At 55.4% G+C, this 69163-nt stretch overlaps 3 protein-coding genes across 4 annotated transcripts in view; 1 reads left to right on the top strand and 2 right to left on the bottom strand.

Annotated features, from left to right (window-relative positions):
• Nucleotides 1-10577: 10577 nt before the first annotated feature.
• On the bottom strand, nucleotides 10578-23056 carry CDK5RAP1 (CDK5 regulatory subunit associated protein 1). 2 transcript variants are annotated; one of them, XM_029911806.1, is made up of 14 exons: nucleotides 23026-23056; nucleotides 21578-21895; nucleotides 20202-20329; nucleotides 19642-19676; nucleotides 17976-18076; nucleotides 17565-17775; nucleotides 16726-16846; nucleotides 15730-15960; nucleotides 15413-15510; nucleotides 14685-14740; nucleotides 14129-14259; nucleotides 13186-13335; nucleotides 12395-12535; nucleotides 10578-11857 (listed from the first exon to the last, which is right to left on the bottom strand). In XM_029911806.1, the coding sequence occupies exons 2-14, from the start codon at nucleotides 21864-21866 to the stop codon at nucleotides 11777-11779; spliced, it is 1773 nt and encodes a 590-aa protein (XP_029767666.1). In that variant the 5' UTR covers nucleotides 21867-21895; nucleotides 23026-23056; the 3' UTR covers nucleotides 10578-11776. The 2 variants fall into 2 exon arrangements, with proteins under 2 accessions (XP_029767666.1, XP_024071209.2); XM_024215441.3 differs by having other exon boundaries at nucleotides 20202-20305.
• Nucleotides 23057-26203: 3147 nt separating this feature from the next.
• BPI (bactericidal permeability increasing protein) lies at nucleotides 26204-42633 on the bottom strand. Its single transcript, XM_024215440.1, has 15 exons — nucleotides 42431-42633; nucleotides 40427-40541; nucleotides 39538-39666; nucleotides 38429-38584; nucleotides 37755-37818; nucleotides 35107-35170; nucleotides 34456-34547; nucleotides 33731-33907; nucleotides 32600-32659; nucleotides 32039-32206; nucleotides 31482-31549; nucleotides 30405-30447; nucleotides 29505-29568; nucleotides 28914-28990; nucleotides 26204-27527 (listed from the first exon to the last, which is right to left on the bottom strand). The coding sequence occupies exons 1-15, from the start codon at nucleotides 42543-42545 to the stop codon at nucleotides 27489-27491; spliced, it is 1431 nt and encodes a 476-aa protein (XP_024071208.1). The 5' UTR covers nucleotides 42546-42633; the 3' UTR covers nucleotides 26204-27488.
• Nucleotides 42634-63463: 20830 nt separating this feature from the next.
• Nucleotides 63464-69163, top strand: part of KIAA1755 (KIAA1755 ortholog) — a 20220-nt gene continuing 14520 nt past the window's right edge. The window contains exons 1-4 of the mRNA XM_029911779.1: nucleotides 63464-63496; nucleotides 65972-66169; nucleotides 66905-68303; nucleotides 68423-68617. Of these exons, the coding sequence (XP_029767639.1) occupies nucleotides 63464-63496; nucleotides 65972-66169; nucleotides 66905-68303; nucleotides 68423-68617 (1825 nt within the window). The remainder of the gene's footprint in view (nucleotides 63497-65971; nucleotides 66170-66904; nucleotides 68304-68422; nucleotides 68618-69163) is intronic.

The following is a 69163-nucleotide window of genomic DNA, read 5'->3' as shown; positions in this document are numbered from 1 at the left end:
GCTCCACACTGTCTGTCTGGGTCACTGCCCTTTAAACCGAATTAACTGAGGCTTCGGACTCAGTGCATACTCCGAGTTCTATTCCTTTTATCAGTCCCTTGATTTTAAATCTCAGCAATAAAATTAATGGCAACATTACTAAACCGCCCAGTGTCATGTCCTCACTGCTGTCTCGGCACCATGACTGATTAGTGGTGGCTGTGCTTGTGTTACAGCTGTGCCCAGTGATCAGTGCTGTCGTGTCCAGCTTGGATGGAACATCATTAAGTACAGCAAGACGTAAGTTCCTTCTTTGATACTTCCCCCTCTTTCTTTTCAGGGCCCAGATTCTGCCCCCCTCCCCTGTCCCTCACTGCTTGGGCAGTAAAGTATTACCCCAAAACTGGTGCTCCAGACACCCCGATACAGGAACGTTTCTGATTTACCCAACAACAGGCTGGTAACATCACAGGGCCACAAGATCTCCCTGAGCAGAGAGCACCTCACCTCCCATTGCCCCTGGGAGCCAGGGAATGGGAACGGGTCCCAGTGCCAAATAGGCAGGGACATGGCTCCGAGATTAAGAGGAGAGATTGTCAAGTTAGGGCCCTAGCCTGGGAGTGGAGACCCAGGGGTCAGTTCCCTGCTCTGCTACAGCGTTCCTGTGTGGTCTTGGGTAAGTCACTTAGCTGCTCTGTGCCTCAGTTCCCCCTGTGTAGCACAGAGATAATAGCCCTGCCTTCCCTTGCAGGGGTGTTGTGAAGACAAATACAGTAAAGACAGTGAGGTGCCCAGATACCACAGTGATGGGCCAGAGCAGTTCCTAAGAGAGATCCTTGGCCCCAGCTCTGGCTGCAGCCACAGATCTCCTCTAAAGCAGCTGCTCAGGAATCCTCAGTGTGACAGGTCAGGTGACACGAAGGCACCTGCTCCCCTCTGCACGGAGGGAGAGCCGGGTGTGCCAGGGCAGGACACCGCACCGTGCTCTGCCTGATCCCAAGCGGGGACAGTGACTCCTAGAGGGCTGCTGGTGCAATTTAAAGCTGCTCTAAGTTACTCTGGGGTGTGTGCTTTGAGCCCCCAAGTGCATGCGGGGGCTGGTTTAAAGGTAACTGAGAACGACCGTTCCTCTCCACAGCTGCGCTGTAGGTAACTGCCCCTGAGAATCTAGCCTGAGATGCGCATTGACAATCTGTACAATTCTGCAGCCCCGTCAGCCCAGCTACCCAGCCCTTCCAGCAGCCAGGAGGGAGTCTGTCCATTGCCAATGGGCACAGCACAAGTGACGCTCGTGTAAGCAGCGTCCGTGTGGTTTCAAAGCGTGCAACGTATGAAATGACGTTTATAGTCACCTACACCTGGGGGAAACGGTAACAGGGCCTGACGTGCAAAATCCTTCAGTGGAGCAGGTGTGTGGGGGCAGGCTCCGAAGTGGGGACTAGTCTCTCATCTCCCTGTCTCGGTTCCTTGCTGGAGTCCATACCAACCTGCTAACCTGTGTTAGGACTTTCATTTCTCACAGTTCAGCTGCTGCCGGGCCTCTCGGCCACATCCATTTCTCATGTGCTCTTTGTCTCTGCAGTTGCGACGTCCCCTCCAGGAGGAAACAGCCCATCTTCCGTCTTTAAAGTGTCGTTTAATCCCGACGCCATTGTGCTAGAACTGACCGTAAGTGTGTCCACCTTGCCTGTGTAGGAGGCTGTTGTGATTGTTGGGGTCCTAGGCAAAGATGAGGTGGGCACCTCTTGCTGCAGGGCTCCGGCTTTGAGCTCCTAGTGTGAGGTCTGTTGGACTCTCACAAGACTCCTGGCACAGAAGGAATCAGCTAATTCCAGGGGGGCAGACCCAGGGCTATTGTCAATTGGCAGAACCGCACAACAGCTGCTCCCCTCTCACAGCGTTAGTGGTTTTACGATCTGGGGAGAGGACCCCAGTCAGGAGCGTCTCTCACTTGGCAAGGAATTGCTCCAAACTCACCAGGTTTGTAGCAAATAAAACACTCCCTTAGGGGGCTTCTTTTCAGCAAAACACTTTCCCTCTTCTTCCTGGCTTTTTCTTTTTAAAATATGAGCTGTCTCCCGCGGGGGAAGGCGACAGTACACTGCTCTTCCCAGGAGCTCAGGCCTGGCGTCTCGTCTGCCAACGAGGAACAGCTCCACTGCTGCCCTGGCGCTGCCCGAGAGTGTGTTAATAGAGCCGTGCCTGGCTTGCATGCCGCTGAGCCCCATAACAATCACTCCCACGTACCCGGCGGGGAAGCATGTGGTCACTGAATGTACCTGTTATTGTTCACTCCTCTCTGGAGACGCCTGTGCATGCAATGATCCCTTCCCTGTGTGTAATTCACTGTAGGAGCCTCACTGGCTCTGTCTGCAACCTCGCTGGATTGAGAAGAACTGCCTGATGCCTCCACTTTTAGGGCTGCGTTCCGTTTCTCACGCCAGGCAGGAATACACATGTAAGGTCTGTCCCTTTAACAGGGGCTCAGGATCAGCCCCACTTGTGTCACAGCCAACCCTTCTCCTCAGGTGGGGAAACAGAAGAAAGTCATGTGACCCAGCCAGGCCGCTGGGCACATGGAAGGGGCCTGGGAAGAGACTCCAGACAGGAAGGCTGGCCGTGGGGACCAGAGGGCTGTAGGCCCTCAGGGTACCCTGAGACACCAGGGGAGCAAAGGCTCCAGCGAGGCAGGGCTGGGAGTGGCTGTCTGAAGAGTGCAGCAGGATGAACTTACTTTTGCTCAGTAAACCAGCCCCAGCAAGGGGTTATTGGCAATGAGAGAGCCTTTGAGAACCCTGAGGAGAGGGAAACTGAGACATGGGTGCTGCAGGCCATGAAGGGGTGCTATGGAGGCAGTGACTTGGTACAGGGCCAGCTTGGGGTCCAGTTCACCTGCACAGAGACCAGGTCAGGGAGGTGTGTCCAACGGTGTGGTGCAAAGCGTCCTGCCCAGACAGCTGTACAGAACGCTAGCGCTTCACCACACTCTCTCTTTTATTTCACAGGGTCGCAGTCTGATTGAACAAATACTGCCTCTGCTTCCTGAAAATACCACGGAGGTTAGTGAATTTCATTTGTATGCCACGCGCTCTCATCTCTAGTGACAGACTTTCCCCACCGTGTAATTGCCTGAACTTTCCCATTCCCTACTATGGGAACCCAGAAAACCTTTCCGAGCTGCTCTTGACAGATGGCACTCCTATAAACCAAAGCAGCTGGAGAACCGTGTCTGATCAGTTGAAGTCTAACCTGTGTTATGTATTGGGATGGGAACACTTAAGCAGGACCTACTGTAGATTTGCTTACAGGATTGCTTCCATCTGTTGCAGGAGGAACATCCGCAGGTAGGTGTCCTGAGCAAAGCACTGCTGCTAAAAGAGAACTGCAAGAATCCATGGCCATTGGCATTGATATAATCTAGTGTAACATAGTATACGTTGGTCTAGCAAAACTATAAACTCAGAGCTCCCTGAGTTTATTTATTCATTCGATGGCTAATTCCCCTGCAGTGCAGACATGCACAGCCTGGCAACCATACCAGCATTCAATGTGCTTTCACCATCTGTATAAAGATATTTGCAAGTTCATTTTGACACCATTAAGGACACAGCCGAGCACTGAAATAAACACACAGCAATATAAGGATGTAGTGGCTCTGCTGCTGCCAGTCACTTTGTTGTCCTGGGAGCATTGTCTTCTGTCAGTCCCTGTGCTGGAAAATCTGCCCAATGGGAATGGACATGTCTGATCGTGTGCAGCCCTGTAATAATGTTTCCCTTCCAATTTCCAGTCAAAGGGGAAAAGGTCTATCAGGCACATGAAACAATATAGCCAGCTTCCTTCAGCTGGGGCAGAAAGAAAACCCTATTTGTTCATTTCAGCTAATGATCAAGGGGTCCCATTGCCAATTGCAGGAGGCAGTCGCTTTGGCCAAGCAACGATTTCCTTTCCCCTGAGAGGAGTTTGAATTTTTATCTGTAACATTTTCACTTGCACCCCTATTGTACTTTTCCATAATGAAAACAAACATTGCAAACACCCATTTCTGACTTGCCCATCACACCGGATGTTTGCTATGTATCATAAAGGCACTGTTGTCAAGAAGCTCCAAGTGTCTCTGGCATGTGAAATGATTGTGATTGTTCCTTGTCTGGCAGAATGCAACCCTGCTGCCTGTCCCCCAAGGCTGAGAGCAGTGCACTCCTCAGTACCAGGGCCACCGCGTCTGGAGACTGCTGAGCTGTGTTTGTCCTGTTGCCTTAACGTTGAGTTAAGCCTTCATGTTTCCAAAATGTTCGGCTGTTATGAATGCTTAAGGATATTTCTTGAAAACAAACGTGCTGCTTAATCTTTGGAAATGGGGTATGCTAAATGCGATCATGAATTCTGTTCTGTTGTTTGATCCTATGAATTGTCTATATAAAATTACATCAGTGCTTCTAACCTGAACAGTAAATTGTCATATCATGGCTGACGATACAGTATTTCTCCTCCAATAAAGAGTCTATTCCCTCTCCACTGGTGTACTTATCTTTTCCAATGTGTCCCAAATTCCTAAAGTCGTCTTATTAGGGCCTGAATCAAAACTCCAGATCCTAACTCCCCTGGTCAGAGCTCAGTTTCACCTCTGCCTTTTTCTCTATACGTGAGCGTAACTGAACATGGGCCCTGGAACGCCTGAAACATTCAGAAACATTTGCATCTGCATTCGTTCAGGCCTTTGCAGCTCTGGTCCCTTTTTCATTATCTCTTGCTGGTCACAGCAGTGTTTACACGGATGTCTGAAAACTGGCATGTAAATTTCTCATATGGGAGATGCCAGGAATATAAGAAGGGATTCAATGCACTGGATTCTGAGCTCACTCACACCAGTATTGCAAAGATATAGCAACTCCATTGACTTCAGTGGCGGTATTCATGACTGAAGTATGATCAGAATCAGGTCCAATATGTGGACACTGGGGCAAAAAGCAGCAACCATGGGTTTATTAGACACAGTTTGTGCCCGTCTAATCCAGCACCTTTCAAAGTGACTATTGAGGGCAAGATTCTCCAACCCAGCGTCACAGTGAGCGGTGTGGACTCACACAAGTAGTCTTATTGGCTTCACTGCGTCTACTCTGGGGAGTAAAGTTGGCTGACCTACTGATTGTATATTGATTCTATTACTAAATTACTCCCCCCAGTTAGCACACTGAACGTTGGTAAGTTCCTATCCCAAGCACATGCCCAGCGTTATCAGAATTACTGTCCCGGTGTGCACAGCTGCAACCCTCACACTATCGTTGTACTCGTTTTATTGGTACAGTCAGCAAACTCCCAAACACTCCACTCCAGCCAGGCAGGCAGCGCGGCGCATCCCCAGCCTTACCCCAACCCTTGCCAAACAACCTGCAGTGTCAGTTCTCATCGGCCCCTCACCAGGGGTTGTCCTCCTGACAGCTCCCCAGGGCGACACCTCCCCGGCTCGAAGCACCGTCTGGGATCCACCTTCCCGCCTGTGTTACACTGATGCCCTGACGCCTAATGCACAGTCAATGGGGGTTTCAGCCCCATTCCCTTATTTGTAGTGCTGGGGTGTCCGTCTCCCATAGGTTAGTCGGCCTGTTACTTCAAGCTTATTAGCATCTACACCAGTTAGTTACCATGGCATTCTTGTGGGCAGACTTTCCTGATGTCCCAAACTAATTATATCCCAAGTGGCTAGAAACTAGCGCAGAGGTCCCCAAACTGTGGGGTGCGCCCCCCAAAGGAGACGCAGCGGAATGTTCGGGGGGGGAGTGGTGGGGCCCAGGCCAGCCCCCATGGGGGACAGGGAGGGAGCAGCACCCAGCCCCATCCCAAGCTCTGCTCTGGCCGCGGCCCGAGCTCCTGTGCCTGGCCACGGGCCCAGCTACCAGCGCGCCCCCCCCCCCCACGGCCCAGCTGTGGCTCTGCTCTCGCCTCTGTTTCCAACCTCGGCCCCTGGCCGCAGCCCTGTCCCTGGCCCCACGCCGAGCCTCAGCCCCATCCCCAGCTGCAGCCCCAGCCTCAGCCCCCTTGCCCCTGGCTGAGTGTCCTCCTCCCCGAACTGCAGCCCCATTCTTGGCCCTGGCTCCGAGGGGCAGGGGCGTGTGGATAGGGCTGAGGGGGCATGAGCCTCAAAAGTTTGGGGACCCCTGAACTAGCCCCTTGTGATGACCTGCCAGCAGTTTAGTCACTATGGTGGGATAACGATCTACCCTAGCGCCCAGCCATGCTCAGGGTTTTGGGCCTTCGGCCTTGATTAGTTTGGCTAAGCTAGTGTCGTACAGGCCGTGAGGCTCCACCTGTACCTCACCTAGCAACTACCGATCGGGGACAGTAACTGCTACTCGCTGAAAGGGTCAAGCCTCTGGCCCTGCGTTAGTGACGGCGATGTGCTCTGTGTCACCGCTCACACATTCGACACCTGCCCCTCTGCACAACACTCTACCCAAGCACAACAGAGTTGGTCAGGCCCAGCAGAGGCCGGCAGCCCTGAGACGCCCCCACCTCCGCCCCCACACACACTTGTGCCAGTCAAGTATTCTCCCAGAAATGTGCTGCCCTAGGCAGTGGCCTGGTCTGCCTATAGCTAGCGCCAGGGCCGGTGTAACCACTAGCCGAACTAGGCGGCCGCCTAGGGCGCCAAGATTTGGGGGTGCCAAAAAGTGGTGTCCGGCGTCACGGGAGTCAGCTGAGCCGGGCAGGGCAGGGAGTGAGGCCTCCATAACAAACCCGCCCCCGCAGCGAGGGGTGCCGTGCAGGATGGTCAGTGGGAGCCTGCGGCGGAGCAAGGCGGAGACAACCGGCCGGGCACAGCGAAGGGATGGAGCCGTTGGGGAAGGCAGGTGAACGTCGCCCTCCAACGTGCCATGCCTGGGGTCGGGCGCAGCCGCTTCCTGGGGCGAGGGAAAGTGAAACTAAACCCCTCAGCGCGACGGAGGGGAAAGGGCTGGTGCAGGTGCCGCTTCCAAACACTGACCGCCCCCCTCCCCCCAGTGGCACTGTGCCAATGCGGGGAGCCGGCCCTGATCCCCGGGGAGAGCCCGGCTCTGCTTTCCTTGCCCCTGGCTCCCCCCCGGAGGGTGAAGTACTCAGAGCCTGGGAATGTTTAGAGACCCTGCGAGCTGGGGGCATTCTCAGCCTCCTCCTTCCTCATAGGTTCCCCCGGGCCAGAAGGGACCGTTGTGAGCATCTCCTCTGACCCCCTTGGATTCATTCTAATGAACAATGCCACATTATGCAGTACGCAGTTTTGAAAGTTTATAATAAGCGATGCTCTGGGAGGAAAGGAGGGGGGCACAAGGTGGAAATTTCACCTCGGGCGCAAAATATCCTTGCACTGGCCAGCGCAGCCCCCTGATTGCAAACTGGGGGAGGGTTCAGGTGCAGCGTTAGAAGGGGCCTGGTAGGGGCCCTGCTAAGACATGGGGAGGGGGAGATGATATCTGCAGTGACCCTCCCCGTACTATGGGTCATACCTGGCGCCCTCCAGACAGGGCCTGAGCTTTGAGACGTTGCCGTTGTCTCCAGACAGATTGCACCAGCGCAGCATCACAGACGCCCAATTCGCTGGTCAATACCAGCCGTTGCTGCAGGACAAGGCAGTGCCCTGCTCTGGGCAGGTGCCGCGCGAGGACACGGACGGTTAAGAAAACCCCGTGTCATGGAAGCCACTTCATGCCCGAACTCAAGGGCAGCGTTTTTACCCTTATTCTGAGTATCGCTTACTCACCAGAGCAGGAGCAATGTATCCAGTGAGACTGACTCCTGGACAGGTAGGGCTGGAAGGGCCCTCGCAAGGTCCCCTCGTCCCCCCCCCCCCCCCCAACACACATCGTGCTGAGGCAGGACCAAGTTAACCTAGGCCAGGGGGGTCGCAACCTTGGTTTTTCTGAGTTTCCCCCCCCCCAAACATGTTATTAAAAACTCCAGGGCCCAACAGTGGGGAGCAGGGCCCTTCGCACAGAGGTGTAGTATGACATCTATTGGGGGGGGGCAGGAAACAGCAGAACGCCCCCCCCAACCCCTAGCTGCCCCCTCCCTGCACCATTCCTCAATACCAGCTCCCTGCACCCTGAGCTACCCCCACACAAGTAGCTAGAGGCTGTGTGCGGGCGGGGAGGGGGGGGGGCGGGGGGGGGGGGGGGGGGGCGGGGGGCGGACGGGGGGGGGGGGTTAGCTCAGAGTGCAGGGGGTAGCTGGGGGCTATGTGCCCAGAGGGGTCCTCTGTGGTCCCTGTTCTCAGAGGGCTCTTCCAGACACAGAGCTGGGGTGTGTGGTGCGGGGAGGAGTGGAGCTGCCCCCAGGGGGTAGCTCAGGATGCAGTGAGGGGGTAGCTGGAGGCTGTGTCCAGGCAGGGGGGTAGCTCAGGGTGCAGGCGGGAGTAGCTGGGGGCTGTGTGCAGGCAGGGGGTAGCTGGGGGCTGGGTCTGGGCAGGGGGGTAGCTCAGGTTGCAGGCAGGGGGTAGCTGGGGGCTGTGTGCAGGCAGGGGGTAGCTCAGGGTGCAGGCAGGGGTAGCTGGGGGCTGTGTGCCCAGGCAGCTCCTCTGTGGTCCCTGTGCTCGGAGGCCTCTGCCAGCCATGGAGCTGCCCCCAGTACTATCCTGCTCTTGAACTACAGTTTGCAGGGGACCAGCCCCTGTGCCCCTCAACTCTGCCCCTGGGCTCAAGGCTTCTGTCCCATGGTGGGCTCCGGGCTTCACCTGCACATGGGGCCTGGGGATCGCAGCTTCAACTCTGGGGGGATGCTGGGTTTCAGCTGGACCCCCACTTGAGAACTGCTGATCTAGACCATCCCTGTCAGTGTTTGTCCAACCTCTTCTTAAAAGCCTCCAGCGATGGGGATTCCACAACCGCCCTTGGAAGCCAATTCTAGAGTTTAACCGCCCTCGAAGTTAGAAAGTTTCTCCTAACATCTAACCTAAACCTCCCTTGCTGCAGATGACGCTGATTACGGCTTGTCCTACCGCCAGGTCAGATTCATCAGACGTTATCACTGGCTGAAAATACAAGTATCTTCACTGTCCCTTGTTGTAAGTACAGGGGGGTTCTTGTCTGCTATCCCTCCTTTTACCTGCCTTGTTCTTACCCGAGCTGTACGGTACACCAGGCCATCTAGTCCCGCTCTGGTTCTGCTCTCTGGGCTGTGCTGTGTGGCTGAGTCAGCCCCACCCAAGTACACCCAATGACGACGCTGAGCCCAGCCAATGCAATCACCACCCAGGTGTTCAAATCTCCCAAGGACGCTGGCAGCCCTGTCCTGATGCCTGTGGCTGTTGCAAGCACTGAGATCATTGTTCGCAATGATCCAGTCTCCTGGGGAGCCTGGTGCACTGGGATGGCAGCCTACGGCAGTGACACATGAGAGGGCACGGGGCGTGTTACAGCTGAAGGAAACGTGCAAACCCGGAACACCGAGCTCCTGTCACACACCGAACTGCGCCTGGCAAAACAGCTGCTCTGGGCAGTGGTGCCTGACAGCTGCCACGGTCACTGTGGAAGACTCCTCAATGCTTTAAAGCCCCACATGTCATTCACGAGGCCTTTAAACACTAAGTACCCAAGCTGGGCGCTGAGCCGGCTCCCCGAGCGTCTGCGGGCGGAGAGACGATATAAACCCAGCTCGCGTAGTTACCGTACAGTGTGACGGGGAGAAGACAGCACCTTCCTGGCTGGCTCGCTCCTGGGAGTGCTCAGTGCCGCGGGAGCAGGGGGGCTTCCGCTCCGAGGGGAACGGCCCCAGCCTGCATGGAAAGGAGGGTTTAATCCCCCCCATGACGAGCAGCCTTAGTGGGCTAAGGGAACCCGAGAGAGCAGGGCGGGAAAGCAGAATGCTGTGCTGCTGGCCTCACTGTACCAGTGACTTTCTCTTCTGCCACGTTGCAGGGCACACGCGAGGAAAAGTCTGCAGCAGGGAACAGAAGGGAAGGTGCTGAGAAATTCCCAATTCTCAGGGCAGCCCGTCCCCCCCCTTTTTCACTGAGGAAATGATGCAAATAACATTTTTGGGTTCGTTGCCAGAGGGGGGGTGTTCGTTTAGAAACAACATGCTGCCCATCGCGGATGCAGTGAGCAGAGAACCCTGAAAACCCCAGAAGAAAACTGCTGCTCCCCCTGAGTTTGGAAACTGTGGCACGGCCTTTCTGCAGAGAGTCCGGGGGCAGGAGCCAGGGACGGACTCTGGGACATTCCCCTCCGTGACTTGCTTCTCAGTGATTTGGAGGGAGAAGGAAGATTGTTCCCCCATCCTCCAGCTGGCAGCATCTGTGGGTCAGGCCCTGGACTCCCCCCCAGACCTAGCCCCATGCCCAGTACAGCGCTGGAGGCTCTGCCCCTCGCTCACCCTGTCACCGTGATTCCAACACTCCTGCACAGCGCAGGCTCCAGCTGGCCATAACCCCGGCTCCCTGGGGGACGCAGGGCTCTGAACTCACTGTAGCCCAGCTGGGGGCGCTCGGGCGGGCCCAGTTAAGGGTCGATTCCTTCCTACTTTACAGGGAGATGAGCTGTTGAATTTTCCATACAAAGTTCGCTAGAGTGTTTAGCTTGCAGCAGTGTGAAAAAACACAACACATTTCATGAGGTGTGACTCGTTTATCGATGTCCTCCCATTGCTGGACGTCACGTCCTGTGACCCGCTGCAGGAATCAGCGCAGCGCCACCTGACAGGTACAGGGATCAATTCGATTTCAAAACCCTGCTCTGTCCCACAAACCAGCGAGGAATTCCCAAGTCAGTCTGGGATTCCGCTGGACATTAACAGATCGCCGGGAACAATCTCCCAGTTCAACGGCTCCGGCTGCCTCCCCACTCCCGAGAAATTGCCCGGGCGGATGACAGTGGAATCCACAGCACAGAAACGAAAGGGGACGCTGCATCGCGACTCCCAGGGCAGTGCTCAGCCTTAAAAGCCACTTTCCCAGCTACCCCAGGACTCCTCTGCTCAAAGGGATTGTCCAGGTGGCAGAGAGGCGCCCTTTAGCTCCCGTCTCCTCCTGCTCTAGGGGGCCCGGAGAGGAAGTGACCAGGGCAGGGCCTCCAGGAGGGTTCCCACACCCAGCAGGGTGCAGCTCTGCAATCTCCCACCCCACAGCTCACACCTCAGCTGGGCATTTAAAAGCAATACTTCCTCTGCTCTGCTCCCGTCCGTCCAGCACGTTACAAACGGCGCATTGACTAACTCGCCCCGCTCCCCTTTCACGCAGGGCTGTCACTTCCCCGCTGGCAAAACAGAGGTGTTACTGGTCAGTTGTAGGAGTAGCGACTCCCAGCCCCGTGCTTTAACCATCAGGGCATGCCCCATCTTCTGCACACGTCTGCTGCTGCCCTCGCTCGGGCTCTGAGCAACCACTGGAGTTTTTGCGGCTCCTAATGTCAGCGTCTCCCTGCAGGGTTTACGGAGGTGACCTGGGAGAAGGCTGCAAGTCGCTGGGTGGGGAGACCTCCAGCCCTTGGTGCTGAACTCTGGCAGGTGCACAGCTCGGGGGGCACAGGGGGGCAGAGCGTTAACTGCCTCCGAGCCCAGGGAGGTACAGCCAAGACAGCAAATGAAAAAGCAGAAACAAAGCACTTCCTGGCGGTAGTGATTTTCGAATAACTCCAAGCAGCTTTGCCCAGGGCAGGCGTGTGTGTACGTGTCCGTTGCCTTTTGCTCAGGAGTTTGCATGGCTCCAGCTGAGAGGGCATCTCTGGGAGTAAACACCACGTCCGTCTCCACCTCCATCCGGCCAGCGCTCCCCGTTTCTCCCCGGGGAAAAGTCGCTTGCCCCTTGTTCGCCGGCAGCCGGGAGGCGTCAGCGGTGCGCTGCCGATTCTCTGAGGGTGGTGCGGCGAAGCAAAACTCCCTTCAGCGTCTGGGAGCTGGCGGAGGTAACCTGAAAGGCAGCGGCATAGAACGGTCATGAGACACGCCGGGAGTGGGGCAGTGACAGCCCCGCCTTGCAGCAGGGAACAGTTCAGGAGAGCTGGCTGTGTGGGGCAGGGCAATGACCCAGCTCTGCTGGTCTGAGACGGATTCCCGACAGGGAATGCTGAAGGAGGACGTCTGCTGGAGTCCCAGCCCCGCCCAGCAGCAGGTGCTGGCAGGAATGGGCAGCGCACTGCTGGTGTTTGAACTCCCAGCCTCACCCCAGAAGGCACCGCAGGGAGCAAGGCAGCAGCGCTGGCAGTGGTGGGAGCTCCAGGCCATGCCAGAATCCCTGGGAGAGGAACTCGCAGCTCCCCCCAGCAGGGGATGGTGCTGGAGCACCAGGCAGGCAGCAGCGCCGCTCGTCTATTCAGATTTGTGCTCACTATTCGTTTGCTAGCACAAAAAAGCACACGCAAAAAAGGGAGAGCTGGCCCCAGCCCTCTGAAAACCGCCCCCTGAACGCACGGCTCCCTCCTGGAAACGAGAGCCACACGAGCCTCACCTTCACCAGCACATAGTCCCCTGGCTGGGCTCTGACCACAGCCCCGGAGCCACTGCCGTCCTCCATCTCCGTGTCGGGGAAGACCACTCGGATGTTTCCATCGTTTCTACCGCACAGCTCGGCGGCAGAGCGCTTGCTGGGCTGGGAGGGGGACAGGGGGCGTTATCTGCACAGCATCAACCCCGACTCACGGCTGGACGCTACGGCCCGGGGGTTGAGCGCTGCGGCCGATATTACAAGCCACCTTCCGTGTCGTTAAGCAAAGAGCTCTTGCTGCAGCGGCCGTGCTGGGAGAGAGGCAGCCAAAACGCCTCCACTAATTTTGGGTGCCCAACTGGAGACGTGTCTAAACCCCACCCCCATCAGGACTGTCGACTCTTCAGGGCAGGGACCCTGTCTTCACATCTGTCTGCAACGCATCCAACGGACAGACATATTTCACCAACTCCTCCTGTCTGGGCTCGTCACCTGACAAGCATCCCCTGCAGCCCCACCCTGAAATAATTCTTCTGCAGCCTCCCAAAAGTCCTATTTCAGGACCTCCCCAAAGCCAAGATTTTCCAAACCAGGTGCCTGGAGTTATGTCCCTACAGAAAAGTGACCTGATTTTTAATGGGTGCGTCTAAGTACTTTGCTCTGCACTTCTGAAGAGCAGGGCACTTATTTAGGTACGTATCGCTGGCCTGACTAGAGGGCGTATGTGCCGGGGAGGTGGAACGGTCGAATGGCCTCAGAGCCTCTTGGGCCAGGGGTGGGAAGCAGACCCAGCCTGGTGTTAAAGTTCCACTCACCCCCTCCACCAGCACGAGCTGCGAGCGGCCCACCATAGCCCCGTTTGCCCTGGTGGCCTCCTCCCGGAAGACGGAGATGAGTTCCTCCAGCCGCCTACGCTTCACCTCCGCTGGCACGTCATCCTGCAGCCGGTGATAGGCCCGGGTTTTCTGAAACAACAAAGAGATTAAAAGCCCTTTCTCGGCCAGGCCACCAGGGGTATGAGCCCTGTCCTGTCTGAGCCAGCGGGGCTTGGATGCCACTCAAACAAGGACAAACTTTGCACAGGTGGCCAGTTAACTCCCACCCCGAGGAGGAGATTTATCTTCCTTTGTCTCCTTCAGCCACTGCCGACCTCCCGCCTTCTTTCCCACCACCTGGCACTCCTGGGACGGCCGCCAAGAGACCTCCTGCCTCTTCTGCCAAAAGCTTCTGAAAGCCGACCGGTTCCACTGGCAGCGGGGCGGATACCTGGCTATGCACTGCATCTGCAGAATTCCCCTCCAGCAAAGCCAAACGTGCTGTGGTCAGCCCCCGAGTGCTCAGCTCAGGGACCATAACTCATGCTGGGTGCAAACCGTGCTGTGAACCCAGCTCACCCCGCTGGCAGCCTGGACGCTCACACCACGTTTCGCACGTGGAAAGCGCTGAGCAAGGCAAGCATTGCGGCTGGGAAAGGCTGCCCCGTGGGCTGCTCTGCTGAGCTGGACTGTATCAGCTCATGCTCCATCACCATAGGCCCCGTGGGCTGGGAACGTCCTCACTTGGGCAGCCCAGCCCCACGGATGCTGACAGTGCGAGTGCACACAAGCCATTCACACGCACTGTGTGTGCAAGAGACTGGGGCTCGGTAACACAGTCACTGCCATTCGCTTGGGGGGGAACAGGTGAGAACAAACTGACCCGGACCGGGGTGACCACGCTAGAGACAACGGAGGCTTCTCCCCCGGGCCCCGCACTCACCTGCCTCATGCTGTAGGCAAAGAGGAAACCCACATTGTAGCGGACTTGCCTGAGCAAGGACATCGTCTGCTGGTGATCGTCCTCGGTCTCGCCGCAGAAGCCAGCGATGAAATCACTGCTGAGACTCACTCCTGGCACCGAGAGGCACAGGGTTACACAGCCGGGGAGCGGACCCTTCGCCCCACAAAGCACAGACAAGAGGGGAATACCCAGGGCAGCTGTGAGCAGCTTTATTCCCCATCAGCCCTCCCGGCCAGGGCTCTTTCCCAGCATGCACTAGGGCAGAGCGAGGCCAGAGGCTGGCTTTGGGTGCACAATCACTTCTCTGAGGAGAGGGCGAGGGCCGGGCAGGCCACCCCGCTGACCTCGTTTCATTTGGAGGAACATCCTGGTTCTTCCCATGGGCCCCTTCAAATGCAAAGCACAAACCCTGATCTAGCCGATCCCAGCACCGCTGCCCGTGTGTGTGAGCAGGCGTGAGGAGGAGCGAGGGATTCAGGCAGGGGAAGTGAGACAGCCGTGCCTGGGTCAGAGCCAGGCGAACGGAAACCCTTACCTGGTATGGAATCCCGCACGTGCTGTATGAGCTCTAAATACGCTTCTCTCGTGTAGCTGTCAGGAAGAGCACACGGACGGGTTGGTCATCGGGGAGACAGGAAACAAAAGCAGCATCCGCGGGGCGCCCCCAAACTCAGGGACTCCTCTGGCTGGACCCGAAGCTCAAGAGCAGTGGAGTGGGTAAGTGCGTCTCCTCCATCTCCCTCCCTGCCAGGTGCGCGACACGCCCCTGACAAAGCTCCAGGCGACAATAGACAGCACTGCGATCGCCTGGGGGCCACGCAGAGGGGGGCACCTGCCCCCCACAAACACCAACCGCGAGGGGAGGTGCTGAGGCAGAACCAAAAACGCATGGAATGAAACCTGGCCGACAGAAGTGAACACTGCTCGGAGAGGCGTGCTGAGCGTCCCTGCAACGCGTTTGCCACGTCGAGACTGAGACGCAGACAGGCCTGGAGAGGCACTGCCCGAATCCCCCCCCTTCGCCCCCAAAATGTTTGGGGGGGGGTGTTAAACTGACAGGCAAAATGTTCACCTGGGCCTTGGAACTAGCCTTTGCTGCCATCCCGTGCCTGCCCTGGCCAATGCACAGTCATTACAGGCTTCCTGAAGCTCCCTGTCTGGCAGAGACGGCGGCCCCCGGAAGGCTCCCGCTCCCCCATCGCCGAGCCGAGGGGCAGGCTGCAGCGCAGCGAGGGGGGAACACGTCCTCTCAGTCAGACTCACCCTCGCCTCATGGCCTCCAGGATTCGCGAGCTCCCGCTCTGGGCTGGGAGGTGGAGCTGTTTGCAGATGTTGTGCCTCTCCTGGATGAGCTGCAGGACCTGCCGAGAGGAGAGCGGACGGGTGGTCACAGAGCCGCCCAGCTGCACACAGCTCTGGCCCAACCTCCCTAAGCGAAGGGGAGCAAACAGCGATGGCAAAGACACAGCTGCCGCTCGGCCTCAGCCGCTGGGGATGATCTCAGCCTGGTTCCCTCTGAGGGGAGCTGCAGCTCGTGAAATCCCGCAGCTGTGGGATCCGGGCCGTCCCTTCACACGCACCTCGTCAGGAAAGTCCTTGGGGTGCGGGGAGGTGAAGCGGATCCGCATTTCCGGGTCGACTCTGGAGGCCTGATCCAGCAGATGTGCGAAGCGCAAGCCCCCCTCTTTAGCCTTGTAGATGGTGCTAAAGCCGCGGCTCAGGCCAGGCGCGGCTGCCGAGCGGAACTGGACCTCGGAGGTGTCTCGGAAGCTATTGACGTTTTGACCCAGGAGGGTCACTTCTTTCACCCCCTGTGGAGACGGACAAGGGGGCACGAGTCACAAAGGGAAATACCAGCCTAGCAGCAAACCAAGAAAGCCTCCGGACCAACCTCAGCTTTGCAAAGCCATGGCCAAGGGGCCAGGTCCGGTGCGCCAGCGGGAAGGGGTGGGGGCCGACGCCTGACCCGCCAGAGCCCTGGGAGCAGCAGGACGAGCTCACCGCCCTGCCGGCGTGAGGCCCTCGAGGGCCAAGGGGCAGCTCCGTCTCCACGGCCTTGTCAAGCCTTGGCCTCTCGGCTGAGACTGTCCGGCCTACAGCAGCACAGACCGGACGGGAGGTTTTGTGACGTGGACGCCTCTGCATCGGAACAAGCCTGGGACCATCAAACCTGTTCCCATGGGCCATCGAACAGATGGGAAGGATTCGGGGGTGCCACCAGCCTGGGCTGGATTTGAAGAGGTGACTGACTCCGTACCCCATCACAGCACAACTAAATAAGCCAGCCAGCCCCCCCCCCTCACTGCCCGGGCCCAAAGGCCCCTCCCTGTAGGGGGAAATGGGGGTGGACAGGGAACAGCCTTTGGTCACTCCCTTCTGGGCTTTACACTTATCTAAAGAACCAGCCCCAGCGAGCATTCCCCACTGATCCCCAGGAGGGGCTGATCACCACACGCCTTGGCTCAGTGCGGCACTTGGGGCTGCTGGCGCAAAGATGGCAGCATGGCCAAGCAGCCTGACCCAAGAGCTCCCACTGCCTCGGGGCTGGGCCGGGCGGGGTGCAAAGGACAGCGCACCTGATCAGACAGCACCTTCACTTCCCGCAGGATGGAGGCCATGGGCCGGCTCCTCTCGCGGCCACGGGTGAAGGGGACGATGCAGTAACTGCACATGTTGTCACAGCCGCGCATGATAGATCTGCAGAGGGGACACGCCGAAGAATGTGTGCCAGTCACACTAGGAGAGCCACTGGCTGAGCGTGCTCCCCACCCGGACCCAGTGCCTCTGCGTGAGCCTGCCCCATGTGGGAGGTGCCCATGTCTTCCTCCCTCCCAGGGCAGGGTGGTAACCGCCTGTCTGTATCCCTACGGCGCGTCCACACCTAGAACGTGGCTTCACAGCTGGGCGGCTCCGTATCAGAAAGGAACGCGCCAACGGGAAGAAACAAGGACGGGGCGGGGGAGGAGGGTGTGCCCTGGAAGGGGCGATGTACAAGGCAGGATAAAATACGCACAACTTGGGTGCCCAGCTACGGGCAGGGAGGGTGAGACAGCCGCCCACCCGGGAGAGGTGCCAATATCAGAGTCTGGAGTGGTGCTGGGGAAGTGGAACCAAGCATTGGAAGGGAAACCAAAGCCGGCTATTAGGAAAAGCTCCCTGACAGTCAGATCTGTCGGGCAGCCTCGCCAGGGCGGGTGGGAGTCCGATCACCGGGGATAAAGCAGGAGCGAATGTACAACAGGCGACAGGCTTGCATCAGCGGGGTGATGACCTGGGTCCGCGTCGCCGGGGACGAGCACGGTACAGACACTAGCTCGCAGGTCCCTGCCATCTCTAAGGTCTGGTTCCCCACGATCCTCCGAAATCAGAGCCCTGCAGAGCAGGGCAGGTGGGAGAGAGACTCCTCAGCTCTTACACAAATGCAGAGGTGGCGTCTGGGCTGGTCTGGACAGGCAGGACATCGGCATACGTCTCGTCTAAGGAGAGCAGGACGTTGGCAGCCTGCTGGCCCGTTTCGGCCACGGCCAGCAGCCGGGGCAGGTCACGGTAAGCATCGGGGCCAGCCACGATATCCACCAGCTTCTCCTTGTGCAGGATCTCTTCCCTCAGCCTCTTGGCCATGCAGCCTGTGGCCAGAGGAGAACGGTCAGTGTTGAGAGGCCCCTGACCCCACCCAACAGCCCGCACTTCCCCATCAGAGGAGGCTCAGTGCCCCCGATGAAGCTAGTGTTCTGGGATGCAGCTTTTCATCCCCTCGACAGGGGATGTAACACCCCCTGGCCCCTTGCCATGGCCACACGGTAACGCTGTACAGACTGCCAGGTACCTAGAATCCCGATGCGGAGAGGTGCCTGGGACCGCAGCCGCTTGGATTTCAGAGCCGTGAGGTGCCGCAGGCGGTTCCAGATCGCCTGCTCAGCCTTCTCCCTGGGGAGCCATGAGAAACAACAGTCAGTGATGCTGACGGCTCTTCCTCTGCCCCGGCCAGCCCAGGGCCCCAGGCACTTGTTGAACACCCGGAACGAGAGGCAGGGAAGGTTATCAGCCTCCTTTCACAGCCAAGGCACACGGCTGCCGAGTGACACCCCCAAGGCCAGGGAAACAGCTCAGCCCCCATCTCCGCAGCCTGGGCCCTGAACCTCGGCCACTGTAATCAACCCCCTGCTGGCCTAGATTAGGCCAGGAGGGACCCTTGATTAGCTGGCCTGTCACATGGGCCAGAGAACCTCACCCGTGCCCTTGGCATCCAGCCTGCAGCGTACGCTGAGCTAGAACAGACCTACTGGGCAAATAGCCAGTCCTGACTTAGGGCATGCAAGAGACCGAGAGCCCAGCACACGCCCAGGTATGTTGTTCTGATGGCTAATCCCCCACCCCCAGAAAAAACCTGCACCATATCTCTAGGCTGAATGTGTCTAGCTTCATCTTCCAACCATTGAAACTCATGAGGTTTTGCTCTGCTAGATTAGAGAGCCATCTGCTCTCAGAAACCTCTTCACCATGCGGGTTACGTGGGATACACCATGATGAAACCACCCCGTACCCTCTCTTGGGTACAATAAATAGATTGAGCTTCTTAAATCACTCACTAGAAGGCCTGTTTTCCAAACCTCAGACTGTTCTTGTCGTTCTTTCCAGAGCCCTTTCCAATTTTTCCCCATCCTGACCCCACGAGAGCGAGGGAGGATATTTGTCGTTATAGTGTACCATAGCCTGGGCCCATTGCCGAAGGGTGCGCACTGTTTACAGCACACAGATCGCATTATTTCAGCACCGCGTCACCAAGGGCTGTTTTGTTTGCTTGCACAGGTATTGCCTGTAGGCCGCAGCTACACTGCAGAAATGATTCTTAATCAGCGAGACTGAGGTCTTTCAGAGAAAGAATCGGACTTTACTGGTGACACACACTGCATCACAGCTGACAATGAGCATTCTGCAATGCATTCAGAAACCGCAGGCAATTTTACCACAAGCACGGAACTACGTCCCACATTCTGTTATTACGAGAGAAGGCGATGGAGAAAAGAGGCAGGATGCAGAGAAGCAAAAACAGATGCAGAATAAGTAGTAAAAAAAAAAACAAGTGGCATCATTCTGTATAATGCTGCTGTAAGCGTATCCCACTGATGCGTGTGTGTTATAGGCCCTCCTCTTTGTCACAGGTTCCGGCTGCAGAACCGTCTCTCTTTAGCTCAGGCTGCAGCAACTCGGCTTTCAGCTCGGGAGGTCCTTGGTTCAGTCCCCAGCGTGTCAGCCAGGATGGCAGTCGTCACGTGAACACACGTTGTGTTCACTTCGGGCTGCGCTACAGCAGAGACCAGGGAGACCGTGACGTGCCGCAAGGCTAGCACTGTAATAAGGTCGGACCAGCTCTTTAGAGATCTACTGGGCAGTTCTCGGTCTCAAGCTCCCGGCTCTGATCTCCGACACTCGGGGACATTCACTCTCCACGGTTTCCAAATAACCCTTTCTAAGAAAGCCAAGTTCCTTACCTGACAGAGCAGGTGACCAGGAGAATCACGTCCGCCTACAGTGGGGAAGAAATACAGAAGAAATGAGAGGAGGAGGATCCGTTCTCCACACAAGCTGGGACCCAGGCACTGCCAGCATCACGGCCATCAGCTAGTTCGGCAAACCAAGGGAATCGCTACGACTCCACTCTGGGGTCCAGGAAACAGAGCGGAGAAAAAGCAGAACGGAAAACAGGCAGCGAGCTCCACAGAATGGCTGAAAGTTACAGCCCGGCCACCTGCTTCACGCGGGACCCAATCCCCTTCGCAGCCAAGTCAGATGCAACCGTTAAAAAATAGAAATCAAGTTTTATTATTGTGCCCAGCCCATCGTTCCAGTCCAGCTGCCGAGCAGGGCTTCCCCAGAGTTAGCACCTGAACCGGCAGGGGGCTCTGCAGAGGAGACCACTAAGGGTATCTCAGCAACTCGTGGGATCAGACCCTTAATGTAAAGCTGCTTCTTGACCCAGGCTGGGAGACATGGGCCCAAGGGTTCCCGGTGCGGCACCCTGTATGTCAGGATAGCTAACACGGCGCTGTACCTCCTCCAGCTGCTGTGTCCGCAGGTACCCACTCTTCTGTAGGATGGCCCAGGCAATCTCGGTGTCATTCACGTTCATTTGGCAGCCGTAGGTCTCCAGATACACTGCAATTAAACAGAAGGCAGCTCCTGGGCATGACCAGGACAGAGAGGGGAGGGTTCAGCTCCGGTTTCCTTTTCCAAAGTTCGGCGCCCTGGATAAACTCTCCAAATCCTGACCATGCAGAGCAGGCAAAGCCAGGCTGCACCCGTCACTGCCGATTGCAGGGGGCGTTCGGAGATTTGCTCACTGTGCAAACCTGCTCAGCGGTCTGCCGAAAGATTCAGACAAGTTGTACCCCTAACGCCAACGTCAACCTGCAGCAGTGTCAGCGGCTTAGTGAGGATGGGAATCCTGCCGGAATGGGGAGGAGGCCAAGGATGTAACAAAGTGGCCACGCGTGCACAGGCCCCAGCTGGGCCTGGACCTGCAGCCCTGAACGCACAAGCCCCTTCCACCTGCCCTACAGGAGTAAAGCGGCTGGCTTCACAGAGGCAGCAGTTTCTGGGGCCAGATGCTCGAAGGAGACGGGATCACATCATTCATCCCTTGGCTCTGTCTTGTGCCTCTCCCGGCCAACCTGCTGCTCTCCCACCTGGGCTCAGGCAGCACATGAATTGCCGCCACCTCCTAGCTCGCTTCTTCCACACCAGTGACACGCCAGGGCTGCCAGCGATCCCCCGCCCCACTGGCACTGGGCAGCCTCAGGCCCTACAGCGTTTCACCCCCATGCCGTGGGCCCAGACTCTGCAGCGCCCTAATGACACGGTGCTGTTGGGATGCTGATAGCAACACTCTTCGGCTGGTGTCTCCTGGTACCCAGCGATTCCCCTCTGTAGAAACAGAGGCACAGTACGCACGTGCTATGAAACGTGCACAAACACTCCTACTTTCCTAGCAGCGGCTGTGCCAGATGCCTGGTCACCACTGTAATGACCAGCCAACGGGAAGAGACGGGCACTGTGAACAGTCCCCCGCTCCTCAGCCCCCCTTCCGCGCACAGGGGAAAGGGCAGTTACATTTTCCTAATTTCAGAAAAATAAGAGAGCATGAACAGCCCCCGCGGGGCTGGGCCCTTCCCAGCGAGTCTGAGTGCTGGCTAGCCCGGGACTGGTTCCACTGGCCCATGGGTCCCTAGTGCGCTGGGCGAGACTCACTAGTCCCCGCTGACAGCCTCGTTCTAGGTCACTGACGGCCGGGCCCTGTCATGACCGCGGCCTGTCACAACGCCCAGGAGGTGGGGACAGGCGCACGGGAGGACCAGAAAGCTGGTGCAAAGAACAGGTGTGAGCCAGTCCTGAGGAAAGGGGTGAGTGGGGCCGAGAAGTAACACTGACCTTTCCGCCTGGCTTCCTCCAGGATGCTGGAGGTGAGATAGGGCTCTGGCTCCTCCGGCTCCTCCGCCAGCTGAGGGTGAGTTTCCTGAGGTGGGGACGTGTTTCTTAAGAAGTGCTGCAGCGTCGGCCCTGCTGCCAGCCGGGCGCTAAAGTCCTCCAGGCCCCTGTTCTGCTCGCCCCGGCCCCGGGTGGGCACGCGAGCTCTGAGCTCGGAACGCGCCGCCCAGGACAACCGCCTCCAGAGGAACATCCCAGCAGCTCCCAAGACGTATTTGAAGGGCAGGAGCATTGCGGCAGATGGGCGAGAGACCAGACACCCTGCAAAACCCCAGAGAGCAGGGCGTTCACTAGCCAGCCCTGCTTCACCCCCTTTCTTGGGAAACCGACGAGACGCAAAACGCCCGGGAACCCCCGTTTCCACCCGCCAGAATCAGGAAACTATTAAATGAGCGACATCCCCAGCGTGCGGGTTTCAGAACATGGGGGACGCTCCTGTCCCAGCATCGGGGGGGCTGGTGACCCCAGGGGGCTGCAGGCCAGCGCTAGCACCTGCCCGGGTGGAGCAAGCTGCAGAATCGGGGCCATACGTCATTTTCAGTGATTCAGAGACACGGTTGTCCGGGGCTGTGCACCCCTGGGGTGCAAACAGAGGGGGATACAAAGGGGGGTGGTGGGAGTGCTGGGGAGGCCTCACTGTAAGTCAGGTCCAGTCTGGCAGCTGGCCCGTCCCCCCGTGCAGGGCAGGAGCCCGTTCTAGGGATGAATTGGGGGAGGGGGCCCCGTGGGTCAGCGAAAGGAACGAGGTGCAGGGCGAGCTGCTGGGCCCCAGCAAAGCCAGGCAGAGACACAGCAGATGCGCCCTGTGTCCGGGCTGCCGGGGGCAATCCCCAAATCAGCCCCGTCCCCTGGGCCCTGCACCGGGGTCAGAGGGGCTGCGGGGCGGGCCGGACCCGCTGCATCGCCCCGGGGCACTGGGGCTGGCCCCAGGCAGGGCTCGGCCAGGCCCCCGGAGCTAACCACCCCTGCAGCTAAGGCAGCGGCTCTCAAACTCCGTACTGTGACCCCTTTCACACAGCGAGCCCCTGAGTGCGACCCCCCCTACATTAACTACACCCTGTATCTATTGCACCCGTTATACATGCTGGAGGCAACGCGGGGGGGGGGGGCTGAGGGGTCCCGCCCCCCCGGCTGAGAGCCCCTGAGTGCCCCCCCACACACATTAACTACACCCTGTATCTATTGCACCCGTTCTACATGCTGGAGGCAACGCGGGGGGGGGGCTGAGGGGTCCCGCCCCCCCGGCTGAGAGCCCCTGAGTGCCCCCCCACACACATTAACTACACCCTGTATCTATTGCACCCGTTCTACATGCTGGAGGCAAAGCGGGGCTGGGGGGGGGGGGCTGAGGGGTGACCCCCCCCCGGCTGGGAGCCCCCTGGAGGCTGTACCTGGGAGAGGCGCTGCACGCCCGGCCCGGCCCGGCCCCGGCTGCTCCCCGCCCCCGGGCTCAGGCTGTACCTGGGAGAGGCGCTGCACGCCCGGCCCGGCCCCGGCTGCTCCCCGCCCCCGGGAGCGTCTCCAGCCCCAGCCGGTGCCGGCAGAAGGAGCTCCCCGTGCAACCGGCCGCGAGACTGTGGTTCCGGCCTCCGAGGTTCCTACTGCAAACCCCCCAGGGAGGCGGGGGGCACCCGAGAGACTAACGGATCGATGGGCCCTGAGCTCTCGTGGGTACAACACAATGCACCCGACGAAGTGGGTTTTAGCCCACGAAAGTTTATGCCCAAATCAATCTGTTCGTCTCTCAGGTGCCACCGGCCGCCTCGCAGACTAACGCGGCTACAGATACCTGACCAGGTTAATAATACTATATGGAGCTAGCCCTGTCTCATAGCGCTGGCAAGGTCATCGAGTCCAGTCCGCTGCCTTCACAGCAGGACCAATTTTTGCCCCAGATCCCTAAATGGCCCCTTTAAGGATTGAACTCACAACGCTGGGTTTAGCAAGCCAATGCTCAAACCACTGAGCTATCCCTCCCTACTGTCTCTCCCCACCAGGCTGGCAGCGTGGCCCGGCTCTCACAGTCGATGCTCTTGGGCGCTTCTCTCAGCGCCTCTGTCAGACGCTTGCCTCGGTTTTAAAAAGTCAGCCCGTGTCTGGCTGCCCTGGTTATGGGCCAACGTGAGAGCGTGACCCGCATGCCGCCGGCCAGCTCCGCCGTTCACAGGAACAAAAAACTCTCAGGACTTTGGGTGCCTGACACATGATTTTTGAACTCTTGGGGTTGGCAGTGCTGACATTTGCTTACAAGAAATCGCCATCCCCAGATCTCTAGAATGGAGCTTCCCCCTCCAGCACAGCAGAGCAAACATCCGCCCCCCAGAAACCAGCCCAGCAGGAGAGCGTGCGGTGCAAACACCGAGCACGCCAGGGCCCCTCAGCACGGGCAGGATTCCCGCTGCGGAGTTTTCAAATGATACTTAATTCAATTCTACATGGCCAGCACGGCTCAGGTGCTCTGTTGAAAGAGACGGGGCTGTCAGTGACACGGGCCTCACCTGCTGCCCTGGATCCCAGTTTGAACTAAGAACCAGGCACCTCCCTGCTTTGTAGCTCCACCGTCCCTCTTCTACCAGCTCTGCTCCTGGTATCACCGTCTTGGTGCCCGGAGGGTCACCTCCCTAGCAGGTCTGGCTGGAAATGGGACTGTTATCTGGATCATGGAGTCAAGGTGAAAGCAGCCAGGGGGGCACCATTTGGTTCCTGACCCTGGCAGTTGCCAATTGCTGTGTTTGCCCCTCTCCCCCGCAGCTCTCTGCCCCGGCTAGTGGCTGTTTGGCCGAGCGCACAGCTTTGCCTTTGTCTCCCGCTTGTATTTCCGTGTGTTGCTGCTCACAGCAATCCCCATGGACTGGGCTGGGGCAGTACAGAAACTGAGCGGGGACCGGAACCAGCGGCCGGCCTGCCTCCTGCTGTGACTAGTTCCCACGCTCCTCAGCTCCCCTTCGTTGATGTGCCATCCACAAGCGCAGGCCCCAGTGCCTCCGTGCCTCTTCCCAGAGAGACTGAGCCCCCCACACAAACTCCATTGCTTCCACAAGTCTGTGGGTGTCCCGGAGCACGCAGCAGCTGGGCCAGAGAATCGGAGTGTGGGGCCAGTGGGGGGCGTTGCCGTGTTTCAGACACAGACCTCCACGGGGTTCACGCCTCACCCAGCTCCACAGCACCTGTCTCAAGAGCCAATGGTCTAAATTCCACCACCAGCAAACTGGGCCTCAGAAACCTGCCTCTAATCACTGGCTCCCGCCTGGACAGCAGCTCCGGAAACCATCACGCTGCCTGTCACGTGGGGGCCTGACATTCCAACAGCAAGTTCTGCTCGTCCTGCTGTCGGCTTTTTCGTGCCTTTGACACCCCAGCCGTGTCCACCTTCATCACCACCTGCCAGGCAGGGCCGCCCAGAGGATTCAGGGGGCCTGGGGCAAAGCAATTTTGGGGGCCCCTTCCATAAAAAAAAGTTGCAATACTATAGAATACTATATTCTCATGGGGGCTCCTGTGGGGCCTGGGGTCTGGGGCAAATTGCTCCATTTGCCCCCCCCCCCCCCAGGCGACCCTGCTGCCAGGCAAACCTCCCTCAAGCCCTGCAGGACCAGCCTGGCTTCTTTGTGGGCAGACAGGGCCCAGGTCTCCAGCATTGCCTACGCCAACAGCTGCCTGAATCTATCCTCTCCGAGAATTACAGAATAGGGCTGGGGAAATCAGTCACTACCCACCTCAAGAGACTCTCAGGCAGAAGTTACTGCCTCAGGACTGCTCTGAGCGACCTACGTAACACCAGAGTCCAGCAGTGGGTGGGAAAGTTAATCTGCATTCAAACTACTAAAGAAAAAATATCCAGTGAATAAGTGGTTAGTATTTCATACAGAGTTTTGTGTCACCTGGCAGGTAGGGGAGGGACCTGAGAGTCAGGACTCCTGTGTTTGATTATTGGCTCTGCTATAAAACCGAGCATGTGACTCAACCGCTACTTGCCTCAGTTTACTCACATGTACGATGGCTGCCTATCCCGCAGACCTTATTAATCGGTCGTGCTGCTTGGACAATTATTCACCTCTTCCTTGAAAAATTCTGAAGAAAATGATTTTTGTTGTTTTTCTTCTCATAAAAGTCTTAATTTTTTTTAGTTTTTGTTGAAAACCTGATAATCAAAAATTTTCATTTTAAACAATAAATAAATTAATAAATGCACTTGGTTTTTCGTTACTGAAAAGAGAAAATTTGTTGGATTTCATAGTTTTCCCCCCAAAATTTCCAGGATATAAAAAACTTGTTTTTCACTGGAAAAAATGTTTTTTTACAGAATTTTTTCAGCCACCTCATTACTGTGTGTAATGGAGCTTTCAAATGCTTGGCTGAAAGCCATTCTGGACCTGACGCAAAGCCCACCGAAGGCAATGGAAAATGTCCCAGTTGGCTAGTGTGTTACACGCAAACGCTGGAGAGGTGTTTATGAGAGGCATGTGCGTGTAAAGTAGTATTGTTATGTCAGGTACTTCCTCTGAGTAAACATTCTGCTGACGGGCCACAGAAATAGATGAAAAAACCTTCTGCAACGTCTGCCTTTATCAGAGTGTTTTATTTGCCAACAGCACAATAAAACATGTGTTCCTCTTTCTAACATACTTTCCACTGGAGCACACTGCAGTGTGAATAAATAGGTTACAGCTGGTCAGAGTGAAAAGTGGATCGGGGGAGATGCGGGACCGGGAGCCCTGTTCTGAGGAACCCACAATTCCAATGTGCCTTTTTTCCAGGGTTTTCTCATCATTATAAAATGTGCAGCGAGCTGGCAGGTCACATGGTGCTGGTTCTCCTTCCCTCGCCCCCCTTCATTGCTAGCTGCTACACTGCATTAAAGAGACAGCAGCAGATACAGGAAATGCTGCCACGTTACTGATCCATGAAAGCAATTGCCATAGCTACCCCAGAGACGACCCAGCATGGCGAGTGTGAGGGGCAGTGGGCCACGACCACGAGACAATGTCTGCCCACTGGGGGAAAGGTGGAGGAACCCCCAGCTTAGATGCTAACGTCCCAGTAGGGTGCGTGGGTATTTTCAGTTGCACACAACACTTAACAAAACTAGGGCCAGGGCTCAGATGAAGACTGACAGCCGGGGCCTGGTGCGTGTGGCTCCCAGCTCCCTGCTAATCAGGCCTCACCCCCTGGCTTTTGTTCATTTCTGGTCTCTTCTGCACCACCCTGAATTGCTCTGCACAATCAATGGCCACGTCCCTTCTGAACGCCCATTCTCAGGTTCTATTGTGAGCGGCTCCCCAGGCCACACTCCACCTGGCACAGCCAGTCTGCTACGCAGGGCAATGGGCACAGCTGCTCATTAACGCGGATTAGAACTTCACCCCAAGTGTGTTAATAAATCCATTGACTGGTTCAGGGCAGGGGCCAACTCCCAGTGCAGCCAATGGGCATCTTTCCTGGGAGCTGGATCGGTTCCTGCGTGCTGGAGAGCAGCACATACCAGAACGGTTTCCTAGTATCAAAGGCTGTGGAAGGGAAGCTCGTTTGCTTGGTTTTTCTTTTTGTTCGAATGCACATGCTGCTCCTCTGTCTATCCAGTGCCCAGTGATCCAGACCGAGACAGGCAGCGGAGGAATTTCTTTGGAGACAAATCACATGTTTTTTACTCCTGGACAAACAGCTTTGGTAGCAGTGAATTGCAGGGGGAAGGAGAGAATCTGGAGCCCTCTCTGGGCATGAGGATGGGTGCGGCGCAGGCAAAGAGGAAAGGCGGGAGCCTGCTATCCATTCACAAGGCCAGGTGCTGCTCAGGGGAAAGAGGAACGTTGTCTTTTCATATCGGTCATTTCTTTCAGCGTCTCGTCCTCGGCCTCTACACGTAACGAACGTCTGCTCCAAACAGCAGGAAGTTCTAGGAAAGAGATCATGATGTAACCCACTGGCAAAGCCTTTCCTTTGGTCACAGAACAGCAGAGCCCACCTGCATTAGGCAAATGCAGGGATCGCTTTAATCAGGGAATATGTACTCTAATTAGAGCAGCAAGCCGGTGAGCACGTGTGTATGGTGCACGCCGCAGGGCATGTAGCGTGTGAGTTGGCTCCACATCAGAGGGAAATCCATGTTTCTCCCCAGCTATTGTTCCCAACTTTATATTTATTCAGCGTTGTGTGAGCAGCTGTTTCTCTGTTTCTGTCATTTGCCCTAGGCTGGATGTGCTGCAGTAGTCACAGGCACCGACATTCTCATGCTGCTTTGCTTTGCAAGGGCTTTACAAACGTGCCTGGCCAACACCCAATGGACTCAGTCCTTAACATGGTACGTTTCTTTAGTTCCTCTCATGCTGCCTCACAAAGTCTGGGCTCGATCCAAGCCCCGTTGAAATGAATAGGACTCTGCACTGATTTCAGTGTGCATTGGCTTGAGCCGTCTATGTGCATACAAAGGCATCGGAATGCAGCCACTGCTAACGTGAGGGTGGGGACAGGGAAGGATGCGACCCAATAGAAAACCCACACATAGCACATCGCAAGACTGGGTGTGTTAGTGGTGGTGGAGATGGTGGGAATTTAGGGTAAAAAATCACAGCAAATCTCTGCTCTTTATAAAAAGAGCCATGTGAAAGTTAAGACCAGATTTTCAGAAAACACAAAACCACATGTATATTTGCACGCTGACTCTGAACGTGCAGTTCTGGGATTGGTGTGCAACTGTACTTGTGCAATTGTGAAAATCTGGACCCTGACGCTCAGGGCCGAGACCAGCTCAGTTCCTAACTTCTTGTCTGAGTGACTCGTCCTACCCCCCGTCCGCCCATGCCCAGTGAATCCCCAGGAAATCCAGGGATGTACCTTGGGTAGACAGAGGGCTTTATATGAACCTGGGCTCCCATGGAGACTGTGTGTTGCTGGACCCCTGACACTGACTAGTGATCTTCTCCTCATTCTCCTCCCTTAGTACAGACCAGCTCCTCCCTGCCAGCTAGCACCGACTCCTGCCTGGTCCCCTGCCTGTGAACGGCACTGCTCCTCCTCCCCACGCTTCCACCAACCTGTGTGTCAGCGCAGAGACCCCTTCCTTCCCTCTCCCCCCCTACGCCCCCCCGCAAGAGCTTCACTAGCCATGAAAAGGGTTTAGTAGGCCACCTCGCCTTCCCCTGCCCCTCCCTGGCCCTGTACTAATGTATCCAGTGGCGCTTGTTCCAGGCCCGGCTCACACCCTGCTCCTCACTCTGATCCGGCCCGCTGCTGGCATTATTTGTTGCCCCTTTGCCCAGCACAGAGGACTGTGTTCACTGACCTGGTGGGGCTGGATGACGAGGTTGGAGAGCTGGATGCGAGCCGGCAGTGGGAGAGGGAAGCCCTCCTTGAGTCTCGCTGCAAAATAAACCACTCATGAGAGCAATGGTGGGGCAGAACAACCCGAGTCGCTGTGGGGTTGTGCAGCGAACCGGGCACCATCGACTCGCACCCACCCAGCCCTCCCCTTGTTAGCACCCCTGCTCCCTGGGGGGGGCCAGGAGCTCCCCCAGCAGTTGCACAAGCGGGGAGACGTCTCGCGTGCCACTCTGCCCCTGCACACGCACGCAGGAGCCGGTCCCTGCGAGCTGCAGCACGAGACGCAGCGCGTTAGGGAGACGGGATCTGGAAGGCATTAAGACGTGCGCCGTCAGGCACATTCTTTCCAGTGTGTTCTCTTCTCTGCGTGTCACCGCTCCGAGATGGACTCTCTCCAGCCACCCACCCTGTGTGTGCCGTGGTCCCCAGGACGCTGGTGGAAGCTCTGGGATCTAGATCTCCTCTGCCCGCAGCAGCTCCTCCCCACTGCTGATAAGTGGGGTGTCAGGGCTCTGGTCTGATACAGATACCCGTGGACCCACCAGCCCCTCACCGTTGATGCGTGGGATCAGGATGCTTGAGCCATAGAAGTTCATGAGCGCCTGCAGCAGCTGCACCTGGGGATGCAATGAAGAGCGTAACCCTCTGCAGCTGGCAGCAGGGGAGGCAATGGGAGGGGGGTGGCTGTGTGCCAGGGGACCAGGAACTCAGGTAAGAATCTGCTTGAACCAAGGAGACAAAACACAGGGGCCGTCCTGGAAACTAACCAAGTCCCACAGACTGCAACCCCCGGGGCTGGGGGAGCATCGTCCCAGGTCCCACAGGCAGGCACAGGGGGTGTACAGGCTCCGTGTCTCACGCAGCATGTCTACACCGCACCCTGAGCCTGGCTCTGGGGGACCTGGGCAGGTGGACTCAGTGTTTCCCTGAGCAACCGCACTGCAGTGTAAACCTGGGCTTAGAATTGCTCCACCTGGGAGACCCAGGTGGGCTGATGCGTCCACACTGCACCACGCAGACCGTCTGACTCAGGCTGCAGCTTGACCTCCAGCCACACTGCAAAATGACAGGGCTTTGACCCCAGCCCCCGAGGGGTCCCAGAAGGGGACCCAGTCCCCTAGCAGGGTCCTCGGACCCAGGCCCTGAGTGCTTGCTGCTGGAAGGGGGGCTGACACCTGAGTCCCAGCCTGGGCTTAGTGTGCAGTGTAGACACAAGGAGGAGCAAGGGATGGGCCTGTGGAACTTGAGTCCTGGGAGATGAGAAGACCCCAGTGGTGCAGCTCCTCTTGAGCCCCGGTGGCACCCCCACAGAATGGAGGCAGTGGGGCGCCATCTCCCCCCCCCCGGGAGCCCTCCCTTGGGTGCACACCCAGGGGTGTGAATCAAGGCCAGCAGCTCCTCCAAGCAGAGCCTGGGTGACTTCTGGTGTGAAGTCCCTTTGAGGAGAACTCACGGAGAAAGGGCCGACGTCCGAGTGCTTCAGCGACAGCTGCAGCCTGCAGAAAAACACAGAGACTTGGCATGTCCGTCGCACCCTCGCGTAGGGAGCTCTGCCCTGCGGGGGGCTCGCGTCTGAACCCCACCCGCAGCCAGCCCGGCCTTTCAAGAGAGTGGAATGGCTGCAAGCATAGCATTGCCATCCCTCTGCGATAGCAGCAGACACTGGGGTGCGGCCAGGAGCAGGCCTCGGGCAGTGATGGGCATGGCTGGGTCGGGCCCTGGGTGTGGTACTCGGGCGCTGTGGGGCGGCCAGGGGCATCCCTGGGCAGTGATGCTTGGGCGCTGGGGTGCGGCCGGGGGCGGGCCCTGGGCAGTGATACTTGGGCGCTGTGGGGCGGCCGGGGCTGGCGGTGCACTGTGATACTCAGTGTTGTGTATGCTGTAATGCCGAGGCATGCTGGGAGGAGTGAAGGTCACATACCAGGGGAGCTGGGAGTTTGAATCCCACAGCTTTCATCCCAGCTTCGTCGCTCCCCCGCCCCGTGAGCCCTGGCCTTCACTGGCAGGTACAGGACCAAATTCAGCTCAGATGTAAGCCGATGCAACTCGCCTGATGCCAAAAGGGCTGGATTTACCCCACCAATAAGGCCATGGCCATGGCTAGCCCACTAACCAGCAGGGAGTCTGGGCTTGCAGCTCTGGGATGCTTCTCAGCCTCCCTCCCACCCTCCCCCTGCCCTCATCCCCAGAATGGAAACTCTAACACCTCCTGGGCCCTGCAGGAAGTTTAGCTGAATCCTCTGGCAGCGCCATTCCCCAGGATCCACACTGCTCTCAGAAAGACTATGCATCCGAAGAAGTGGGCTGTAGCCCACGAAAGCTTATGCTCAAATAAATTTGTTAGTCTCTAAGGTGCCACAAGTACTCCTGTTCTTTTTGCGGATACAGACTAACACGGCTGGTACTCTGAAACTGCTCTCAGAGACGCCCGGCTCGCTATCAAGCCTTTACGAGCATCTTGTGACTTGAGGGCGGCTCAGCGGGGAAGGACAAAGGTTGAACTCCCCCCGACCCTCGCTGTGGCTCCTACCTGCCAAGTTCCAGGGTCCCACCTATCCGGGCAGAGGTCACCATAATCTTGGCTGAAACGCTGCTGGTCTAGGAATAGAAGGAGAAGTGACATCAGTTCCCATGAGACTGGCACTGTGAATGCAAAGGCCCTTCCCTGGCACTGGGGAGCCAGGAGTGAGCTCTGGCTCCTCCGGGGGAAGGGCTGGGCACAGCCTGCACTGTCACCTTGCTGACAGCACTTGGAGCGAAGCTGGCCTCGGGAGGAAGCCAGAGGGGCTGTGCTGGGAAAGGCAGAAAGGCAGGTTATGGGAGGGGTCCCTCTCCTCTCCTGCTGTGCGAATGCAGTAGAATTGCTGCACTTGGCAAAGGGATGGGGCCCAGCTCATGGCAAATCCAGTCCCAGCCGATCCCAGCAGGAGTCAACTTGCTAGAGGGGGCAACACAGGGATATGAGCTTAGGAGAGCTCACAGCTATTCCAGGTCCATATGCCAGATCCCTCCTCTATCATCAGTAGGACAACTGCACTAAGGTCTCTCCACCCAGGGTCAATATCCATAAGCCATGCCCAGACTGACCACGCTGAGGAGGAAGACAGGGACAAGGGAGGAGTTGGGTAGGATAACGTATGCTTGGATATCCACAACAGGCGTAAGCGACAAGTTCCCAGGCGTGATGGTCAGGAATGGAGCAGAAGAGGTTTTAATCCTGAGCTTCATCAGCTTGTCTGGGTACATCTTTTCCAGCTGGGGACGGAGCAGAGGAGAGCCAGTCAGCACCAGGGAAGGTGACAACAGATTCGCACAAGCTCGGTACAGTGATAAAGCAAAGTCCCTGAGAAATGGAATCTGATGCAGCCTTTAATCTAACAACACATCATGTTCCTCCAGTGACCATCGCCCAAGCGAGCGGCGGGCCCACCTCGCCATTTCCAAACACGTCTTTCCTAAACACAAACCAAAGTGTTGTGGGAAGTTCTCATCTTTAATCCAGTCTGTGAATGGGCGACGGCTCACTTGAAAACAACAGACCAAGGCACTGCGGCCATCCCCAGCAAACCCCGATGCCCAATCGTTTGTGTGTGGCAGATAGGTAGCTGGCCCAGCACCGACGCTCTCTCAGGGGAGCGGGACACTTACCTGGGGAATGAAGGCTGAAAAGGTGGAGGTGTTCAAATGGAATTTAAACTCCTTAGGAATCTGTAGCAGGAGAAATACAAATGGTGCCTGAGGGCCAATTCACCGCAGCAATGACCTGCCGTATGGAACGGCACAAGGAAGAGCTGGAGGCAAAATCAGCCACCAAACCCACCTCCACCTTCCTCACTAGAAGCTAGTTTCACCAACAGGGAAAGGTTTCTCCAGGTGCCCTTTTGTAGGACAGCAAGGACCTGGGGCCACAGGTACCCCCGGGGATGGGCTCCTCCAGAACTGAGTGACCGCTGTGTCTGGGCATATCCCCATCTCATTACCTAACTCAAGGTCTTTGAAGGCGCATTACATGTATAACAGACATGGGGCTGCTATGCAATAATCTAAGACTACGGCTGTGTAAGGCCAAGCCCCGTATGAACCTGATATGTGACCTGGTCAGTCAGGGAAAGTGACGCTACAACTGAGGTGGGTTATTAGCATTTCCTGTTCGATCTAACTCCTACTGGGGGCAGTGGCATGTTCATGCTGGAATTCAGACCTGCTGGGTGACTACAGCTGATGCACAGGGCCCCAGTCTGAGAGTGAGAGAATCGCCTGCGTCCATCCTGAGGGAGGTCGCAGCCCAAGGCCTGAAAGCGGATGGGCTCAGCGGTGCCATTAGCCCAGGAACTGTGACTAAACACCCACCTCCTTCTCCAGCAGCCATAGCCTAGGGTCTGTGGGACCCTCCCTGAGCGGGGAGAAGAGCTCTCAACCCCCCAGCAGCAAGGGGGGTATCCACCTCTAAGGGCGGGTCCACGTGAGATCTTGCCTTTTACCCTGTCAGGGGATCACTGCAAACTCTACATGTGGTGCCCGATGAGAAAGAAAACATCCCCCACTCACGTACCCCAGACGCCCCTGCCCCTACCCATCCTGGTACTCATATGGCCCTCACCACCAGTGTCTGAGGCCATGCAGTCATCAATGGAGTTATCCCACCCCCACCCCATGCAGTAGGGCGATTCAACGATCCCCATTTCACAGATGGGCCGGAGAGACTCAGCGACACGCCCAAGGAAGCTTGGGGTTGAGATGGGAATGGAACCCAGGTCTCCTGAGTCCCACAGCCCTTACCATGGCGTCAGTGATCTCGAAGAGCAGGGCCCCGGCCGTGTGGTACACAAAGCCGGCTGTGTTGAAGAAGTAACTGGAGGCCCCGCAGTAAACCATGCGGTCATGATCCACCGGGAAGGCCAGTGCAGGAGGAGGAAAGGGGACGGCAGAGCGATGGGCCAGGGAAAAAAATTCACCCTAGTGAGGAAGGAAAGGAAGAGTGACGCCTGGGGGAGGGAGAACAGGGGCAGCTGGAATTCACTTGGTTTTCACTGACCCAGCTCGGGAGCAAAGCGTTCAGAGGAAGAGAATAAAAACCGGGTCTACCCACCGCTCTCCCCGCCCTGCACTCGCGCCAGAGCGTGTTAAAAATAACCCGGGACTGGCTCAATATAAAGAATGCTAATGCCTTTGTAGGAATGGCCGGGAGCTCGTCACGGGAAGGAGCTCAAGTGCCCTGTACCTGACACCAGAGAGGGACGGATTGCATTTTACTCATTTCACCCTTTTTAGCTGCAGCTAAGTCACTGGAGCACAGAGAGGTTAAGTGACTTGCTGATGGCCACAATTCCACACTGAGTGGCAGATCTGGGAACAGAATCAGTGAGTCCTGACTTCCAGCCCCTAGCTCCGGCACCTGGTAGTTGATGCTCCAGGACCTCGCTAGGCAGAAATGCTAATGGAACGTACCAATATTCTTCACTGATCCCCGCAGGGTTGTGTGTGTCCCTCCGTTCCCCTCTCACCTTCAGATTCAAGTCCAGAGACTGGGCTGTTGCCGCGGGAGGTGCAACCAGGGAGTAATCAATCCCAGCCACCTTGTCTATCTTTGCTGTGACTGCAGAACAGGAGAGACACAAATCCGACGGGCTGAGATGCCAGAGGAAATCGGGAGGCCGGGGGGGGGAGCCGTTCCCACTCCCCAGCTGGGACTCACACAGAGCAGCAAGCCAGGGAGGAGTTACCAGTGGCATGGGGAGTTAGGGAGCCAGGTTTATTCTCCCTTAGCTCAGTTCGGCGCAAAGAGACAGGGTTTTTCTGTAGCTACCAGCTCTGGGAACTAGCCCTCAGCCCGGAGAGTCAACCTAGGTCTTTTCTGCTAAGGACAACCGCAGTCCCAACCCCTGGGGGGCCCTGGGCCTGCTCCCGCCATGCTCCCCAGAGGCTGCAGGGAGGAGGCAGGGCTTTGCACCCTCCTGTCCAGACAGCAGCTGACTAGGTACGGAGCGGGACAGCCTCCGCCAGGGAGCTCACGCAGTCCCTCTGGGGTGAGGTGGTGCCCCATGGCCCTCAGTGTGGGCCGGAGGCTAAATGCGGGGTGAAAAACAGTGTCCCATAGCATGTGCCTGGCCTGGGGGAAATACTTGTAAAAATCCAAAGCCATCCCCATGTTGTACCTGGCACAGTCTGGAGATAGGGCTGCAGCTTGGTGGTGACAGAACTGGTCACCGCTCCGCAGACCTGAGGAAAACAGAGAAGTGACACCTTGGTGACCGGCCAGCAGCTCCGTCTGGAAAGGCTGAGTCACACACAGAGTGGCAAGTCCTCAAACCGCCTCTTAGTTTCTGCGATGTTGCACAATTCTTTTACTTATGCAAAAGCCTGCGTTTGCACATGCAAGTGACATTTGTGCATGCAAATGAGGCAGCGGTCTGGCTCACTGCCCAACATGCATGCATCACGTGTATGTGTGTGTTGGGGGGCTGTGTGTGCAAATATTTGCTCATGCAAACAACTCCAAGCACAGCCTGGTGGCGGAGTTGAGCTCCTTTGAAAAGGGTCTCACTTGTGACTCAATTCCCAGTTCTATACTGGACACGTGGGGGAATATGTCCGTGGAATCCAACCTGCTCTGGATGATCTCTGTGACCTCTATGGCCAAAGCTCCATCACGTAGACTGGAAGTTTGTCTGTTCACCAAATGGAGGCAGCACATAGAGTGGGGGAGTGCGGTGTCTTTAACTTACTGCTCTTGGGTAAGCCAGGCTGGGTAGCCAAGTTTTTAGCCTACCCAGGCAACCAGAAAGGGCTAATTCAGCCTTGCCTGGGGAGGGGGAGAGAAACAGCATGATGGAGTGTGATGCTAAAAGCCAAACACTGACAGCACGCTATTGACTCTTCTCCCCCAGCTCCAGGTGCTCTGAATAAACGCCACTTGAGTATTACTGGGGGATTGAACCAGCGTACACAGCATGGTAGGAAACGGACTGCAGGGAATAACCCTGCCAACGCACTAGAATACCTGCTGGAGATCGTCTCCAGTCCCGTTTCCCATAAGGACCCAGAAACTGCCGCGCTGGATCGGACCTTGGTCTGTCCAGTCTGGCCGCTGGCCTGCAGCATGGCCGAGAGCAATATCCAGTGCTTCAGAGGAAAGGGGAACGGTAACCAGAAAACAGAAAGCTGAACACAAGGGGGGAATTCCCTCGAGAGGTACGAGGCAGGAGCTGCCTGGTTAGTCCACGGGTCCCCGTTATCCATCATGCGGTCAGCTCACGCTCACGCGTGGTAGTTGTCAAACCAGTTCTTTTCCCTGCTCTCTGCTGTACAGCTTCTGAAAGGGAAGGTATGTTCCTTCCACCCTGCTGTGCAGAGACAGGACACATCCCCGTATTTGGTCCTGCTAGTGAAGGCAGGGGGCTGGACTCGATGACCTTTCAGGGTCCCTTCCAGTTCTATGAGATAGGTATAGCTCCATATATTTTTAATTTAAGGCCCTGGAGCACCTGAGACTGATGGGGAAACAGGAAAGGTTTGTTGCGGGCTGAGTCATATAACAGCCCTTGTGCATTCACACACCTTCCTAGTGCACAGAGACACGCTTGTGTGTCAAGGGGGAGCCAGCCCAGCAGAGAATGGGGAGGGGAGAGAGGCAAGGCAGGGGCAGGTCAGCTATGCAGGGTGTGGGAAAGTCCCTGAGACTGACAGGGAGCTGGGGGGTGCAGGGAGTTAGGGTGAGAGACAGGATGCACCCCCTCTTCTAAGGAGGGGAAACAAAGCAGTTCAGTGACTTCCTTGGGACAGGCATGAGCAGATTAACTGGTCGCTATAGGGGGGGTCTAGGCCTCTGCCTACGGGAAGTTTCTTGCATGTGGTGACAGGGACCTGACGTGCTGCAAGAGGAGCAGAAGGGGAGCTACTGAGAGAGATTCTCACCAGGTTTCCAAGGTTCCCCAGTGGTGTCCCCTCCAGAGAGGCAGGAGACGAAAGCCTTAAATGGAAGCACATCTCTGATAGGCCCGGGCTTTGCTTCTAATGCCAACCCATCTGCTCCAACAGCTTCCAGATGGCCCTTAGAAAGCCACTAGATGGCACTAAAAGTAGCTCAATACAATCAGTCCAGTATTTTAAATCTATTATATAAATGGACTTTTCCCTGTTCTCCAACTGCCTCCTTTCTGAATGAGGTTCACATGCAGAGATGGAGCAAGTCGTGCCAGTTAGCCGTGTAGCAATTATTGCTAACAGCTTGTTTCCATGTCTTGGTGCAGGTTCCTGAGGGTAGGCTATTGGACCGTGCTGTCGGTATCAGGGTTTAGCTACTGTGCCCTATTAAAACAAGCCGGTAAATGTCTGTAAATCCAGCGATGAGAATTTCTACCCCAAAGCTCCTAACAATCTCTGCGAGTGACAGGCCATTCAAAGCCTCGGTCGAAGTGGGCTCTCTCGTTGGATACGAGCGTGGCTGAGGCATGCGATCTAATTAACAGACCAGGTGAAAAGAACAGTCTATGTTAATTGAGACCGATTATATTAGGCACTGGCAAATGTTGCAAGTTTAGAATTCCGTAAGAACTGTGCACTGCCGAGGGGACTGCCGTTAATGTGGTTTTTCACAATACTTTGCAGCACTGATCTCCGTACCGCTCGCCTCTCCCCAAGAAATCGAGCTCCAGGACACCCCCCGTCCCCCGAGCTCTCGCCTGAGAGCAAGAGCCTGTGGACATGGGCCATCTGGAAATGGTGTCAGTGCTGCAGGAGAGCTGGCCAGTGGAGGAGGGGTCACTAAAAAGGGTTGGTATTCTGTGCTCCTAGCATATCGTACCTTGCCTTCCATGGTCCTCCTGAAGCTGGACTCAATCTTCTTGTGAAAGAGATTGTACAGCCAGCTATGGAGAAAAACACAGCGTGCTAAAGTCGTGCTCCTGCCCAGGGGAGGAAATCGGAGGAGCGTCTCCTTGGGCAGGGGCGACACTAGAGAAGTGTGTGACCACGGGGCACGTTGTCCCAGGATGTTTTGGATTCAAACCTTGGCTGCTTTGCTTTGCTTTGATATGATGGCTGCATTTGCAAATCGATAGGCTTGTAAAATGTGTGCACCCAAATTTAGAGATGGGCTGAAAACGTGTCTCCGAAAGGGACCACACCCTGGGCCAAATTCAGACCTGGGGCAAGATAATTCATTAGCTCATGATTTGGTTCTGCATGTTTATTTATTAAATTCGTCTTTGACCAACCAATCTCCCGGGCAGTAGCGGAGCTGTTCCTTAATTAGCCTCCCTATGCAGCTACTGGGCCTTTGGGCCAATTACTCTAGGATTCAGTTTACCCCGCTAGCATTCTGGGAAGGAAGGAATGAGAAGGGCCGGCAGTGCTGCTTACAGACCAGTGGGCACAGCAGAGATGGGCTGACGGTAACCTATATCCCTGGAGGCCCTTGTAGAAGGTGGGCTAATCAGCATGATCCCCAAGCCATGACAATTAAGGGAAGTTACATACCCAAACCTGCCCGAAATGTGCACCCGAACGTTGGAGATGTGGGTTCCACACTCTGAGGTGGTAACGGTGGGTCTCCCAGAGGCGTCGCTGCCCAGCTTCAGACCAATAGAGATAGAGAGACCCTCGACCTTCAGGTCAAACGACCCACTGTCCCTGCTAATGGAAAAGGAGGAAGGAGCAGAGATTGCATTTGCAGCCAGGGGCTCTCCTAATGCCCTGCACATGCCATATGCTGGTGGAAAGGGCTTGTCTGTTAATCCCCGGAGCACTGATTATTCACGAGGAACATCCCTGAGGCTGGAGCAATATTCAGGATACGTAGTCACTCCGCCGTTTCTTTTTTCCTTTATCCATCATTATTGCAGGAATTAGGGAATGGGAAATAATCTATAAGGCCATTGGTTCCATGCCCGGGATGGAGGTTCACTGCAGGATTGCGCCCTCCAGTACATTCCCCAGTGCTTCATACTAACCAGCTCAGAGCATCAGCCTTGGGGCTGCCCCATATCACCCACCAGCCATTTGAGCCATTTCTACCGAGGCAGAAGGGGAGAACACAGCAAGAAATTCCCTCCACCCTCATCCCCATGGCTCTGCCCCAGGAGCCACGCAACCAAGCCCCTAGACGGATCGCCAAGGGCTGAAGTGCAGAGGCCAGAGTCTACGAGGGCTGTCGGAGAGATCCAGAGAAGAACACAGCCCCCTGCCCAGTGCCGCGAGAATGCTGCCCTCAGGAAATGAAAAGCTGGGCTTGGGTACTGCCCTCCAATCATCCCCGTGAATGCTCACGCCAGGGAGACAGCCCGTATGGGTGACCCCCACCCCTGGGTGGGCTTTGGGGCCTGCCTCCCTGTGGATGATGGGCCTGATCCTTCTCTCGCTCATGCTGGTGTAAATCAGGGGCTGCACTGGTGTAAATCGAGTATGAGAGGAGAATCAGCCCCCTACACGTGGGAAACAAGTTAGTGGGGCAGGAAATGACAAGGAAGAACAAGTGTGTGAGTGTGAGTGCGTGTGTGTGAGTGAAGGGGGCGGGGGAGGGGAGATAGAAGAGACAGGGCCGTTTTGGGACACAAAGGGTTACACACGCGGGGTCAGATGGCGCTTACATAAATCTCTTCTTCACCCTCCACTTCCCCCTCAGCTGGGCAAAGGCGTTGGCGATGGAGACTTTCAGGCCCACGTTGGGGATCGGGGCAATCTGCGAACTCGGCAACTGGAAACTGCGAAGGTTCAGGCTACAAGAGAGAGAAATTCTATCAGCAGGAAACCAGAGCTTCCCCGGGAAAACCGGCAGGTGGCTCTCAGCCGCACCTTCAGCATAGGTCTCCATGTCCCCACAGCCACCAGCACTGCTGGTCGCACGGGGCCCAAGACCGAGCAGGTCAAGGTGAACAAACTCCTTCCCTCCTTTACGAGTGACCCCGCCAGGACCGGCCTGAGGCACATGGAGGGGCTGTGCCCCCTCCTGTGAACACAACGCTCTGCCAGTCACCCACGGTCTCTCAGCGACCTCACTCCTGGGAGAGAGCCACAAAGTGCTTTCGCCATCACAGGAACCTGCTTGTGTGGGACGGGTTGGGGGTGGGAGTGGGGGGGTTATTTGTGGTCTCCTGAAAGGAGAGGTCATCCCAGCAGCGTCGGGAGCTCTGCTCCCTGGGGAAGGACTAGCTCTGGAATCAGACAGGGACAAACTGGGCTGGGGGTAGGTTTTCTTTTTGGCCAAATCCATTGGTCCGATTTTGCACAAACACCATCCCAACCTTGAGTGCCTGGGATCCGGGTCACATTGTACCCGGCTCCGTCTGGGAGGTTTGGATAAACAGGTTTGGCAGAACCACGGCAATTCACTCTCTACCTTATTCGACCCCCTGGCACCTGGCTCTCCGGCAGGAGAGGAACGGTCCGTCAGGGACGTGCCCCACCCTGGGAAGGACTCTGCCCACACCTTGCACTCAGAGCGGGGGACGGCTACGCGCGGAAGCCCCAAGGTCTCACCTGTAGAATGTGTAGTGCACCTTTCCTAAGAGCTTGACTTTAAAGGTCCCCGAGAAGTCTGGCAGCTTCAGCTTGGCTAATTCCTTCTGCAGGGCAGCGATGCCCTCCTGACGAGCTGCAGGGACACAAAGGGGACGTCACAGGCTGGCCCTTTGAGAGCGAGCCAGATACAGCCCTGGCATATTTGCCATCACACGAGGAAAGTGTCAAAAGGAACAACTAGTTAGTAACTTACCTGCTGATTCAATAAGTGAAGGGAGCTGGTTTCCATCCCACGTGCGATTATTAGTGCGAAGCCTTAGATTGCGAGAAAGTGCCCTAACATTCCAGCCTGAGCGACGGGCTGCACTAAATGACATCTGATTAACCCTGGCCCATGGGGGAAGGCTGCAGCAAGGTGGAGAATTGGCACAGGGCAGGCTGCACTGTGCCAAGGGGAAGGGAACCCAGGAAGCAGGGCTGATTGTCAAAACGTGCATTAATTCCAGCTCCTAATGGATGCTAGTGAGCCTCATTCGTCACGGCCCTGCACCCCGGGCAGTCGTTTAAACCAGTGCAAAGCACGGGTAACATTGGTGTAATGGGCCACTCTCTTACCACTTCAGAAGTTATTTCTCCTCCCTTGGTATCCTGTTGTTAATTGATTTATCTCGTTAGACTGACCTCACACTTGGTAAAGCAACCCCCATCCTTTCATGTATTTATACCTGCTCCTGTATTTTTCACTCCATGCATCCGATGAAGTGGGTTTTAGCCCACGAAAGCTTATGCCCAAATAAACTGGTTAGTCTCTAAGGTGCCCCAAGGACTCCTCGTTGTTGGTGTCAAAGAGGCCCCAGATCTGAGTGCTCGCACGCTGCACTCACTTTGACAGTGAGAGCACTGCACAAGACACAGCAGGGCCAGGTAGGATGGGCCCAGGGTTCTCCTGAGATCAGCACGGCCCTTACAGGTGTGTGTCCACTGCAACCGGAGGTGGGCCTGCCGCTTGCTCTAGCTTGAATTTAGCTAGTGCGGCTAAAACCAGCAGCGAAGGTCCGGCAGCATGGCCCTGGCGTGGGTTAGCAACGTGAGCACGTACCCAGGATTCCCGGCGGGCTTGTACAGCCTGCACCAGGGTCCGTGCCGGCGTGTGCTAGGTCTAGTCACGTGACCGAAATTAAAGCGAGTGCGAGCTGCAATCACGCCTCTTACTGCAGTGTAGACAGTCCCTTAGGCGGCTGCAGTTGTTGGCTCTAGCTGGGAGGGAAAGGCACTTCCTGCTCTCCAGATGTGCTCGGGGGGGATGAACTGCTTCTCATGCAGTATAGTGCAATCCAGAACAGGGCTGCATAGGAGCTCGGTCTGTGATTTCACTTCAGTCACGAACTCGCTCATCTCAGCCACTCCCCGCCCCCGCCCTTACCCAGCCTCCCTCCACTCTGGGAGCTCGTTGACCTGGGTGAGTCTCTCTGCTCCTCGGGAGCTGGCATCAGGCACTGAAGGAGCAAGACATCATGCCAGCCAACTAGCCCCATGTGCTGCCGGGTCGGGAAGTACACGGAGCAAGAGCTGGGGGCCAAAGGGAGACAGGGAGGGGTCCCCAGCCCCAAAGATCCTCCAAGACGGGTTGCAGGGCGCACTCGCTTCCCGCCACAGGCAGTGAGAACACGGGGAGGACTCTGCCCATTTAACCTGCACGCACCCCACAGAGAACACGCCCGGAGGGATACAAGTTCCGAGGGCCCTAATGGGGTTGGTAGAGTTCCTTCCCTGCCTTCACAGGGAGACGTTGCCATGAAAAGGCCCATTCCAGAGACGGGAACAGGCTACTCCACACGGTCCCGGGACCCATCCTCACGGCCATGACTAGCACCCACATATCTGGGCTCTCATGTCGTGTCCATCCCACTGGCCGACTGGTTCCTATCATACCCCCCTCACAGTGCATTGTGGGTAGCCACACACCTGGCCCCTCTCGCCCGGCTCGGAGTGAGACAGACACAAATTAGACTGGGAACCTACCATAGTCCAGGCCTTTAACAGTGATTCTGGCCACAAAGCCGGGGTTAGTGGCCCTGGTGAGCACCGTGCAGATAGCCAGCACCGAGGCAGCCAGGGCCAGGCGACGCGTTGTCATCCTTACAGGAGTGCGGAGGTACCGTCCAGCCGCTGAGACGTGCTGAGCTGGCTGCTGGCCGACGCTCCCCTCCGATCCTGCTGTTATAACCGGCGTGTTTATAGCAGGGTGGAAAAGGGAACTGAGAACGGGTGCCAAGGAAGCAGGAAGTTGCTTTCACATTCCTCTGGGGGCCGTCCCCACTTGCACAATTCTCAGCCATGTCCTGCTCCAGGTTCCGCCTCCTGGGGCTGGGGCTGGGGCAGACCCCCGGGCAGAGGGCAGTGGCACCCCCCAGGGGACAGGGCTGCTCGGGGCACTTGTGCTCTCTGCTCCCTGGCCCGTGGCTCGCTCGCTGCTCACTTTGGGAGTTTCTGCTGGTCTCTTGCAGTGCGGGTGACGCCCGGCTCCACTAACAGACACCTGCTGACAGCAGCCCTGCAAGCCACAGGAATGCAGCTGGAAGGGTCTCCATGGATACCAGGGTGGGTCCTGGGGAAAGGAGAGGCAAGGACTTTGCATTCAGCACCCCGCCAACCTCAAATGCCTCCTCGCTGCCCTGGCAACTGGAACAAGCTCCTTGCTGGCTCCTGGAGCAGGCCGCGGGATTCAGCCAGGGATTCTTGCACTGTATTTTGCCCATTCCATTGACAGAGGGCAGGGAGCAGGATGGAGTCGTTTATATCTCAGCAGGGACCTGCTGGGGGGCTGCTCTCACTAGAGGTTTCTCTGGGCATTTTCTCCCTTGCGAGGAGGATTTTACATCTTGTCAAGTCCCCTGGCTGGGAGCAGCTTTTCCCAGTTATTTCTCTCCTCCTTTTCGCGTTCTCAGCAGGCCCCAGCTCCATTAGCCAATGGCCTCACCAACCAGCCGTGGCCAGTAAGACGTGGCCCAGTCAGCGCGGAGTGAGCACTGGTAGATGGCACGGGCCAGTCCGGGGAATTAAGGCTGTCGCTCTTTTATCCCCTCTGCACCCCGGCGAGGCCGGCTAGCAGCCACGTTCACCGCACGGTTCTGTGCAGGAAGCCAGGTCGGGGCCCGGGACGCCAGGCCTGCAGTGTCATTGGGAAGCCAGGCTGTTACGGTCCATCTTCACCACAGACGTGCACTCGCTTCTTACACTGGAGCTCGCTGCCCCAGCCCGCTGAGCCCGCACCCAGCAGTCCCCGCAAGCGCCGCCCTGCCTCGTGCTTTTCTGCCCCAAAGTTTCCTGCATAAATCTTCCAAGCGGAGGTCCCGGGAGAAGCTGAAGGGTTCTGTGGGACTGGGCCAACAGCCTGATCTCATTAAAATATGTCACTTCCTGCTCACTGCCTCCAAGGGATGGATTCCTCTGTGTGGCTCCAAGTCCTGCCTGCCCTTGACCTGGGAGGGGCCTGTAGAATCCAGAGGTGTGTTATCCGCCCAGGGGGATGCTGCTTTATACATACAGAGAGCACTGCACCTTTCCCATTGCTTCTCCCGGGGATGTCCCGTCCCCCCCCCCCCCGCCTTCTGAGGTCCCTCCTAATTCAGAGCCGCCCCCGTGTGAAAACAGAGCCGCTCTTCATGGGTGTGGCATTACGCCCCCATACTCTTCACACAGATATGATGATATGATTATGGCGTAACTGTGATGTATTTTACACGAGATAAGGCATGTGAGATATCATTGGAAAGGTTCTGATTTACTGAAGATGATTATCCTATTTGTATTGTTTTGGTATCTGAAGTTAGGAATATTGTCTATGCGTCTATTACAGAGATGTTTACACCTGGGGATGCCCACTGGGCAGAATGCAATCAGTCTAGGTGTCTCGCTGGGAAGGGCCATTAGGGAGAACAACAGGGCTTTGAAGATGCTAATCACCCACTGAGAAGTCTTCCTGGGGACACTACAAACAGCCTCTGAGTTATGGCTACAAGGTCATGTGATGAAGTCACCTGGTCCTGGACTCCATGATAATACTAGTATTTTTCCACTAACTGGGGGTGGGAACCACACCGGGAGACAAAGGATTCCTGCCATATGCAAAAACTGGGGGGGAGGGGCAAAGCAGCGGCCCCTCCCCTGGGGCTACCAGCAGTGATTGGATCCTGGCCACCTCTGGAGGGAACTGGGGGAACAAAAAGCTGTTGCATATTTCTCTCCACATTGAGGGAGAGGGTGAATTTCATGAGGTTGTGCTGTACAATTCCCTGTGCAGTGCAAGACGGTACAGTTTGGGGTCTATGCTCTAGAGGGGGGCGTGCACTTGAGTACGGGGCAATTCCTTAGCTGAGCCTTCCCATGCAGAGCTGATCTCAGCCTCTGTGCGTAAAGCTGCAGCTGGGCGTGTCCCTACCTGTATGTGTGCTGGTAACGTGAAGTCTGAAGCCTGGCTTGGCTGGCTTGCCTCAGCAGTACAGTGTGAGAGGGAGCCCAGGCTGGTGGGTCAGGCGGGCTCAGTGGTACCCCAGTTCCAAGTGGCACCCCAGGGAGAACCCATCACAATAGGTTCCGGCCCAGTTTCAGTGGCACCACCGTGCCCACTGCACAGCCAGACCTGGCTAGAACATGTGATAACCGCATGCTGCAAACAAGATGCATCTCTCCAGCTTCCAGCCTCCACGGACGAGCTGGCGGGTGGAAACGAGGCTAGTTAGCACGAGAGGGTACGTAGGGCCAGCGGGTAACACAATACCCACTCAGCCATGGATCTCTGAACAGCCCGCCATCTGGAACCACCTTCAGCTCCTCCCAGGCCCTTTGATTTAGTCACTAGTAACACGCTGCAGGCCCTTTAATGGCACCAAGTGCAACGTCAGCCTCGGACCAGCCTTCGGACATGACCTCAGCATGGTGTAAAAGAAAAAGGGATGCACAGTTCTCATGTCCCGCAGAGCCCAGGCGCTCCACCTGTAGCAAGGGAACAGAGAGGGCTCAGACGAGGTGCGACATGAGTGGGATGCCGTTATTACCCCGTGCGTGGGGGGCTAGACTGCAGGAGAGTTGCTCTGCCCCTTCTCAGCCCTGCCCAAGAGCAGCCGTGCTGGGAAAGGTGGGGCATGCAGCCTTGAAACCAGCAGCAGACCCAAGCTGCAAAGATCCCAGACGCCGAGGTGTGCTGAGAGCTGGGGGTTTGCTTCAGCCCCGTCCCGCTAAATTATGCCCTGGAGGCAGCTCCTCTGCATCTGCAAACCACAGTGCTTTGGTCCTGCCATTGAAGTCCAGCCGATAGGAAGATTCTACGCCCATTTCACAAGCGGCCATGGTTTGCTTGGTGCAGAAGCACATTTCCGGGGGCCCGAGCAGCCCTGCCCCTCCACAGAACTGACAGTCACAACCGAAGGAAGGAGAAATCTTTCCAGAAACTTTCAGTTCCCCTTTTGTGATGAGCTCCAGGCAGAGCACAGGAAATCTGAGGGCACCGCTGCATGTGCATTGCTACATTCTGTGAATCCCATGGAGCAAACAGGCACCGGAGGCAACTCCCCAGAGCTTACGGCTGTTAACAAAGGAAGACATACAGCAAACCAATTGCGCAAAAGCTGGTGGCTCTAGATGACCAGGGGCCTGTATTTTGTGTGTGCAGACTGGAGACTAGCTGCCTGCCGATTTACCATTGCCCCTCAAAACACACAGTGCACAAGCGGCATTATCCAGCTCACTAGCATGTTTTGGTGGTGCTGCCCCGGGGGTGCCCTCCCTGAAGGGGTCTGGCACTCTGAGGGATTGTGCCTGGGAGGCTGGAAACCCACAGCCAGAGTCTATTTTTCCTACCTTTTGAGAAAAAGGCCCATGCAATTGGGTGACCAAGGAATGTGTGTGCAAATGTGCACAATTTGCATGCAGAATTATTGCATTTGAGGGTGCAGTTGTGGTAACTGAAGGTGCAAAGAGCCAATTAGGTGCCTACTTGGCCAACTGCACCTCCAGTAAGACGTGCAAATGTGGGTATCACTGCTGCACGCTGGATCCAGTGTGAGAGCTGCTCTGCCACTGGCCTTCATACTGCTGCAGCTAGAGGGGATTCTCCTTTGGCTGACGTGAGAGACACCTGCACTTTTGGAGCCGAAGGACTTGAGTTTTATCCCGGCTGTCTCTGACTGTGAAGTCCTAGGAGTCAGCTGTGATTGGCAGACACACAGCAGGAAACACAATGAAAGACCCACCAAAAAAGGCAGCTGTTGACTGTTTCCTTTTAGAGCAGCAGGCAGATGATGAGCCAGCACAGAGCTGTGCTTCAAAGGGGGGCAAACCCCACTGGGATGGTTTGGGATCCCCAGCGAGAACCCCAAAGCCTCTCAAACTACAAAACTTCATTCATCTGCCACACGTGTCACGTGACATGTCTAACAAGCTGCTCTCCGAAGCCCCTGCAAACAAGTCACCATGGGGAAGGGAGGGGAGGGGGGGCTCTCTCTTGTAGCTCAGGTGGACAAGGCCTGTTAATTGAGAGCCGAAGGCCATGACTCCTAGAACACACAGCCCCTCCCACGCCCCACCCCAGGAGGTGCAAGAGCGCTGTTGCATGGTGTAATTTCTCGGTCCGACCCACAATTTGCTATAGATTGAGCAATTCACCAAAAAGCCACTGAAGGCCTTGGTTTGTGATACTGCAGACGTCTGAGTTCAGTTTGGTAACAATTTAATAAATGTGCAGAAGTGGAGCACGTAAGAACCAGAGTTCCTGCTTCCTGCAGAAAGGTGGGGAGAGAAATAGAGGAAGTGTCAATAGACAATTTTCCACTGGCACTCAAGAGCTTTTTAAAGGTGAACTGCGAACCTTTCCACATCCCTGTGTTTGTCACACAACAGCTGGTGACATCACTAGCACCTAAGGCAGACGACTGTGGTCCTTACACAGCTCTAAGTGCTGACTCGTGCAAGAAGAACCCATCGCTTTGCTAACAATGCACGGGGTAAAAGGCCCGGGTACGGTTTCACAAGTAGATGGCGATCTCTTCTCTCCCATGCACCACCACGTCTTCAGGCTCTGCTTATCCTGGCACAGCTGCCCCAGCCCAGAGCAGATTGGAACCTGCCTAGTGTCTGTCCGTTCACTGCTAGCCTGATGAGAACTCTGCGCAAACGCGGGAACACAGCAAGGTCCTTCTGAACAACTCCCGCTTCACTCCCCCACCTACACAACGCCACAGCAGCACAACACGACGGGCCTTGGGCCACCTAGTGGGTCTGAGACCTGCAGAGAGCAGCCCAGCCTCAGTGGGCTTCCACTTCCCGTATTCCTCGCGAGCACCTGGCTGCGCTGCAGGGGAGCCGTCCGCTGCCTGGCCCCAGCGCGCTCAGACAGGGGCACTGTGATAATGCCAAGCCAATACTAACGCTAATGAATTAAGCTTCCGACCCCTGGGAGGAAGGTGAGTATCACTGTCCCCTGAGCTATATACAGGGAAACTGAGGCACGTAGGAATTCAGCAACTTGCCCAGGCTCACCCAGAGAACAGGTCTAGAACCCAGGAGTCCAAGCAGCTCGAAGCACACACCACTCAGCACTTCCAAGTTTTCACCACAGGCTTTTTTCAGACCTTTCCCCTGCTGGGGTTCCTGGGTCCATCTGGCACCGACAGCGCAGACTCCAACAGGGCGAACAAAGTGCCTCCCTTTCCAGCCGGGCAGACCTCTGCATTATTAACGCAGCCAGCCTGGTGCAGCGGGAACCTATTTCCTTGCCCGTCCTCTGGCTAGACCAGCCCTTCTTTGGGTTTCTTGCTGCTCTCATCCACACCCAGGCGGATGCAGCGTCACAAGAGGAGCTGTGGGGAAGGGTCATGGGGTTCTGCAGCAATCGGGGCAGAGAGAACATTCAAATACTTCCCTGGCGGCTGCCCTTCCCGCCGCAGAGACGCTGCTAAGCAGCACTCATTCAAACCCTTGCCCTGCAGCAGCTGCCATTCAAACTGTACTGAGCTGACCCGACGCAGAGCCCAGCTGGCCACAGGGATGGCAGACCAGCCTGTCCTCTCCCAGGGGCCATAGCCTGGGCCCACACCAGATGGGTGGTGAAAGCCAGGTCTCTCCCCACTGCAACCCCAATCATTCATAAAGCTGCACCCAGACCCCTGCAGCGACGCTTGGAAGTCAACTTTGGCTTTGCCAGGCCCAGCGGCCTAATGGGAATTCCTGTTCTCGCTTGCAGGCCGCACAGTCTGATCTGCCAGAGGTGGGGGGATGTGCCCAAGGGCCACACACAAGCCATTCCATGGTCTTGAACTAGACGTTGGTTTGCTCAGCTGCCCCTCTCTAGCTGCTGAATGTAGGGCCTGGTGTGCAGACAGCGCGCAGAAGGGATTCCAGGGGGTGGGAAGGGGAACAGGTTGTTCTCCTATGACAGTCCACAGCTATCTAGATTTGTAGCTGTAGTTCATGACTGGTTCTCTGCAGCCTTCCACAGGTCTCCTGTCCCAGGGGCTGTGCACACGTCTTGATTCCCACAGGCTGGATGTGGCTATGTCATGTTACTGCTCATGTCAGACTGGAGGGAGGTCTCAAATGGGGTTCTACAGGGATCTGTTCTGGGTCCAGCGTTGTTTAACATCTTTATCAATGACCTGGATGTAGGTATAACGAGCACACTGATCAAGTTTGCAGATGACGGAAAGCTAGGGGGGTTGCCAACACTTTGGAGGATAAAGCTAAAATTCAGAGGGATCTTGATAAATTGGAGAACTGGGCTGTAGACAACAAAATGACATTCAGCAAAGAGAAGTGTCACGTGCTCCACTTAGGGAAGAAAAACCAAGTGCACAAACACAGAATAGGGGATAACTGGCCTGGCAGCAGCACGGCTGAGAAGGATCTGGGAGTTGTGGTGGGTCACAACCTCAACATGAGTCAGCAATGCGAGGCTGTTGCAAAAAAAGCAAATGCAATTTCAGGTTGCATTAACAGAGGGTAGCACGCAACTCACAGGAGTTGATAGTACCACTCTACACCGCACTGGTTAGGCCTCAGCTGGAGGACTGTGTCCAGTTTTGGTCACCAATGTATAGAAAGGATGTAGAGAAACTAGAAAGGATCCAGAGGTGAGCGACAAAGACGATCAAATTTCAGAGGGGTCGCTGTGTTAGTCTGTATCAGCAAAAAGAACGAGGAGTCCTTGTGGCTAATGAGACTAATGATCAGAGGGCTGGAATGCAGCCATAGGAGCAAAGGCGGAAGGAACTGGGTATGTTTAGTTTGGAAAAGAGGCGATTAAGGGGGGACATGATAGTGGTCTTCAGATACTTGAAAGGCTGCCATAGAAAAGCTGGAGAAAAGCCGTTCTCTCTGGCCACCGAGGGCAGGACAGGAGGCGATGGGATCAAACTGAAGCACAGCAGATTTAGATTAAATCTCAGGACAAACTTCCCAGCTGTAAGAACAGTCGGACAATGGGACAGATGCCTGGGGAGGTCATGGAAGCTCCTTCACGGGAGGTTTTCAAAAGGAGGCTGGAGCCGTCTGTCTGGGATGGGTCAGACACACCAACTCCTGCATCTCGGCTGGGGGTCAGACATAGGGGTCCCTTCTAACCCTATGGGCCTAGGTCAGCCATGACTCTCAAGGTGCAATCACACTGCGGGTGCAGCGCTGCAGTCCCTGCATGGTCTTTGCACAGTCTTGGGGATGAGCATTTGCCTGGTCTATCCGCGTGGGAATTGCGCTCTGTGTTTTATTTGCTCATTCTCCAGGCCACTGTCAGAGGCTCGGGGCGACAGTCCAGCCTGGGTCAGTTCACTTTCTGGGGTTCAACATCCTTCCCGCTCCCTCCCAAAATAGTACAAAGAGCTTTCCTGGAACACCCGGCCTCTTTGCCCTGGGGGATGCAGCCAGCTGGTGACTGGGCGCTGACGTCCCTGGGATGACGCAGCCCAGACGTTGGGGACTCTGGTAACTGTGTGAGCGAAAGTAGCTTTCTCAGTAACCTGGGCCATGGCCTGGTCTGAGGGCTGTTAACTGAGGACAAGCCAAACAAGTCAGCAGTGAGGGGTGATGCAGACTGAAGCCTGGGCTCCCTGACAACCCACCCAGGACTGGGAATTGCCCCGGTTGATGTCCGGGGGAATGAGATCTGCTGCTGTCCAATCAATAACAGGCCGGGGCTCGAAGAGCAACAGCAAACCTGGGCCGGGTTCACAGGGAACTGGGACTAAACCCTTGTCTGTCTGGCCCTGCCGGCCAGGGCAGGGATCTCACAGGGAACCCTGGGACAATATAGGTCACTCCAAACATAGGGGATGCGGTCTGTACCCTTCCCCAGGGTACTTGCAGAGGGATAACGCTATTCTTATACCCCTGGGCACAGACACACACAAGTTCCTCGCTGGGAAGCTCACGGACCCAGAGCTGAACATTTTGAGCTCCCTGTTCCAAAGGGCTCAGTCCCCAGTGTGCTGAGCCCCCTAATCTGGCCCCTCCAACCAGGGCACAGCCAGTTTAGAGGTGGGATTTCCATGTCTTATCCCCTCCCCCCCAACACACTACAAAGAAATCCCAGGGAAAGGTCTGGGCCTGGCTCCTGACAAGGCACCTGGACTCGGGGGAGCAGCGTGGGAGTTCAGGAGAGCCTCACACCGCACCTCCTAGCAAAGATAAGGCAGAAAGCCCTGATAACGGAGGCTGATCTAACAAAGGACCCTGGGAATGGCCCAGATTGTCCCAGTCTTTGAATCAATCCACCCCGTTCTTCGGCGGTCGCCTTGCAGGCGTCACAGTGATCCCAGGGGTGCTGAGAGCACTGGCTAAGGGGAGGTAGAGTCCCACCTCTGTCTCCCCCAAGGCAGAGCCAAGTGTGGAGGGGCTTAGTGGGGGGGGGGATCCAGGTGAGGGTTGAGAGGGTTGTGTGTGGCGCAATCTGGGTGCAGGCAACTCAGTGTGGGATCTGGGTGTGGGGGGGATCTGGATGCACAGCGGGGTTCTGGGTGCAATGGAAATGGGACTCTGCAGGGGGGTCCAGGTGAAGGTGGTTGGGGCTCGGTGGAGGGGGTCTGGGTGTGTGGGGCTCAGTGGGGGGTCCAGGTGCTGGGGGAGTGGGGCTCAGTGGGGTGGGGATCCAGGTTCAATTGGTTGGGGCTCAGTGGGGTGGGGATCTGAGTGCGGGTGGCTCGTTGGGGTGGTCCAGGTGCAGGAGGAGTGGGGCTCATCAGGGGGGTTCTGAGGGCGGGGGGGAGGGTGAGGCCCGGCGGGAGGGTCTGGGTATGAGGGGGTCTGGATGCATGGGGGTTGGTGGATGGGGGAGCAGCTCCTTGTACAAGGATCCCTCCCCTTGCAGCTGAGGAGTGATGGGTGCAGGAAGCAGGGTGGGGTAAGGTTGCAGAGCTTCCTGCAGCGGTGGGTCTGACCCTGCCCCGGATGCCGTGCAGGGGGAGAGGAAGTCCCATTCTCCCCAGCCCAGCCTGGACTAGCAGCCAAGCCCAGCACAGGGTCTTCCCCAATTCCGCCTCCTGCGCCACAGTGATTTACCTCTCTGCCGGTTGCCCTGTGCACCCGAAACATACTGCTGGGGAGGGTCGCATGACCGCTCTTGTGGCTTCCCCTTACTTCCCCATCAGAAAGTCATTTTTCTGCGGGGAAGCATAGAAATTTGCGGGGGACATAAATTCTGTGCCTGCGCAGTGGCGCAGCATTCCCACAGGAGTAACAATCTCCCAGGGGCAGAATGTAGCCGCATTGCTCCTGCTTTTTCTCTCTCTCTCTGCTGTTTCCAAGTTTGATTTACCAGACCCAGCATCAACATCAGCTGTTGCTGCCTGTACAGCCACTGAGCTCCATTCCGGTGGTGTCTAAAAATACACAGTCTTAGCAGGATGGGACGGGGGGTCCTTTTCTGCTGTTTTCCCAGCTGCAGGATCAGTCTGTCTCCTGAGCATGACCAGGGTTCAGCCTGTTCCTGGAAGCTGGTGGGGACGTCCCTAGGTTGGGATGATGTTACAGAGTCAGACGAGAACAGCTGGCCAGGTCATCAGAACTCCAAGAGACCAGGAACCACTTGGGGATACAATAAATAAAGAGCAGCTGGGACAAAGCATGCACTGGCGGCAGGGCAGGGTTTGCATCTCTTACACCAAGTGCAGGGATAGTCCCAGAATGCTGGGCTCATCCTCTGGGGAGCTCTGCCAGGCTGCGGCTCCCCCTGCATGTGTCTGGCACCTCTAGGGGGAGGGTGTCCTCTCAGGGGCGGGTTAGGGGGCATCTGCCACACATCAGCCAATTAATCCTCACTGCGCCTGAGCGAGGCAGGCCAGCGTGTGACATCATCCTCATTTCCAGGGCCGCCCAGAGAATTCAAAGCAATTTTGGGGGCTCCTTCCATAAAAAAAAGTTGCAATACTATAGAATAGTATATTCTCGTGGGGGCCCCTACGGGGCCCAGGGCCTGGGGCAAATTGCCCCACTTGCCCCACCCTCCCCTGGGCAGCCCTGCTCATTTCACAGGAGAGGAAACAGACAGCCAGGCAATGTGACTTGGCTGAGGCTATGCGGTAAGTCAGTGGCAGAGTTCCTGGCTTCTGGCAGGAGTTCAGGATGCACACTTCTGGGCCCAATAACCAAAGGAACGGCTCTGGGCCCCTAAGAGATGATTTAGTGGCTGAGGGGCACCCAATCTGAATGCAGTCAGGTGCAGGTCCGTCAGGCGCTCGTCAAGAGCCCTTACGCTGCAGGAGGTCGGACTAGATTTCAGTGTGACCCAAGGGGCTGGAGTAGCCCTCACTGGAAATGCCAAGGTCAGGGCAGGCTGCAAAAGGGAGAGCAGGTGCTCCCAAGGCAGATGGGTAAATACTGAAATTAAACTCCCCAACCAGTCACAAACCGTGCTCCTGATCCCCCACACTGGTTATCAAGAAGCTAAAAGAGAAATCACACAGCCCCCTTTACTGCATTCCTGTTCTCTGGCTCCCAATCAGCACCGAGGTGCCGTAAGGTGAGGAGTTATTTCAAAACTCTGCTCACTCTACAAAATGTTCTTCTGACCCCCAAAGGGCCAGTCACATTGCCAGGGCAATATGAGGTTGGATCTTACCCAAAATCCCAGGCTGCCGGCCAATCCTTTAGCATCTAAAACTAAAGGTTTATTATACAGAAAAAAGAACAAGAAGAGAGCTGTGAATGGTAAAGCAGAGACCTCAGAGTCCATCTGTCAGGTTCTGAGCAGTATTGGTGAGCTTGTTGGCTTGAAAGTCCCTCTGGAACATCCCCAGTGTGGGTGGGTCATTCCGTCCTTTGTTCAGCGCTCTGTTTGTAGAGAAGTTACTCCAGAGGTAGGAAGTGGGAATGAAGACAAAATGGAGCTGATGCAGCTGCCCTTTATATTCCTTTTGCCATGTGGCTTGTAATTCCTGTCCCAAACACAAGCTTCACAGCACATGGCATTAGTTCTGTCCACCGGCATGCCCCTACATGCCTTGCTGAGTCATAAGGTGTATCCCCTGGCTCCTTTCAACTGGTTCATTGTACAGCTGATGTCCCTTGATGGGCCATCAAGCAGGATGCCAATCTGTGTGGGGGTGTCACCCAGAGACACAGCACCAGTTTGGAAATACAGACATACCCTACAGATCTATAACTCACAATACACAGGGGATACAAACAGATCAACAAGCTAGTCATACTTGGCAATTTATAACATTTTCACAGATACTTCACACGGCAGATCGGGTCAGATTCCTTGCAATTTTATAATATTGGTATCAACAATATCATAAAGTGTCCCACATATTCCGTACAGTGTCACAATCAGGCTTAAATAGAGACTGGGAATGGCTGAGCCATTACACACATTGAATCTATTTCCCCATGTTACGTATCCTCACACCTTCTTGTCAACTGTTGGAAATGAGCTATCTTGATTATCACTACAAAAGTTTTTTTTCTCCTGCTGACAATAGCTCATCTTAATTAATTAGCCTCTTAGAGTTGGTAGGGGAACTTCCACCTTTTCATGTTCTCTGTATGTGTATATATCTTCTTACTGTATGTTCCATTCTATGCATCCCATGAAGTGGGCTGTAACTTATGCTCAAATAAATGTGTTAGTCTCTAAGGTGCCACAAGGACTCCTGTTCGTTTTACAATCAGCACTGCCCCTTCTGGCCTTACGGCCTGTGGCTCTGATGTGGCAGGGCTCCCACACGCACACAGGGCAGGAACTGAGGCTGCAGCTACCCTAGAAGATTCCACGAGGTAAGGATCATGCAATTGGCTACAGCCCTGAGTCATAGAGCTCAGATCTGACTCCGGATCCAGAGCCGAGCCTTCCCCACTCTCAGGAAGGCTGGGCTCAGGAGTCTCACACTTCGGGTCCAACACAGAGAACGGCACAAGCTGTAGCCTCAGGAATGGATTGGAACATGGCTCTTGGCTCTAGGGTTGGGTTCACATCCACCCCTACCGCAGCTCACCCCCAGCCCTTGGCCTGCAACGTCTGAGCCATATGCCTGCTCCCCCTGATCAACCACACGACAGCGAATGACGTATTCTAGACACACCGCGGTGGTGATCTCATGCCCCGAAAAATACTCTGTTACCCCTGCGCTGCACCCCCCTGCCCCGTACACACACACTCCCATCCGCTCAGTCCCCTCTCCCCAACACACTCCCTTCCGCTCAGTGACGTGATGTCCAGGCCCCACTCGGGAGACAATAACGACCCAGAGCTGGGAAGGACGATTTTGCAGAAATAAAAATAAAAATGCAGGAATGACGACCTCAGGGAGACCCTGGCAGGAGGGCTCCAGCCGTCCCGCTGGCCCTGAATGGTGGCTCTGTGCCTGCGAGGGGCGCAGAGAGAAAAGCCACATACAGGCTCTCAACAGCTGCTCGGGCAAAGCCAGACAGAGAAGGGGGCGGGGGGAGATAAAAGTGAGGGAGAAACAGAGAGACCCACACAGAGACCCTCACCCCATGCCCTCCCTGCAGGCAAACTCTAGATGCTCCTGGGACGCTCTGCCTGTCTCCAGCTGGATCTCATCTGGCCCCGCTATCTTGAGTTCTGCACGAGGGTCCCTCCTTTCCACTCCATCCCTGGGGAGCCAGGGAACCCGGGGGGAGATGGCCCAAGCTGGAAGTGGCCTGTATGAAAGGGAACCATGCTTTGCTGTCACTCCCTCCTGCGTCTGCTCATCTCTGCATCCCATTCTTACCTGCAGACTCACGGCCAGCCGGGCAATGCCAGGGGCTCACTCAGCCCGGAGCCTGGCTCTGGCTCTGGAGTGGCTGGACAGGCTCCGGGAGCTTCGGGGGACTCCTACCTACTGCTTCTGGCTTCACCAGGGAGTTCTTTCATGCTGGCCACATTGCCCCCTCCTGCCCTGGGCTGCCGCTGGTTCGAACTCCTTGTCCCAGCCTGCAAGCCTGTAACTGCTCTCGATGCCCCCCTCGAGGTTTTGTGCAGCCCCTTCCCCAGGGGCACCTGCGCTCCTCGCAGCGGACCCGCCGAGGGACTAGCGACCCCAGCACTCCTGGGTCATGCCGTTCTGCAGAGCCGATACCTCTGGGATCCACACCCAGCCATGGAAGTCTGGGGTTCCTCCTCTCCCCGGTGGGCAGCGGTGGACACTGCGAATGTCAGTCTGCCCCCGTGTACGTCTCTAGGACTCCGGGGGACGTGCCCCCTGGTTCTTGGATTCTTTCCCAGTGACTTGTGGGAGAATGTGTCTGGCCTGGGCCCCTGGGGGGAATTATGGGACGGCAGTGTCAGCGCCCGAGAGCTTTCCCCTGCGTCCTCACTGCAAACCAGCCTGAGTGAAAGCAGAGCCTGGGCTGGAGCTCCAGCCCCAGCCAGGCGGAGAGCACCACGAAGCTCAGGTGACAAGAGTTTGGGGTGTGGACGGGGGGGGGTAGGGACAACCCCAGGCTAACTCTGCCGGGAATTCACCCTCATTTCCGCCCGTAACGAGACTCAGGGGAAGCTGCGGCTGACTTCACCCCGAGCAGGAGAGGGTGAAAGGAGAGACAGAAACAAACCAGTCCATGGAGAAACGGCTGCTGGGGAGGGAGCTGCCCTAGGCAGGGCCACAACTGCTCTGCTGTTCCTGGGCCAGGTGTTCGGCTCGCCCCCCCGACACACAGGGAGAGGCCCCGCTCTGCATCGCTGCACATCACCCGCTGCCTTTAGCACCAGCGCAGCATCCTGATGCAGCCCAATCCAGCGGGACCGATGGCTCATCCAGGCCGCTCCTGGAGAAGGGAGCTGGGAACCCCGCTGCACCAGAGGCCCTTGGATCTCGGACACTGAACGATCATGCTGCAGCCGTGGCGAAGGGGCTCGCGCTGCTAACCCGGCTCGCAAGTGAATGGGGAACGCAGCAAGCCACGGACCCCCCGACAGGCTTCCCTGGCCAGCGGAGCAGCGTTCCCTTCCCCCCACCCCCGTTAGTTTTTGTAGCGCTCTGTCCATCCCCTGCCTAATCCCTGGACAAAAGTTTGTTATTGCAACTGCCTCCCCCTCAGCCAGCTGTTCCAGGATCCACCGAGCACTAGTGCCAGAGCCCCTTTCCCAGAGCTGCCTGGATGCTCGCTGTCAACGTCACGCTGTATGCTTGAACTCCAGCACCACAGTCCCAGTGCTGCCAGCCCCCAAAACTCATGAGGGAGGACTCAGAAATCATGAGGGTTTTTTAAAAAATCATAAATGTGGCGTTCTTTCCATTTGCTTTTGGGTTTCTGAGCCTTTAGGACACGCATGGGTCACGTTCTCCGTCTTTACTCTGCGACCATTTATCCAGTTCTTCAAAAAAGAACTAGATACGTTGCTGGAGGATAGGTCCATCAATGGCTATTAGTCAGGATGGGCAGGGATGTGTCCCTGGCCTGTTTGCCAGAAGCTGGGAATGGGCGACAGGGGATGGATCACTTGATGATTCCCTGGTCTGATCATTCCTTCTGAGGCACTGGCCACTGTTGGAAGCCAGGACACTGGGCTAGATGGACCTTTGGTCTGACCCAGTACGACCGTTCTTATGTTCTTATGTTCATGAGGGCTAGAAACTTACTTTTTTTTAATGGAGGCTGAAAGTCTCACATAGTCAGCTGACTCCAGGAGCTGGCACTTTAAGGAAAACTCCAAGGAAAACTCTTAAGGAAAACAGGAAGGTGGGCGGTGTGGTCCCAGCCCCCTGGAGTCCAGTGGCGCCGCTGAAGTGGGGCCGGGGCAGGGGGTGGAGTGTGGGCAGGGCCACACCTAGCTTTTTGAGGCCTCCCCCACGCCTCCCCTACCCGCCCCTGCCGTGGTCGGTTCTGGAAGTGACGTCACTTCCGCCCTGGCCCCACACCCCCTAAGGACGGCTCTGCCTGGCAGAGTATTAAAGGATCTTCTGACAAATCCATCTAATGTGTATAAGTAAGCTCGGTGACCAGTCCATCTCTGGTACAGAAGTACATGACATGGTGTCAGGAGTAAATTAAGGACAGACACAAAAGGACAACAAAGGCTGCAGACAGAAGGAACAGCAACAAAGGTTGCAGGATCTCATCAACATGCCACTCTTTAATGCCCCTGGGAACTTGAGCTTTGACAAACCTTCCCAGTGGAGAGGAAGCAGCGTTTTGCAAGATTCTGAATCGCAAACCAACTCCACCAAGAAACTGGAGATATACAGGTATCTTCTTCAATTTACATACTATAGGGAAGAAGGCAGAGCATATCTTTAAATCCTTTGACTTTACTGAAGACAATCACAAAGATGACTGGAAAGTTGCATACTTTATACCTCAGAGAAATGTGGTTTATGAAAGAGCATGTTTCCACCAGAGAATTCAAGAACCAGGGGGAAATGTTGAGTGTTTTATAGGAGCTCTGCATACATTGGCTGAAAACTGTGATTTGGGGAATGCAAAACATGAAAGCAGTCTGTGCTGGTGAGACAGCAAAACCAAGAGCAACTTGCCAAACTTGAAAACCAAGAAACTAGCCTAGAAGCTGTTAACAAATGCAGCATGAGTGTTAAAAGTACTTACCATGAGACCCCAGAGGCAAGGAGAAAGAACTCCCAGGCTAAGAGGGACAAATTCCAGCCTACATGCACAAGGTGTGGAAAAAGTCTTATCCCAAGAGATGATGCATGTCCAGCCGGAGACTCACGGTGTAATACATGCACGAAATATGGACATTTTGCAGCTGTTTGGTGCACCAAAGCAGTCAGGGAGTTGACACATATTCCAGACAATCAAGAGCTGTTGTTTCTAGGATCTATGGCTTGTGATGCCATACAGCCTGCCTGGGGAGTGAAACTGAATATTTATGGCAAGTCTATTGACTTTAAAACTGACTCAGGAGCTGACATCCGAGTCCTCTCAGAAGGGGCTTACAATCATGTTCAGCCCCTCCCAGGGCTAAAGTCACCTGACTCCGCTCTGACTAGCCCTGTAGGTTTTCTGGACTGCATGGGCCAGTTCACCACTGAAACAACTTACAAAGACAAAAGCTGTGCATTCAGCGTGTATGTGACCAAAGGACCACAGACCAGCAGCCTTCTCAGCCGCAGGATGGCAGCCATGATGGGCGTAGTGAGAAAGCAGGAAGAATTCAACAGAGGTTTTGATTATATTGGACTTTTGACAGGAGATCCAGTACAAATCAACTTACGAGACAATGCTGAACCATACAGTGTACAAACACCTCTACCAGAGAGACCTTGGAAGAGACTAGCTGCAGATATATGCACATTCAGAGGACAGCATTACCTGGTCATTGTGGACTGTTTTTCCAGGCATATAGAAGTAATGTACCTGAAAGATATAACGAGTGGCTGTGTTACCAAGAAACCGAAGTGCACTGTTGCTCACTTTGATATTCCAGAACAAATAGTGATGGGCAATGGACCATAATTCACTGCAGCGGAATTTAAATCACTCTGAATGAAATATGATTTTGATCATTTTACTAGCAGCCCACATTACCCACAAGCAAATGGGGAGGCTGAGAGAGCTGTACAGACAGCCAGGAAAATCCTACAGCAGGAAGACCCATTCCTTGCTCTCCTGAGTTACAGAGCAAGATTAATAGCAGCTACTGGATACAGTTCAGCACAACTCCTGGTGGGAAGACAACTCAGAACTAGTGTTCCAACTTTGGAAAAGAACCTATGTCCATAATGACCAGATATGAAGAGAGTAGCCCAATCAGGTAAAAAGGCTTAAAAGAGCTTAAGGACACTTATATATTGACATCACTCAGTCAGAGAACGGCCAGGTCTAGAACCTGGTGACTACGTACATGGAGAAAAAGGATGGACAACTCCAGCTGTCATAAAGAAAAAGAATTCAGTGCTCAGATGGTATGTGATAAGCGACTGACTGTGGAGAGTTCACCAGAAACCGTTGACATCTACAGTTTGTTCCTCAGAGAGAACAATCAACAGAGCAAACTCAACAGACAGCAGATGCAGAACAAGACGCCGATGCCTGATGGATTCCAAACCGATCAGAGCCAGTCATTGCAATTAATGGACAGCCAGATGACCCGGTTGTTACAGGTTCAGGAGGTGTAATTAGAAAACTGGGACGATTCAGACACATTTAACAAACTGATCCATACGGAACTTCGACGACAGCCTGATAGTGAAATACGGTAAAGGGAGGATTGTAGAACTTGAAGGGGAAGATGTGATGGAATGCTAAACAGTGTGACACTGGTCAGCATCTAGGTGACACGTGTAAAAAATCTTACGTGAGCTCACCTCAGCCAGACCTGGCAGAGCAGTAAAGGATCTTATGATGAACACCTCTGGTGTGTACAAGTAAGGTCTGTAGCCAGCCCATCTCTGGTACAGACATATATGACAGACGATTGATAAGACAGGCAGGCAGAATGGTCCAATAGAGAAAGAATAGGACTGGGATGGAAGTCAGGAGACCTGGTCCCTATTCATAGATTCTTAGGGTTGAAAGGGACCTCAGGAGGTCATCTAGCCCAACCCCCTGCTCAAAGCAGGACCAATCCCCAACTAAATCCCCAAATGGCCCCCCTCAAGGATTGAACTCACAACCCTGGGTTTAGCAGGCCAATGCTCAAACCACTGAGCTATCCCTCCCCCCAAATTATTTATTCCAGCCACTGTCTGACTCACCATGTAATCTAGGACAAGTCTCTGTGCCTCCGTTTCCCCACCAGTAAATGGGGATAATGACACTCACTTTATTTGTGATCAATGGCTGAAAAGTGCTAGGAACGGACAGACTGACAGATTTCTCTATAACCCAGGTCATTGCAGAGCTGCAGCAGCATTCTGTATGAGGATTCTGCAGTGGTTTTCTCCCAGAACAGTTTTATGATCTATTTTTCCCCAAAAAACTTTACTTCTGAAAATGCTCAGCTAGAAACGGAGACCTGGATAACGTCTAGTGCAGAGACAGGGTAGCATCCTGCCTGTATGAAGCAGTGTCTCCTTTAATTGGCTTGCTTCTCTCTTGCTTTCCTTCCCCATCATCTGAGTCACAGCTTGGACAGCCCTGAGCCTGGAAGTGGATTTTGCCACATTACAAAGGAAATGAGTGGCCAATTAAGCAAAGCTATTTCACACAGGCAGGAGGGGAGATTTCAAGGCACTGGCTGGCACGCCCCTTCCAGGAAGAGACAGAGAAAGAAACCACTGCGGAGGGAAATAGAACAGTTAGAAAAACAAGCCTATGTGGGCGTCTTGTGTTCATCTTGGCAGGCATCACGGGCCAGATTCACCCCGGTGGGACTGCACTGAATTCTGCGTCCAGGCACCCCGGATGGATTTGGCCACTTGGTTTTAAGATGCGTCCCCTGCCTGGTTTGCTCTCACCCCAGTTCCTGTGCTGTGTGGGCATGAAAAGAGCCTGGCTAGATGCACAATGGGAGCTGCTGTGCCTGGGGCCTGGCTTGCTCTGTGAATGTTTTGCAGATGAAGCAGCACAGGCGTGAGCTAGACTGAGCTTAAGACGTCTTTCCCAGACAGCCCCCTCCCTCCTTCCCCCTTTCCACTCCCTCTCCCTCCCCTTCACAAGCAGGGCTTGCTCTGTTTGGCTGGGTGGGAGGGATCCTCTCTGGCTTACTCTGGCCGGGAATGGGATGGAGGTACGGAGGCAGAGGCTGGGCTGACACAGGCAGAGCCACCTCTGCCCCTTGTCTGGCTTCACTGCAACTTTTCTAGGGCACCTGGATTTCATTGAGGATCCGCCAGAAGAAAAAAGAGCCGCTTGCATGGACTGGAGAGAGTGGCAGGGCAACTAGATGCACTAGGAAAACTTCTAGCATCCTGGGAGAAGGGACAGTTACCTCCTTGCTCCCGCCAGCCTCCCTGCCACTTCCCAGTAAAACATGGTAATGCCTTCTGCTTTTGTATCTTTGTCATGACTTTCCCACTCGCTTCCCCTGTCTGCTTGTCTCCTCTGTGCCCTGCTGCCAACACAGACCGCACACCTGGCCCTGCAGCAAAGTCCTAGCAGTTGCCTGCTGCTTTATCGCTCTCGGTGCATGGCAGGTGCCGCCCTTTCCCAGGCCCTGTCTGTCTGTGTGTGCTTGTGCCACCCAGGCGCGGCTGTCAGCCCTGACACGCTAACGCTCAGGTGTCACGCCGCTCCTTGCCGAGTGGGAACGGGGAGATAGATTGACGACAGAGCTCGCTTCTAAACCCGTCTGTGTCTGGGAGGATTCCCTTCTCACGCAGAGACCGTGTCTCCAGCAGACTGAGCAGACGTTTGGCACCAAGTAGAAAGAAGGGTACAAAGATCACTAGCAGCTGTTTGGATGGAAGCGTGTGGGGCTGCAAACCATTGTGGTTAAAACCTCCCTGCACTCCCTTGCTATGGCTGCAGGGAATTAGAGCCAGAGAATGTGTGTTAATAACTTCACTCCTTCTCCCTTTGCTGTGCAGGGATGACATTCCTTACTCCATCGGTCCCTACGCTAGGGCTCGCAGGGGCTGCATTATTGTTAGCGGCACACGGTGCTGCCTTGAGCGGCTGTGATGGGCTGTACAGACCTCGTCTCTTGCCTTCCTAATGCTTTGACTCGTCTTTAAAGTTTGGATCCTACAGTCCTTACTCAGGCTAAACTCCCCTGATGTAAGAGCTGGAGCAGCGGGAGTGGACTTGTTATTGGCTGGTTAGTGCTCTCAAACCTCTGCATAAGGGAGAGGGAGCGGTACGCTTGGTGACTTGAGAGTTAAATGAACAACCTGACTGTGCCAAAACTGTATTTATTGTGAAGATCTAACCCTTCCCGGAGATTCAGACAGACAGCTTTATAAAAACAGATGGGGATTTGGGGGAAATAGCATCGTCTCCGTTTGAACTACCCTTTAGGTTATTGAAATGGAAATAACTTATACAATCTCAGTCTCTTTATGCTCTTAGTGACTTTTGTTTTCTTTTTGCACTTCACTTAAATTGGTCAAAGAAACTTGACTGGTCAGTTCCCTTTGGTTTCTAATCACTCCCTAGCTAGTGTCCCTTTTCGCCTCGTGTTTGCACGCTGCTGCTGCTCTCTATTGACAGCCAAATCAGACTCATTTACTGATGGGAGGTTTTTTGGTAACATTTCATGAAGTCGTTTTGTCATCTTGGGCCAAATCATCCCTGGTGTAATTGCCCTTGGTGGAATTACACCAAGAATAGTTGTGTCATTAGGATTTGTAAAATCCCACTCTCCTCTCTGCTCTACATGGGGGCCCCAAATTCAGTTGACAATTTTCTTTTACCTGAGTTTAAGAGGGCCCTGCTGCTTTACAAATTACAGCATTAGGATCTGAACTGGTTCATCTGGGGGAGGTGGGGGGATTTGAACTTCTTCATCTCTGTTTTGTTACAGCACCAGGACACCCAGTGAATTCAGTACCTCACCAGCTGCTGGGAGGTGGCTAAATTCCAAGCTCCCCTTTGAGATTTGGGAGTAACAGCACCGGCTGCTCCGTTCACTGTCCCATCCACCAGACCAAGGAAGGGCATGAGAACCAGCAGACAGGGGGTTTGAGGTGCCATGGTACCCAGACAGCAGGACAGAACGGAGAGATGAAGCTGACTTGCAAGACAGTCTGCAAAAGAGTAGGATTCCCATGCCCCAATGCCACGCAACCAGGCCCCTTCCGACAAATCTGACCGGGGGAGAAAACCAAGTATTGTGCAAGTGTCTGTTTGCAGATCTCAGCAGCAGCGAGGAGGCCAGCGCTGGATGGGCTCACATGGATGTAGCTCCCTGCCTCCCCTGTCCCCTCTAGAGGAGGTCCCTGCAGGTCAGGGCAGAAGCAGATTGACACAAGCTTGCTTTGCAGCCCTGCACCCATGCTGTGCGGCCTTAGCGTAGTAGACACTTCCTGCATTGACGGAAGAGATTTTTCCACTGCTGTAGGGAATCCACCTCCCCACGTTGCGGTAGCCAGGCTGACGGAATAATTCGTCCATCGACCAAGCCACCTCTATACCAGGGCAAGGTTGGTTTAACCACAGTGCTCAGAGGGTGTACATTTTTCACACCCCTGAGTGCCACAGCTATGTTGACCTAATTTTTACGTGTAGACCAGGCCTAAGGCTGTCAAATCTGACACAGCCTTCACTTTAAACTGGTAAACAGAGAGCTCTGCAACCAGGCTGAAATCTGCCTCACTGCGCAGTGAGAATCTAATGGCAGGGTGTGTCTACCTGGGGACGCTCAGGAAAGCTCCTCAGAATTAGCTAAAAGGTGTGATGTTAAAGTGCAGCTAAAACCCATTAAACCTAATTAAGCTAAGCTGGACAAAAGCAGTTTTACTTCTGAAGTAGCGTGTCCACACAGGGGTTCAATGTGCTTTAACTAGTGCTCTCTACATTCACACCTTGGGATAATTCCACTTCCCTTTCCCGAGTGTCCCCACGTCGACCTGTGTGTGACAATCTCACCCCCTCAGCCCCCGTGTGTGACAGCTACAGACCCTGCCAAGTGCCTGGGCTCATTGAAGTACCAGAAAGCCGTTGCTGATACAACTCCTGGCTGGCTCACTGGGAGGCTGCTAACGAAAGCGCCTCTCTGCTCGAGGCTGTGCTCAGAGCTTTGGAATTCGTCCGTATCAAGTCCAGTTACATTTGGAGACTGACCTTCCTACCAGGTCAAGAAGCTCAGGTCTGTAGCAGGTCAAGCTTGGCAGCAGGAGATAAAAGCGAGGGATTGAACAGAGACAGATCAGGAGATTTTATATCTATATAAAAACTCAACACATCCTAGTTACAAAGCACATTGGGGTCAATTCTTCCACCAGCTTCCACCAGCCCAGGTTTTGCAGGAACATGGGTTTGCATGCTCAGAAACCTCCATTTGTGTGGGCCTCTGGGCCTCTGTACGTGCAAATCCTGTCAAGTCTTTATGTGTCTGCCTGTCCAGTTCCTGCACACATACCAGCTCTGGGAGAGCTGTCTCAGGCTACTATAGCTGCATTATTATTTACGCTCCGTGAATGGCTTGAAAGCCCTTCCTAAAGGCTTGAAAAGCCAGCATCTGTCCCTACTAGGTAGGTGGTTTTTGCATTTCACAACCATTTTTATTCCCCCCCACCCCTAAAGCAGCTGAAATTGAACATGAACTCATCCTGAGTGCTTCCCTTTGTGCACCAGTTACGTCAGTCACATTAGCACAGCCTTGGAAACAGGGTTTGTTTAATTAACTGCTTCTGCAGCGTCAGGTCAGCGAATTGGAAACATCATGACGTGGGCCTTACACACATGGTGGCTTGTTTTAGTCTGGAGGGTCTTGTTTTGCAAGGAATGGAGCTGTAGAATAGGTAGGATATTTCCTAACAGATTCTCCAATGATTGGTTTGGAATCAGTGAAATGTAGGGATGAGGCTGAACCAGAGCGATCAAGGTGCCTGGCCTCACGCATCGTCACCCATCCACACGATTGTATTTCTCAGACCCCTGCCAGTGTCTGGGAGAGAGCTTAGCTCTGAACAGCTCTGAACTTGGGGGAAGTTGGGACCGCATCTAATCTCGCTAGCTACCCTTCTCGCTACAATGGGCTGAGCCAAATCACCAGGTGTCAACACTCCTGAACTTTGAGGAGTTTAGAATTTGGAGCCTGCACTTGGAAAGTCAGACCCACCACAAATCAAACGAGTATAAACCTAGACATACTGACGACCCTTTAAATCAAAAGCCCCTTAACCTGTCTGTGCAAAAGACAGTCCTCTGTGACGCTAGTGGCATCTCCCCAATTCGCTCAGACCTTTCGACCTTTCCTCACTTCAGCAGTGTCATAACTAATGTACCCCGAGTCCCAGAAAAGCAGGGTTACTCCCAAGGAAATATGTCTATTGCACGTGGCTCTGCCAGCCGCACTGGTGTATTTAAATCAGCGTTCTTCCTTTAAAGACACTTCCACGCTCCCCCCAGGCTGGAGGGCCGGTCTGGAGGCTCTGTGGGGAGGCTGGGAAAGCAAGTGATGGATGGGGTATATTAAACTGGGGGCGGTGGGAGAGGTCCCCAAAGGGGGTGGAAACTGGTCCATTGCTAGTGCTGATCTGTCTAATGGATGGTGCGTTTCCCCTGCAGGATCCCCGGTCTCTCGATGCCGCGGTGCAGAACGCCCTGCTAGCCCTCTACCCGCCATTTGAAGTCACAGCCCCAACCGTCCTCAGCCAGCTCTTCCGCCTGCTAGACAGCGACTACCACGGCGACGGGCTGTGCTGCCTCCTTGATTTCCTGATTCCTGCCAAGCGCCTCTTTGAGCATGTGCGGCAGGCGGCCTGTGTGAGTTCATGGATAACAACTCCAGGATCCACCTCCCCCAAGCCTTCCCAGAGCCCGGCTCTCAGACCCAGGCCTGCCGTGGGTGCATGGATGCAGGCAGGCTTCCCCCACTGAAGCAAACTTTCCACGTAGACTCTAAACGCTGTGGTATCCCACCTAGGGGCAGTGCAGTCTGGTAGTTAAGCAAGGAACAGGAGAAACAGGACGCCTGGGTTCTCTCTATGGGGCCTTCAGCAAATCTCCTCATCGGGGTCTCATTTTCTCATCTGTAAAATGGGATGATGAGACTTCCCCAACCCCCCGCAGGTTGCTGGGTTTATTAATCATTGTGAGGCACTTTGTGGCACTGCAGAGTCGGTCTGTACATCATTATCCCCACCCCAAACAGGAATAATGGCCCGGCCCGGCCGCACTCAGGAGCTGTGACAAATCGTCCAGTACAGGTTGCAAGGTGCTCGCATACTGTGGAACAAAGGCCATATAATTATAATAATAATCCCGAGCTCTTACACAGCTCTTCATCAGTAGGTCTCAAAGCACTTTACAAAGGAAGACAGGCTCATTATCCCCACTTTACAGATAGGGAAACTGAGGCACGGGGAGGGGAGTGGCTTGCCCAAGATCACCCAGCAGGCCCGTGGTAGAGCCGTCTCCCTGGTTGGCGCTCCATCCATTAGACCACAATAAGCTGGTCAGATCCCATTTTGTTAACATTGTGTGTTTTTCTTCTCTTAGGCACCTTACTTTAACTGCATCTTTCTCCATGAAGGCTGGCCCTTGTGTCTTCACGAGAAAGTGGTCATTCACCTTGCCCCACTCAACCCCCTCTTACTACGCCCAGGAGACTTCTACCTGCAAGCAGAGCCCTACGGAGAGCAATCTGCCTGCATCACTGTGAAGTGCCTCTCTCGGGACTTGCGCACTGTGGAAGAAAGAACAGTTCCTGAATCCTCCTACACACTGCTATTTACTAATGAGTGGCTGGAGGAAATCAACCGAGACCTGGAGAGAGCACCTCTGCACACCTGCCTGGTAGCCACAGAAAAGGGAATTGCCCCCGTGCCTTGGAGTAAGATAGCCACGCCAGAATTCATCAGCAAGCCCAAAGCAGCACCAAGTCCCACCCAGGTCAGAGTGTCCCTTCCAGCACATGCACTGGACCTTGGCAGCTCTGAAGTGATGGTAGAGCCAGCATCACAGAGCTGCACAATGTCTTTTTGCATGGCTGATGCTCAGGTGCCCCCTGGTAACGTCATGGGTAATGTCCAAGACTGCAAAGATGTGCCCTGGAGGTCCAGCCAGGGCAAGTATCCAGGACTCATCAAGGTGGACCAAGCAGGATCATGGAAGAAGCCCAGTGTGTTTGTTGTGCCAAGCCTGTGCGATATCATCAGCCAGGACCTGGACGGTGACTATGTCGACCTGCTGGAGTTTTCTGAAGAAATGAAGCTGGATCTTCTGGCCAAGTCAGGACCATCTGCTGAGAAACCTGGACCGTCTAGAGAAATCAAGGTGCCATCAGAGCGTAAATCACGGCTTCCAAGGGTGAACAGAGGGTCAGCAGCTGAAAAATGGACCTGTGGGAAAGGGGAGAGCTCAGAGGAGGGTCCCTGCACGCCGTGTCTGAGGAGGAAACTGAACAGAGACCCCAAATTCCACGGGCCGAGGTGTCGATACCGTGAGTCCTACGTGGCCGCCCTTCAGAACCCCGTGAGCTTTGGCTCTGGGCTCATGGCAGCCATATCGGAGGAGTCTGATGTGCCCAGACCGGAGTTCCCTTCAGCAAGCACAGCTCCAGAGAGTTCAGCTCACCCCAGACAGAGGCCAGGCCAGGCAGCCGCTCCCAGACTCCTCTCTGGCTGCCCTCGGAAGGCAGTGACTCAGGAGACGAAAGCCGAGGAGGTGACAAAACAGGGATACTTAAAGCTTCTCAAGTCTCCTGCTGGTGCAAGGAGAAATCTCCCTCGGTCACAGTCTCCCCCTGCCAACCATAAATTCTCCTTCTTCAAGGGCCGACAACAACCAGCGTCCCCAGGGGACAGTTTGTCTGGTACCAGCCACCATGAAGGGCCTTGGAAAAGGATGTCGGCTATTTACTCTCCCAGGATGAGCAGAGCTAAGCCGGCTGGGAAAGGTAATAGCCAGTAGAGGGTTGTACAAATCTGGGTATAAAGCAATCATGGTAGTAAGTTGTGTAAGCTTTGCCTCCTTGCTAAAAACTCTGCCACATCTTTGATCTGTTTTCCTGGCCAGGTACCGATCAGACGGACGCGTCTCTCTTCGACATCAGCTCTCTCCAAGGCACCAACTGTAAGAACGGGCTTTGTGCCCCCACCGTGAGCTCTCCTGCCCAAGAACCGCTGTCTGCAGAGTCCAGCCCTCAACGGCCGCCCCAATGGCAGGATCTCAGCGCCGAGCTCTTGTTCTCGGGCATAGCTTGTTTGCCAGGTACTGAACCCAGTGACAGGATCATGATTAGACCTACTCGCATGTCTTCATTCACAGTGGTTTTTTAATGAAAATGAACATTTCTGCAGGGAATGTCCTACATTTTTTAGGGGTTTTGTTGAAAAATGGAAAGCACCAAAATGGCAAAAATTTCAGTTGGGCATTTCAATAAAACTAAAATATTTGCCTGGTCAGCTGAAATGTTTCTGTTTTAAGTGGCTGAGAACTAATTTTTAACTGAATATTTGTGGGGAGGGTGGGGGGGGTTACAATGAAAACCTGAACATTTTTGACAGAAACAAAAAAATGCTGTAGGGGAAACCCAGACATTTCCCAACCAGTTCTTATCTCCTGAAGGCACGGCACAGCCCCCCAGGCAGGCAGGGAAACATTCTCCCCCCATTTCACAGATGAGAACTCTGAGACACAGATGAAAACCCCCCCAGCACCAGAATTAGAGCTCCCAACATGGTACTAATTCCTCCAGACTCCAGCCCCTCTCACATGAGCCTCCACCCCAGCTACTCAGACCAGGCGGAAACCTGA

The sequence above is a fragment of the Terrapene carolina genome, unplaced genomic scaffold, assembly GCF_002925995.2.
Source record: "Terrapene carolina triunguis isolate 2854851 unplaced genomic scaffold, T_m_triunguis-2.0 Scaffold130, whole genome shotgun sequence".
Taxonomy (NCBI): domain Eukaryota; kingdom Metazoa; phylum Chordata; order Testudines; family Emydidae; genus Terrapene; species Terrapene triunguis.
The sequence above is the reverse complement of the archived record's forward strand: the minus strand, read 5'-3'. Positions and strand labels throughout refer to the sequence as shown.

Excerpts from the sequence above, each read along its gene's own strand:
- CDK5RAP1 (XM_029911806.1), bottom strand. The coding sequence starts at position 21,866 with ATGCTCCTGCCCTTCAAATACGTCTTGGGAGCTGCTGGGATGTTCCTC. Across the intron at positions 14,741-15,412 it reads CTGGAGGCCATGAGGCGAGG|CTACACGAGAGAAGCGTATT; the intron begins GTGAGTCTGACT and ends TCTTCCTGACAG. Across the intron at positions 13,336-14,128 it reads TTGCCTACAGCATGAGGCAG|AAAACCCGGGCCTATCACCG; the intron begins GTGAGTGCGGGG and ends TTGTTGTTTCAG.
- BPI (XM_024215440.1), bottom strand. The coding sequence starts at position 42,545 with ATGACAACGCGTCGCCTGGCCCTGGCTGCCTCGGTGCTGGCTATCTGC. Across the intron at positions 38,585-39,537 it reads AGGGTGAAGAAGAGATTTAT|CAGGGACAGTGGGTCGTTTG; the intron begins GTAAGCGCCATC and ends CTTTTCCATTAG. Across the intron at positions 32,660-33,730 it reads TCGAGATCACTGACGCCATG|ATTCCTAAGGAGTTTAAATT; the intron begins GTAAGGGCTGTG and ends CTCCTGCTACAG.